This window comes from Oncorhynchus nerka, linkage group LG20, assembly GCF_034236695.1.
Source record: "Oncorhynchus nerka isolate Pitt River linkage group LG20, Oner_Uvic_2.0, whole genome shotgun sequence".
Classification (NCBI taxonomy): domain Eukaryota; kingdom Metazoa; phylum Chordata; class Actinopteri; order Salmoniformes; family Salmonidae; genus Oncorhynchus; species Oncorhynchus nerka.
In genome coordinates this window covers 72,945,653-73,006,600 of record NC_088415.1, presented here as the reverse complement: position 1 = coordinate 73,006,600, position 60,948 = coordinate 72,945,653, and the positions used below count along the sequence as shown (strand labels likewise).

The 60,948-nt window shown below is 41.9% G+C and overlaps 3 protein-coding genes across 3 annotated transcripts; all 3 read left to right on the top strand.

Annotated features, from left to right (window-relative positions):
* Positions 1–10,164: 10,164 nt before the first annotated feature.
* On the top strand, positions 10,165–13,613 carry mrps14 (mitochondrial ribosomal protein S14). The gene is made up of 3 exons (XM_029623719.2): positions 10,165–10,274; positions 12,170–12,334; positions 13,106–13,613. Exons 1-3 carry the CDS (start codon positions 10,203–10,205, stop codon positions 13,286–13,288), a joined length of 420 nt encoding a protein of 139 aa, XP_029479579.1. The 5' UTR covers positions 10,165–10,202; the 3' UTR covers positions 13,289–13,613.
* A 5,572-nt stretch (positions 13,614–19,185) lies between these two features.
* Positions 19,186–21,550, top strand: cacybp (calcyclin binding protein). The gene is made up of 6 exons (XM_029623718.2): positions 19,186–19,313; positions 19,748–19,955; positions 20,070–20,166; positions 20,290–20,389; positions 20,490–20,584; positions 20,757–21,550. Exons 1-6 carry the CDS (start codon positions 19,296–19,298, stop codon positions 20,935–20,937), a joined length of 699 nt encoding a protein of 232 aa, XP_029479578.1. The 5' UTR covers positions 19,186–19,295; the 3' UTR covers positions 20,938–21,550.
* Positions 21,551–23,812: 2,262 nt separating this feature from the next.
* Positions 23,813–32,121, top strand: LOC115103092 (serine/threonine-protein kinase PLK3-like). The gene is made up of 15 exons (XM_029623717.2): positions 23,813–24,081; positions 24,839–24,946; positions 25,056–25,172; positions 25,274–25,403; positions 25,597–25,684; positions 25,789–25,884; positions 27,830–28,028; positions 28,369–28,495; positions 28,598–28,707; positions 29,154–29,277; positions 29,509–29,592; positions 29,715–29,877; positions 30,032–30,161; positions 31,630–31,740; positions 31,880–32,121. The coding sequence occupies exons 1-15, from the start codon at positions 23,869–23,871 to the stop codon at positions 32,072–32,074; spliced, it is 1,995 nt and encodes a 664-aa protein (XP_029479577.2). The 5' UTR covers positions 23,813–23,868; the 3' UTR covers positions 32,075–32,121.
* The last annotated feature ends 28,827 nt before the right edge of the window (positions 32,122–60,948 follow it).

Sequence of the window (60,948 nt, the reverse complement as noted above, 5' to 3'; positions counted from 1 at the left end):
TGATTCAAACCTAAAAATAGGCCTGCACTGTTCCTTTCATTTGGCAGTCTTTCAGGGACATTTGGATGTAAATAATGGGCCTCTTGAATTTGCAAAGTACAGTAGCCAGGTCTGAAGTCTGCCTCCATCCCTGGTACAACCTTGACGACATCCTGCAGAATCTAAGGGTAATTTGTTTAACTGTGGGGTAGAAATAAAGATATGTGTCATTGCTACATTCTTTCATATTCAGGTAGGCCTGTTACAGATTCTCTGCAATGGTGATAATTATGGGATTATAACAAGCCATATGAATGAGCTGATTATAATACACTCCAGCTAAATTAATTATTACCACCACTATGGGCACAGTATGCAGCCATTAGGCATTATTAGACTATCCATTTGTTTTCCATTTAACGAAATGCTTATGCTTACGAAAGCGTATTTTAATTAGTACTACAGGATGGAATAGTATGCCCTTATTGTTTGGTTAGCCCAAACTGACATCCCCATCACACTGTAGATAATGCAACATGATGTATAGTGTTCAGTTTCTAGTACTCCATACATTTTTCTGTGGGAGGGGAATATGCCTAAGGAACGCTGGTGTATTTATTATTAACCCTTTGTTGACTGCTTATCACACAGCTGCATTTTGCTCAGTGATGTCACTGCATAGCAGCACCAAAGAGGGTAGAGTTCCAGTATGTAAAAACTGTGTGCTAGTAACATTCTACTTGCAGGGTGACTCTGTGTGGTCTGTCCTCTGCAGCCGAATACACTTTATGTGTTGACTCAGGTAGATGGACATTAAAAACTGTACTTAGTTTTCAAATTAGCAAAGGCAACTGTGCATTAACTTCTTGCATCGAGCCATCCCGGATCCGGTATCGTGACTACAGCCTCAAGCTCATTACCATAACGCAACGTTAACTATTCATGAAAATCGCAAATTAAATTAAATTAATCTATTTGCTCTCAAGCTTAGCCTTTTGTTAACAACACTGTCATCTCAGATTTTCAAAATATGCTTCTCAACCATTGCAAAACAAGCATTTGTGTAACAGTATTGATAGCTAGCGTAGCATTTAGCGTAGCATTTAGCGTTAGCATTCAGCAGGCAACATTTTCACAAAAACCAGAAAAGCATTCAAATAAAATAATTTACCTTTGAAGAACTTCGGATGTTTTCAATGAGGAGACTCTCAGATAGCAAATGTTCAGTTTTTTCTGAAAGATTATTTGTTTAGGACAAATCGCTCCGTTTTCTGCGTCACTTTTAGCTACGAAAAAAACCTGTATCCAGGATTGTGTAAATCTATCCGCAAGCTCATTAGCATAACACAATGTTAACTATTCATGAAAATCGCAAATGAAATTAATTTAATCTATTTGCTCTCAAGCTTAGCCTTTTGTTAACAACACTGTCATCTCAGATTTTCAAAATATGCTTTTGAACCATAGCTAAACAAGCATTTGTGTAACAGTATTGATAGCCTAGCATAGGATTATGCCTGTCTTTCAGCATGCAACATTTTCACAAAAACCAGAAAAGGATTCAAATAAAATCATTTACCTTTGAAGAACTTCAGATGTTTTCAATGAGGAGACTCTCAGTTAGATAGCAAATGTTCTGTTTTTACAAAAAATATTATTTGTGTCGACTAATCGCTCCGTTTTGTTCATCACGTTTGGGTAAGGAAAAAAATAAAAAATAAAATAAATAAATAAATATTAAGTCATTAAAACGCGAACTTTTTTCCAAATTAACTCCATAATATCGACAGAAACATGGCAAACCGATGTTTAGAATCAATCCTCAAGGTGTTTTTCACATATCTATCGACGATAAAATCCTTTGTGGCAGTTGACTTTCTCTTCTGAAGAAATGGAACGCGCATGGACCTACAGATTACGCAATAATTTCGACACAGGACACCGGGTGGGACACCAGGTAAATGTAGTCTCTTATGGTCAATCTTCCAATGATATGCCTACAAACACGTCACAATGCTGCAGACACCTTGGAGAAACGACACAAAGGGCAGGCTCATTCCTGGCGCATTGACAGCCATATAAGGAGACATTGGAACACAGCGCCTTCAGAATCTGGGGCATTTCAAGTATGAAACTTCATCTTGGTTTCGCCTGTAGCATTAGTTCTGGGGCACTCACAGATAATATCTTTGCAGTTTTGGAAACGTCAGAGTTTTGTCTTTCCAAGGCTGTCAATTCCATGCATAGTCGAGCATCTTTTAGTGACAAAATATTACGCTTAAAACGGGCACGTCTTTTTATCCAATAATGACATAGCGCCCCCATAGGTTGAAGAGGTTAACTTACCTTGCAGATCACAAAGTGAGCTCCCATTAACACTTCATTCATGTGCAAATCAGTTCAATTCATACACTGGCTTCTCTGGCTGGCATATTTTGATTTTGAGCTTCCCTTCCCTTGTCTTGTCTTGCTATTAGTCCTTTTATGATTATGTCTCCCTACCTCCCCTACTCCACCACATGGCATAGGCATAGCTCAGTAATACAGCAGTACACTTGTAGTTGAATATAATGCAGGACACAACAGACAGTTGAATAATGTCAAACTCACGAATACCAGCAGGGATTTACAACAATTCATTAAATGAACAACCTGTGTAAAAAAACAACCTGGCAATGTTTTGTGGAAGAGGTGTGTCATGAACTTGTTGATTTTATTGTATATACCCACATGGCAGTCACAGACTGAAATACATGAGTATAGGCAAACATCAACACAAACAATAAAATACAATTTAGTTGTGAAAACAGGAGTATGAATGACAAGTAAAGTACATAATATGAGATGGGGACAGTCTTGGCGTGGGGACAGTTCTGGCGTGTGGGATAGAGAAAAGAGGAGGGTGCTACAAGTGGTTCTGACAGTCACTTTCCCTCGACAGGCAGCCAGTCTCAGAAGGTGGACTTGAAGAGGGAGACCAGGCACAGCTGTTTGCAGTGCTAGCGTATGTAGTGCATCAGTGTATCTCACTGTGCCCAGGATGATATGTCAAGGTCATGTCCATAGCAGATTAGATCAAACCACATGACATTAACAGTAACTGTAGATAATGTACTGAAAAGTGGAATCTTGGAGGGTGGTTGATCATGGAGGACATCAAGTAGATCCAGGTCCAAGAATGCGGTAGGCTTCTCAAGAGCATGACAGAACCCCTAGAGGACATCAGGTAGATCCAGGTCTGGGGAAGGGATACAGTAGGTGTCTCAGAGCATGACAGAACCCCTAGAGGACATCAGGTGGGTCCAGGCCTGGGGAAGGAATACGGTAGGATTCTCAGAGCATGACAGAACCCCTAGAGGACATCAGGTAGATCCAGGTCTGGGGAAGGGATACAGTAGGTGTCTCAGAGCATGACAGAACCCCTAGAGGACATCAGGTAGATCCAGGTCCGGGATGCGGTAGGCTTCTCAGAGCATGACAGAACCCCTAGAGGACATCAGGTAGATCCAGGTCTGGGGAAGGGATACAGTAGGTGTCTCAGAGCATGACAGAGCTCCTAGAGGACATCAGGTACATCCAGGTCTGGGGAAGGGATACAGTAGGTGTCTCAGAGCATGACAGAGCCCCTAGAGGAAATCAGGTGGGTCCAGGTCTGGGGAAGGGATACAGTAGGTGTCTCAGAGCATGACAGAACCCCTAGAGGATATCAGGTGGGTCCAGGTCTGGGGAAGGGATACAGTAGGTGTCTCAGAGCATGACAGAACCCCTAGAGGACATCAGGTAGATCCAGGTCTGGGGAAGGGATACAGTAGGTGTCTCGGAGCATGACAGAGCCCCTAGAGGAAATCAGGTGGGTGCAGGCCTGGGGAAGGAATACGGTATGATTCTCAGAGCATGACAGAACCCCTAGAGGACATCAGGTAGATCCAGGTCTGGGGAAGGGATACAGTAGGTGTCTCGGAGCATGACAGAGCCCCTAGAGGAAATCAGGTGGGTCCAGGTCTGGGGAAGGGATACAGTAGGTGTCTCAGAGCATGACAGAACCCCTAGAGGACATCAGGTAGATCCAGGTCTGGGGAAGGGATACAGTAGGTGTCTCGGAGCATGACAGAGCCCCTAGAGGAAATCAGGTGGGTGCAGGCCTGGGGAAGGAATACGGTATGATTCTCAGAGCATGACAGAACCCCTAGAGGACATCAGGTAGATCCAGGTCTGGGGAAGGGATACAGTAGGTGTCTCAGAGCATGACAGAACCCCTAGAGGACATCAGGTGGGTCCAGGTCTGGGGAAGGGATACAGTAGGTGTCTCAGAGCATGACAGAACCCCTAGAGGACATCAGGTGGGTCCAGGTCTGGGGAAGGGATACAGTAGGTGTCTCAGAGCATGACAGAACCCCTAGAGGATATCAGGTGGGTCCAGGTCTGGGGAAGGGATACAGTAGGTGTCTCAGAGCATGGCAGAACCCCTAGATCCTGAAGAACAGGAGCAAACCATCCGTGCAACTTATATACCGACCTGTATCTGTGCCGGTTTTGCTATATTTTTACCATGTCGGAGGGTATATCTGTGGTCAGTGGATGGTTCTGAAAAGATATGCGTTGTTTGCATCACCAAGCAGTGTCCAGGAAATAATGAAATAAAACTGTTAGATGCTACCACCCCCTTTTCAAATCAAAACCAAACACGGATGTCAATGTTTGCGCTCACATGCGCCATTCTGCTTCCTGTCTGCGGCAACAAGAGTTGGCAACATGTAATTAACTCACATGATGGGTTAGTGTTATACTGCTAGATCGAAATACAAAATCTCGGTCTTGAAGGCGGGCTAAGTTCAAGATATAGCACAAATGAATTGTATGTTTAGTTAACAACTGAATCTGATTTGTTCAGTGCTGTTCCGACACAGTTTACAGATAGAAAAGAAATAAATGATACCTGCTTGAGAAGTGTTTGTTTCTTGAGGAGGGGTACGAATGGCAGTCGAAGTTGGAGAGAAAGCAGCTAGTGGTCAGACCTAGGAGGGAGGAGGGGTTGGGGTCGGGTCGAGTGCGCAGGTTGTTGGGCAATTGGACATCACTAGACACAGGATTTCATCTGAAGGAAGAGGAGAGAACCACTAACAGGATGAGGACAGGAAGAGGCAGAATCAGGAGACAGGTGGGAGAATTATTCAAACTGAAGGGAGAGATGATAGGTTTTACATCGTCCAGATATTTTTCATTAGTGCAGATGTAGAAGACACAGGGAGAGAAAGCCATTTGGACAATTGAGATGTTACCCTTGTTTGTTTGTCACTCGTCATTTACTGATAGATAAATCTTGAGGGACAATCAAGGAGGAACAACATGGTTGTGGACGGAATTGCAGAATCTCCACATGAGACCTGGACAGATTCTGAGGACAAAGTGAGAGAAATGATCTCTGAAAGATTGAAGATGGGCCACATGAAGATATAGGTGGAGCGCGCCCACAGGACTGGAAAACCCACCACTGGCCCAGCTGTTCTGGAAAGAGCCAAGAACTTGAGAGGAACATGTATCTTCCTCAACAAGGACTATCCTGAAGCTGTGCACCAGAAGGGGAAAGAACTGATCCCAGCCATGAAAGCTGACAGCGCATGGGGACATTGCTTACATCAGCTATGACAGGCTCATTGTCCACCCTGCCTCCCAGAAGCCTGGAGGGGATGAGAGACCCAAGCCTATGGGTTCGTAGCTTCAACCCCGCAGCACACACACACACCAGTTGATTAATGGACTGCTGAACGTATATATTTTTTCTCTTGCTTTGTTTGCTCTTTTCAGTATTATGTGTATTTGTGATAAACTACCCAGGAAAGGCCTGAAAATAGTCCATTAATATTTGTAGCCTTAGAAATAAGGTTAATGAAATCAGTAACTTGCTAACACCAGATAATATTCATATATTAGCCATTTCTGAGACTCACATAGATAATTCATTTGATGATACATCAGTAGCAGTACAAGGATATAACATCTATAGAAGAGACAGAAATGCTCATGGGGGAGGTGTATCTGTATATTTTCAGAGCCATATCCCTGTAATGTTTAGAGAAAATCTTATGTCAAGTGTTATTGAAGTGTCATGGTTGCAGGTTCACTTGGCACTTCTAAAGACTTTTCTTTTGGGGTGTTGATATTGGCCACCGAGTGCTAACAGTCAGTATCTAAATAATGTGTGAAATGCTTGATAGTGTATGTGATGTAAACAGAGAGGTCTACTTTCTTGGGGACCTGAATATTGACTGGTTTCATCAATCTGTCCACTCGAGGAAGTTTCTTACTGTAACCAGTGCCTGTAATCTGGTTCAAGTTATTAATCAACCTACCAGGGTGTTTACAAACACTACAGGAACAAGATCATCCACATGTATCGATCACATTTTTACTATAACTTTTTTCTAAAGCTGTATCCATTGGATGCAGTGATCACAATATAGTGGGTATATCCAGGAAAGCCAAAGTTCCAAAAGCTGGGCCTAAAATAGTGTATTTGTTGGTCTGATGTGATTAATGAGGAGCATCCAGACGCTGCACTTGATGAATTTATGAAGATGCTTCTTCCAATTGTTGATAAACATGCACCTGAAACTGACTGTTAGAACTGTTAAGGCTCCATTGATCGATGAGCAATTGAAAAACGGTATGGTTGAAAGAGATGGGGCAAAAGGAGTGGCTAATTAGTCTGGATGCACATCTGACTGGCTTACTTACTGCAAATTGAGAAATTATGTGACTAAACTCAATGAAAAGAAGAAGACACTTTATTATGAAGCCAAGATCAATGATATAAAAAAAACTTTGGAGTACTTTAATTGAAATTATGGGCAGAAAGACAAATTCAACAAATTCTTTCATCGAATCAGATGGCTTATTCATCACAAAACCATTTGATGTTGGCAATTATTTTAATTATTATTTCATTGGCAAAGTGGGCAAACTTTGGAAGAAAATGCTAATAACGAACAGTGAGCAATTGTATTCATGCATAAAAAAAACAAATATATATAATGAAAGAAAAGCATTGCATGTTTGAATATTGTAAAGTTAGTGTGGGAGAGGTGGAAAAATTGTTATCGATCAATAATGACAGCTACTGAGGCTGACTCTATAGCCACTCCTATGTGTCATATTTTTAATTTGAGCCTAGAGGAAAGTCTTTGTCCTCAGGCATGGAGGGAAGCCAAAGTAATTCCGCTACCCAAGAGTGGTAAAGCAACCTTTACTGGTTCTAACAGCAGCCCTATAAGCTTGCTGCCAGCTCTCAGCAAACTGTTGGAAAATATTGTGTTTGACCAAATACAATGCTATTTCTCTGTAAACAAATTAACAATAGACTTTCAGCATGCTTATAGAGAAAGGAACTCAACAACACTGACATAAATGACTGATGATTGGCTAAAATAAATTGATAATAAGAAGATTGTGGGAAATGTACTGTTAGATTTCAGTGCAGCCTTTGATATTATTGACCATAACCTGTTGTTGAAAAAACGTGTGCTCTGGCTTTTCAACCTCTGCCATATCGTGGATTCAGAGCTATCTATCTAACAGAACTCAAAGGGTTTTCTTCAATGGAAGCTTCTCTAATGTCAAACATGTAAAGTATGGTGTACCGCAGGGCAGCTCTCTAGGCCCTCTACTCTTTTCTATTTTTACCAATGACCTGCCACTGGCATTAAACAAAGCATGTGTGTTCATGTATGCTGATGATTCAACCATATACGCATCAGCAACCACAGCTAATGAAGTCACTGCAAATAGTTGCAGTCTGTTTTGGAATGGGTGGCCAGTAATAAACTGGTCCTGAACATCTCTAAAATGAACAGCATTGTATTTGGTACAAATCATTCCTTAAGTGCTAGACCTCAGCTGAATCTGGAAATGAATTGTGTGGCTGTTGAACAAGTTGAGGAGACTAAATTTCTTAGCATTACCTTAGATTGTAAACAAAACATATAGATTCAATGGTTGTAAAGATAGGAAGAGGTCTAGCCGTAATAAAGAGATGCTCTGCTTTTTTGAAACCACTCTCCAAAAAGCAAGTTCTGCAGGCTCTAGTTTTGTCTAATCTTGATTATTGTCCAGTCATGTAGCTGCAGCTGGCCCAGAACAGAGTGGCACGTTTTGCTCTTAAATGTAATCAGAGGGATGATATAAATCATATGCATGCCAGTCTCTCTTGGCTAAGAGTTGAGGAGAAAATGACTACATCACTTATTTTTATAAGAAATATTAATGTGTTGAAAATCCCAAATTGTTTGCATAGTCAACTTACACACAGCTCTGACACACACACTTATCCCACCAGACATGCCACCAGGGGTCTTTTCACAGTCCCCAAATCCAGAGCAAATTCAAGAAAGCACACATTATTATATAGAGTCCTTATTGCATGGAATTTCCTTCCATCTCATATTGCTCAAATAAACAGCAAACCTGGTTTCAAAAAACAGATAAAGCAACACCTTACGGCCCCATGCCTCTCCCCTATTTGACCTAGATAGTTTGTGTGTATGCATTGATATGTAGGCTACGTGTGCCTTTTAATTTTTTGTCCTTGAGCTGTTCTTGTCTATTGATGTTCGGTATTATGAGTCCAAATTTGAGATTTTTGGTTCCAACCACGTGTCATCTGTGAGACGCAGAGTAGGTTAACGGATGATCTCCGCATGTGTGGTTCCCACCATAAAGCGAGGAGGAGGTGTGATGGTGTGGTGGTGCTTTTCTGGTGACACTGTCAGTGATTTATTTAGAATTCAAGGCACACTTAACCAACATGGCTATCACAGCATTCTGCAGCGATACGCCATCCCGTCTGGTTTGCGCTTAGTGGGATTATTATTTGTTTTTCAACAGGACAATGACCCTACACACCTCCAGGCTTGACCAAGAATGAGAGTGATGTAGTGCTGCATCAGATGATCTGTCCTCCACAATCACCCGACCTCAACCCAATTGAGATGGTTTGAGATGGTTTGGGATGAGTTGGACAGCAGAGTGAAGGAAAAGCATATGTGGGAACACCGTCAGGACTGTTGGAAAAGGATTCCAGGTGAAGCTGGTTGAGAGAATGCCAAGAGTGTGCAAAGCTGTCATCAAGGCAAAGGGTGGCTACTTTGAATAATCTAAAATGAATTTTGATTCGTTCAACACTTTTTGGGTTACTACATGATTCCATATGTGTTATTTGTATTATATGTGTTATTTCATAGTTTTGATGTTTTCACTATTCTACAATGTGGAAAATAGTACAAATAAAGAAAAACCCTTGAATGAGTAGGTGTGTCCAAACGTTTGACTGGTATATATATATATATATCATTTTCATGTTTTTGTTGTTGTGGGTCCCTATCGGCATGGGGTCCTAAGCGACCTCTTATGTCACTTATGCCTAGAGCCGGCCAAGGGAGGGTATCTCACATTATAACATATTGTATAATGTGAATTTGATGAGTTGAACTCTATTCAAAATTCCAACTTAGCTCCATATTGTGTATCTTTATTGTGAACACATTAGCAGTTAGTATTTATCCAGGAACACATCTTCAAGCAGCTACATTCGATGATGGTCTGGTGGAAAATTGTGAAAGAATTCACTTGTATTGTTTTATAAAGGATTAAGGACTGCCCTCAACCAATTTGATGTGAAACTGATTAAATCCAAACATTATTCAGACTCAGATATCAAATCACTTCATCACTGAACAAATACTGCCATCCTTAGGTGAAAATGGGGTTCTGCAGGGAATCTCTCTCTTTTTCCCTTCTCGATCAAGTCATTAAAGCATAATTAAATTGTATTTATTATTGTTATTCAAGATATTTTGTGTTTATTGCATTTGCATTGCACCTGACCTGAATGAGTTCACACAGTGTAAAAGGTCATCACTAGTTACAATATCATTATGGCTCAACTCTGCCTATTTCTACAATTTCTCTCAAAACCTGATTTTAAATCTAACACTAACCTTAACCCTGACTTAACCACACTGCTAACCTGATGCCTAACCCTAGCCTTAAATTACGACAAACATTTTTTGTTTTCATAAATTGTTGCGATATAGACAATTTTACTTTGTGGCTGTAATAGTGACAACCCAGTAAAAACGACATGCAGGCCAACTCCCGCCTTGTCGCAAGGTGGTAGTATTGTGCACATCAACATTTTGAGCATTACAGAAGAAGACGCAATTGTCAAGATGGCGGCGGCCTGTAGGACTGCACTTGCGGGGTTAAATGTTTTTCACTCCTCCTTTTGTACACCTAAACAGGTATGACGTCGTTTGAATTATTGTTAAGGATTTCATCAAGGGTACATTTCAGTTGTGGACTTTATAGCCTGAAAGAGGAGGAGAAGACGGGATTGCTAGCTAGTATGCTAACGAAAGCCTAGCTCTGGTCCATCGCGCTACAACAACAAATTATTTGAACCTTCTTATGATGGGATCAAGGTCAGGGAGTTGGTCAACCATAGTTTGCCAGTGCTGTGATACGATCATGTAAAATAATGACTTTATCTGCACTAGGCAAGACAGTTTGAGGAGTGATTCCATACAGTTAGCCAATATTACATTCAGACCATGCAGTCAATCTACAGCCATACACTGGCTGAAGTCAGTTGATGATAGGACTTAGACAATTTGATACAGGAACTGATATTGTATCATATCAGTACTCACAGCTTTCAAAAAAACAAAAATGGTGACATTCATGGTCTGTTTACATATGAGACTATTTATACAGAAAATGTGTATAAAACCTCTATAAACTATTGATCATTTTTTGACAATGTTTTAGATTGACTAATTCTATTACACAATTTATAATATCACATTTTCCTGCACAAGTAAAATCAGGGTCATGCCTCCACTGCCATTAATTCCAATTAGACTGGTTTGGATTTCTCCCTGACCAATATGGCTGCCATATTCACCCCATTTTGGAACATTGAGGGTTTATGACAACGCCACTCTAGTAATTTAACAGGATCACCATGGCCTCTATGCTCTGATGCTTTCCATTTATCCTTTCATATAAAATGTTTGTTTCCCCAACTTTGTTAAGTGACTACTGGCTTCGATCTATTTTTGTAACTCACCAAAGTAAAGATGTTGCTAGAATGCTGGATAGCTTTTCTCTGCAAGCAAGGTCATTCTTCTGTAGCCCAAAGCCTGGCAGATGGCGATATTGAGTCATTTCAGCTTACCGTCCAAAGAGACTGCATGCAGCCGGTTATACACTCATATCCACTGTGGACTGTTTCGTACATTCTCTATTTAGGCTGCAAAGGTGTTTCCTTTGTATGGTAAGATGAAATGACTATCGCCATCTGCCAGCCTTTGGGCTAAGTCTTCTAACTACGAGGGAAAATGTTTGAGCAGCACTTTGTGTTTTAAAAATATATATGTATATATTTCACCTTTATTTAACCAGGTAGGCTAGTTGAGAACAAGTTCTCATTTGCAACTGTGACCTGGCCAAGATAAAGCATAGCAATTTGACACATACAACAACACAAAGTTACACATGGAATAAACAAAACATATTCAATAATACAGTAGAACAAAAGAAAACAAAAAGTCTATATACAGTGAGTGCAAATTAGGTAAGATAAGGGAGGTAAAGGCGATAAATAGGCCGTGGTGGCGAAGTAATTACAATATAGCAATTAAACACTGGAATGGTAGTTGTGCAGAAGATGAATGTGCAAGTAGAGATACTGGGGTGCAAAGGAGCAAGATAAATAAATACAGTATGAGGTAGGTAGATAGATGGGCTGTTTACAGATAGGCTATGCACTGCACCTGGCGCTTAAAGCTAGTGAGGGAGATATGAGTCTCCAGCTTCAGAGATTTTTGCAGTTCGTTCCAGTCATTGGCAGCAGAGAACTGTAAGGAAAGACAACCAAAGGAGGAATTGGCTTTGGGGGTGACAAGTGTGATATACCTGCAGTAGCGCGTGCTACGAGTGGGTGCTGCTATGGTGACCAGTGAGCTGAGATAAGGCGGGGTGTGCCACCAGACTGGCTCTGCTTCTGATGCGCACGCATGCGTTGGATCAACACTACGAGCTTTATGCGCATCCTACGCATGAACGTGGACCAGAGGTAGATCTCCTGTATGCTATCATCTGTGTATGGTTTCTCAACTTCATGTCTGTGTTCCAGACTCTGAGAAGCTGCTGGAGTGTGGTGGAGCAAGTCAGAGGGTACTATGTTGACTGGAGAATGCTACGCGACGTGAAGAGAAGGCAGATGGCCTTTGACTATGCAGATGAAAGACTACGGATCAATGCACTAAGGAAGAACACTGTTCTCCCCAAGGAGCTTCAGGTAGCCCACAATTATGCATATTGTGCTTCAACTATCTTTTCTGTGGTTGTAATGTTCAGTATTTTGTGTTTTGTTGAATAGTTTGTTGGGATGTTCTTGCCCCAGTATCTGTGCGTTAGAGATGCCGACGATGAGTATGACATGGCTTCTCTAACGCCTAGGAAGTTTTGATTCAAACTCCCATTAGACAGCAACAAAAATTATATTTTTTAATTACAAGCAACTGAAAAAAATCCTATTTGGCACCTCCAATCACTCATTACTGCCATGCACAGGTCGTAAGTCTACAACAGCTCCGTACACTGGAGGTGCCAAAGTGGCATTTTTTTTTTGTTGCTTGTAAATTTGTGGACGTGCATACTGGCCGTAAAGGGAGTAAATGAAGATCATTGCCCAGTAAAACTCCATATTCGGTGAGTAAAGAATGTATTTTGACATTAACGCTAGCAGAGCTGTCGTTAATGAGAAAAGACACGTCATACTCATCGTCAACATCTCGAAAGCACAGATCATGTTCTTATTCCCCCCCTTATGTTGCTTTTAGTGCCACACTGATATTGATTACTGCATTGTGGGGTTTAGAGCTTGCAAGAAAGGCATTTCACTGTACTTGTGCGCGTGACATTGAAACTTGAAACTACTGGGGCGGGGATGTCCTATGATAACATCAACTATAATTTCATTAATGGTAACGACAACTTGTTTGAGTAGCTTATATTTGATGAATATTACACCTCCACTGTTTTACATGACAAATAACTATCCTTGCAGGATGTTGCCGATAAAGAAATCGCTGCGCTACCACGTGACAGCTGCCCAGTACGAATCCGGAATAGATGTGTGATGACCTCACGGCCGCGTGGCGTCAAGCGCAGGTGGCGTCTCAGTCGCATAGTCTTCCGTCACCTGGCGGACCACAACCAGATGTCTGGAATACAGCGGGCCATGTGGTGATTTTATTTATCTCAATGATGTAGTGGTAAAAAATAATGATAATAGGTGGTCATTGTTTGCAGTGAGTAAAGTAATGGTCCCTAAACCTGCAGAAGATGGGTAAACACTCGTGCAAAATATAAAAGCATTTACGTGCATTTATCCTCTACTACACTACTGGTGATTAGGGTTAGTCAATGTCGGACGACCGGACCAACACAGTACACTATGCTGTGAACTCTGTTTTTCTTTTCCACACCACTTTGAATTATGTTAATTGAAGTTTGCAACTGACAGCTTAAAGGTGTCAACTGTATTAAAACAAATAAAAGGATGTATGTTTGAATCCCCTGATTGTCTTTTAATGAGAATCGGTGCTTTGCTGTTGGCGTTGTAAAAAGCCTTATGTCAAGGATGCTCCTGAGATAACTTAGCATTTTCTATGTTCAATTAACCATTTGGTATGGCTGAGAGCTCACAGTGCTCAAATGAGGTTGTCCATTCACTTGTTATCATTCTGACAAAGTGCTTCCACTAGCAAAGTGTCTTTTCCATTATTGAATGTAAATATTCAATGGGAGCCCAATTCGTTAAAAAAATGTTTCACTAACTGGTCTTTTGAACAATGACATCAGGTCTTTTCACAGATCTCAGTTGCACATATCATGGGTGTTGTGATGTTTTCATCTGTCAAACATATCACTTCAAAAAGTAGGCTACCTGAGCAGTTTGATCCACCATAATTTAGCCTACAATAAATAATTGACTACTGACTACTTTCACCCCTAATTTAGACATGTTTCTATTTGGTAGGCCATTTGTTTGTCAGCTATAGTTTGAACATGCAGCTTCTCTTCTGTTATAAGTTGTTGCCCCAGAAGACTAAAAGTAGTGCTCACTAGAATGACTTCCATAAACAGAATGAATGCATTAGTAATCTATTTAACACCGGTAAAGTAGTCGGTTTCATTTAAGGACCGGGGAGAAAACACAATAACTCCAAAACAGTGGAAAGATTGGATCTGTGCAAAAAGCCAAATGTCATCAGTTTGACCGGTTTTAAAGACATGAAAAGCTGAGAACTTCAAAACATGTTTCTGAAAAGACTTCAGTTGGTCTTGGGTGCATATGTTATGTGGTTGGAATACTGACTGCTTGCATAAGTGTCAAGATAACATATTACACACAAATCAAATCTAATTTATTTATATAGCCCTTCGTACATCAGCTGATATCTCAAAGTGCTGTACAGAAACCCAGCCTAAAACCCCAAACAGCAAACAATGCAGGTGTAAAAGCACGGTGGCTAGGAAAAACTCCCTAGAAAGGCCAAAACCTAGGAAGAAACCTAGAGAGGAACCAGGCTATGTGGGGTGGCCAGTCCTCTTCTGGCTGTGCCGGGTAGAGATTATAACAGAACATGACCAAGATGTTCAAATGTTCATAAATGACCAGCATGGTCGAATAATAATAAGGCAGAACAGTTGAAACTGGAGCAGCAGCACAGTCAGGTGGACTGGGGACAGCAAGGAGTCATCATGTCAGGTAGTCCTGGGGCACGGTCCTAGGGCTCAGGTCCTCCGAGAGAGAGAGAAAGAAAGAGAGAATTAGAGAGAGCATATGTGGGGTGGCCAGTCCTCTTCTGGCTGTGCCGGGTGGAGATTATAACAGAACGTGGCCAAGATGTTCAAATGTTCATAAATGACCAGCATGGTTGAATAATAGTAAGGCAGAACAGTTGAAACTGGAGCAGCAGCATGGCCAGGTGGACTGGGGACAGCAAGGAGTCATCATGTCAGGTAGTCCTGGGACATGGTCCTAGGGCCCAGGCCAGTTGAAACTGGAGCAGCAGCATGGCCAGGTGGACTGGGGACAGCAAGGAGTCATCATGTCAGGTAGTCCTGGGGCATGGTCCTAGGGCTCAGGTCCTCCGAGAGAGAGAAAGAAAGAGAGAAGGAGAGAATTAGAGAACGCACACTTAGATTCACACAGGACACCGAATAGGACAGGAGAAGTACTCCAGATATAACAAACTGACCCTAGCCCCCCGACACATAAACTAATGCAGCATAAATACTGGAGGCTGAGACAGGAGGGGTCAGGAGACACTGTGGCCCCATCCGAGGACACCCCCGGACAGGGCCAAACAGGAAGGATATAACCCCACCCACTTTGCCAAAGCACAGCCCCCACACCACTAGAGGGATATCTTCAACCACCAACTTACCATCCTGAGACAAGGCCGAGTATAGCCCACAAAGATCTCCGCCACGGCACAACCCAAGGGGGGGGCGCCAACCCAGACAGGCCGACCACAACAGTGAATCAACCCACCCAGGTGACGCACCCCCCCCCAGGGACGGCATGAGAGAGCCCCAGTAAGCCAGTGACTCAGCCCCCGTAACAGGGCACACATTTGCATTATCTCAAGAGATGCTGAAATAAATATTTCTCCACTCCTGTTCCCGAGACAAAATTAACATTTGTCGAATATTTTCACTGCAAGAAATGCATAATTCTGCAAAGTTAATATAATTATGATTATATTATGCTACATGTGAGAGTTTATAGGCCTACAGTCAGTGTTCAGATTTCAGTTACTATTCCATTTAACCCATATACTTAAATTATGAATATTCTGTTTATTTATGGGTACAGGGATACCAAAGGTGTGTGTAAACAGCTTATGCCGAATAAGACCTTAAGCGGGATTGAGCTACTATCCAGAATACTGTGTGCATGTAAACATGGTCATTGCTGTAGACTCCTATTTGCTAAATCCTTGCAGAACTCCCCAGTTTTCAGACTGGCTCACCCCAACTAGATGGCAAATTACTGGACGGGCAAACATCCACAAACTGAACACTCCCATGACACGCACAGGCCATTATCAGAACTCTCCCATTCACTAAACAGATCAATGCACACCCCAAATAGCCCAGGGCCTTAAAAATGCCTGCCTAAGAACTCTAAAGATGTATTTTCTAAAGCTGCCACCCCTAACCTTGTTGTCATAGTATTGTTGTTTTGTATACGCAGTGTACAAAACATTAGGAACATCTGCTCTTTCCATGACAGACTGACCAGGTGACTGAGCTATGATCCCTCATTGATGTCACATTTTAAATCCACTTCAATCGGTTTTGATAAAGAGAAGGAGAGACAGGTTGAATAAGGATTTTCAAGCCTTGAGACATGGCTTGTATATGTATGTATGCCGTTTTGAGGGTGAATGGGCAAGACAAAATATTTAAGTGCCTTTGAACAGGCTATGGTAGTAGGTGCCAGGTGCACTGATTTAAGTGTCTCAAGAACTGCAACGCTGCTGGGTTTTTCCACACTTAACCGTTTCCCTTGTGAATCAAGAATGGTCCACCACCCAACATCCAGCCAACTTGACACAACTGTGGAGTCAACATGGGCCAGCATCCCTGTGGAACGCTTTCGACACCTTGTAGTCCATGCCCCGACGATTTGAGGCTGTCCTGAGGGCAAAAGGGGATGCAACTCAGTATTAGGAAGGCATATTTTAAAAATGTATTATATTAAAGCTGCAATATGTAACGTTTTGGGCGACCTGACCAAATTCACATAGAAATGTGAGCTAGAGATCTGTCATTCTCATTGAAAGAAAGTACTGAACAAAAATATCAACGCAACATGTCAAGTTGGCATGGGTCCCCAGATCCTCAAAAAGTTCTACAGCTGCACCATCGATAGCATCCTGACCGGTTGCATCACCGCCTGGTATGGCAACTGCTCGGCATCTGACTGTAAGGCGCTACAGAGGGTAGTGCGTAAGGCCCAGTACATCACTGGGGCCAAGCTTTCTGACATCCAGGACCTCTATACCAGGCCGTGTCAGAGGAAGGCCCTAAAAATTGTCTAAGACTCCAGTCCCCCAAGTCATAGACTTTTCTCTCTGCTACCGCACTGCAAGCGGTACCAGAGTGACAAGTCTAGGACCAAAAGGCTCCTAAACAGCTTCTACCCCCCAGCCATAAGACTTCTGAACAATGAATCAAATGGCCAACTGGACTATTTACATTGACCACCCCTTTGTTTTTACACTGCTGCTACTCGCTGTTTATTATCGATGCAAAGTCACTTTACAAATTACCTCAACTAACCTGTACCCCTGCACATTGACTCGGTACCCGTACCCCGGGTATCTACATTTTCTTGTGTTACTTTTTGATTTTTATATTTTTTTTCTTCACTTTAGTTTATTTTGTTAATATTTTCTTAACTCTATTTCTTGAACTGCATTGTTGATAAAGGGCTTGTAAGCACATGTGCATGTGACAAATACAATTTGATTTGATTTGTGTTGGTCCCATGTTTTCATGAGCTGAAATAAAATATATTGTATGTGTATGTATATTACTGTAAATGTTGATCACATTCACATTCCTTGTGTATGATCATATATTTTGATACATTGAATGTTAATATTGTGAACCTATGTTATACATTGTTTACTTCCTGTTTCAGGAAGTGATGTCACTGAGTACTGCCCCCACCTGGGATATGGATGCATGATGAAGACCTAAGGGTCGAAACATTGTTACAAATAAATATCACCTGGGAGTATGAGCAGCAGTGTGTCGCGTTTTCCTTTCTGTTTTCCCTGAAATAAAAGATCCCAGAATTTTTCCATATGCACAGAAAGCTTATTTCTCTCATTTTGTGCAGCAGTTTGTTTACATCACTGTTAGTGAGCATTTCTCCTTTGCCAAGATAATCCATCCACATGACAGGTGTGGCATATCAAGATGCTGATTAAACAGTATGATCATTACACAGGTGTACCTTGTGCTGGGTACAATAAAAGACCACTCTAAAATGTGCAGTTTTGTCACACAACACATTGTCACAGATTTTGAGGGAGTGTGCAATTGGCATGCTGACTGCAGGAATGTCCACCAGAGCTGTTGCCAGATCATTTAATGTTCATTTCTCTACCATAAGCCACCCCAACGTCATTTTAGAGAACTTGGTATTAAGTCCAACTGGCCTCACAACCGCAGACCACGTGTAACCACACCAGCCCAGGACCACTTTAATAAAGCCCCTTTGTGGGGAAAAACTCATTCTGATTGGCTGGGCTCCTCAGTGGCCTGTGGGTAGGCCTGGCTGCCAAGTGGGTGGGTCTATGCCCTCCCAGGCCCACCCATGGCTGCGCCCCTGCCCGGTCATTTGAAATCCATAGATTAGGGCCTGATTCATTTATTTTATTTGACTGATTTCGTTATATATAACTCATTAAAATCGTTGAAATTGTTGCATGTTGCCTTTATATTTTTTTGTCAGTATATAAGAAGCGGTAGATCAGTTCTATGTGCACTATTTGTATACTTTCTGTTCTTATGTTTAGTTTTTGTGTCTTTACTTTCAGTTTTGTACACCAGCTTCAACCAGCTGAATATACAATGTTTTTGGTTATTGACATTATATTGTACAGCGGGTTAGATGGTACGTTGATTCTCAACACTAATGAATTGCTTGTTTTGTCACAAACTGAAATTAGGCTAACTATTAGGATTTTAGCAACCAGGAAATGGCAGAGCGATTTCGGCATATTGCACAAGTGTTTTGCTAGTTTAGGATTTTACTATTCGATAATTATATATGATTGATGTTATGATTGTAAATGTGTACAATTCAGTGTGACTGCGAGAAACCAATAAAACGTACTACTACTGTGTCTCAGAGCAAATATAGTGATTTCATCAAAATACACGGTCGATTTTTATTCTGATAGTAGTTGTACTTGTTTCATTCAACTCGAGTAATGTGAAAGAAATGTGGGAAAAAATTATTAGTAGGCAAATTGATTTTCAGGTATCATTGAACATTGTACAGTGCACATTTTGACCGATAGCGAAAGGTGAAAATATTGGCGGAACTCAAGTGAAACATCAATCGCTCTAGACGGAGCATTTTCATTGTTACAAAGGAGCATTGAAACTTCGTTGTAAATCTATCCAAAACACACCCATATAAACCTTACAGAATAAACGACGAAATGGACCTCAGCGAACAGGTAATTAGCCATCATGTTATGGGACTGCTGAGGATTGCATGAAAATAGCCCGGTCAAAGTCTTCTCAGCCTGGTTTACTTGCCAGTTAGCTACCAATGCTTATCTGGGATGTTATCGTTAGCAAGCTAGCTGATGTTGCGCCATAGAATTAGGAATGAGCTAGAATACTTAATTCTAGTCATTTTAATATGATCTAAATTGTACTCAGTAACGTTAACTAAATATTAAGTCAACCGTGGCATGCCAAGTAGCTAGTTCACTTTAGTTAGCGATGTGTGCTAGCCTAGTGTTGGCGTCTTGGTGTGACGGCTAACCTACTTGTTAGCTAGCTAACGAGTGAGTTGCTTACTAGCTAGCTGTTGCAAATCAATGTTTGCTAGCAAACGTTAGCTTTATTCTCGATGTAGAGGCATAAATGTTTTGTATATACTTAGATCAACCAGTTGGAGACAGACCTACTGGAGATCGACAGTCTTCTGGATAAGTCTGAGAGAACACGTGTTCAGGATGTCCTCAAACTGGAACAGAAGAAGATTGAGAAGGAGATTTCAGTGAAGCGAAATCAGAAAGAGCAGCTGGCAAAAAGGGAGGCAGATCCAACCTCTGCCTCAAAAGCATACACAGTCAAAATAAACAACTATGGTACTACTTTTGTAATATATTGAATTGCTTTCCTAGCAGCTCGGCTAGCAAACACTAATGTAAAAAATGTAGGCAACTGCTGCTTTTACAATGAATGCATGTTCTTTGACGCAGGGTGGGACCAATCAGAAAATTTTGTCAAAATCTACATCACCCTCAATGGCGTACACAAGATTGCACCAGAAAATGTGAAGGTCACTTTCACAGAGAGGTAGGCTATGTTTTAGTCATGTCACATTGATAAATTCTTCAATCCCTTTTGCTCTCTCTTAGTGAACACTTTTGCCTGTTTTTTTTTTTTAATTTAAACTGATCTATTGTTTCCTGCATACAGGTCTTTCGTTCTACTTGTGAACGATTTGGATGGGAAGAACCATCAAATGACGATCAACAATCTTCTTAATCCTGTTAATGTTCAGGACAGCTCTAAAAAGGTGTTTGATTCTTTTAGATTTACATCAACATTGTAAACTGCAATACTTTATCTGGGCAAAGTGTAAATGACATCCCTTGTCATATCCTTATTTGTTATAGATTAAATCAGATATGGTCCTGGTAATGTGTAAGAAGAAAACTACCAAGAAGTGGGAATGCTTAACACAGGTGCAGAAACAGATCAAAGAAAAAGAGTAAGTCAAACAATTTAGTGTGCTAAACCAAATAATTGAATGGTTGAAGATTAAATCACTCTTAATTGATTAGACTTGTAATGGATATTGAGCTGTAACTTTGACACTCTTCAAGATGTTTACTGCCAAACCTTTTTAGAGAAATACAAATAACATTGTTGTTTTTGCACAGTAAGCCCAGTGTAAACCCAGAAGAGAATGCTGATCCTAGCGATGGACTAATGAGCATGCTGAAAAAGATGTACTCTGATGGGGACGATGAGATGAAGCGCACCATCAACAAGGCCTGGTCTGAGTCCCAGGACAAGAAAGCCAAAGGAGATGGAGACATTAACAACATGGGCATGTTTTGAACCTGATCCACCCACCCCCTCTAAATCACGTGTCAAACTCATTGCACCTAGAGCCGAGTGTCTGCATGTTTTCGCTCCTCGTACTTAATTCATTAATTAATATCACTAATTAGTAAAGAGATCCCCTCACCTGGTTGTCTAGGTCTTAATTGTAAGCAAAAACCTGCAAACACTAGGCCAGCGTTTCCCAAACTCTGTCCTCAGCTCATTCAAATTATCTAAACTTGGTGATTATTTGAATCAGCTCTGTAGTGCTAGGGCAAAAACTCAAACGTGTCCTCCTTGGGATCCCAGGGACTGAGTTTGGAAAACTGCACTAGGCCCTTCATGGAATGAGTTTGACACCCCGCTCTAAATCTACCAACCTTCCAGTCCTTCATTCGTTTTTTTTTTTTTGTACATTGATTTTGCATTCCAATGCCTTCTTAAGACTGGTTGAAAATGAAAGTTTGCAGTACTGTTCATCCTCAAATCACTCAAAAGGTGATAACTGTTAAAATACCACTTTATTAGGCAGATCACAAAGTATATTTGTGAAGGTAAAATTGCATTCATGTATGTATGTATTCATTCATGCATTTCAGAATAAAATGTAAAAGTTATTCACTCTAAATGTTTCTTGTTGCCTTCCATGGTTTGGTTCTGAAATGCAAGTGAAGTGATCAAGATGCAGACCCCAGAGACATTTACATAAAAAGGAATTGCCATTGTTTGAATTACGGGGGGGGCAATTATTAGCAGGAACCTTTATTAAAAATAAACATTCTTTATTCGTAAAATGTATTTTATGCCTAAAACCAAGGAAGCAGCTTTCCGATTGCTGAAAATGTATTATTTTGAACACAGCGTCTCAACATGTAAAGCTTAGAAAGGGTTGACCTACTGTATGTCCAGATCCTGAATGAACCCAGCCACTGATTATTTGCCATTATAAACCAGGTGGTTTGAGCCCTGATTACCTGAAATCTGTGATATATCAGACTACTGCAAGTGTGACATAAAAATAATTTTACTATGTTAACAAGTTTATAATATAAATAAGGCACCTTAAGGGGTTGTGGTATGACCAATATATCACGGCTAAAAGCTGTATCTAGACACTTTGCGTTGCTGTCCCCCCCCTTTCAGCATCGGGGAACACCGCTGTGCACCCCTAGACTATTTCTATGGTCACAAGCTGTTCACACCCCTCTTATTGGTGTAGAGAATTTGCATGTTTAAAGCTTATTTCCTGTATTTCTACACATTTTCTCATGGGGTGCAAAGAACATTTTGCCGTTTTAAAGCTATTTTCCTTTCAATTCTATACATTTTGCCATGTCTAATGTGTATTCATGTGATATTTGAGTGCCAAAAAAATCACAGCAATATTTATAGGCTAAAAAAAAGAAAAAAAACGTTCGCTGACATGGGCTAGTTGATCTGGACATTTCTGACAAGTTATAAATAGCTCGCTACGGTATGCAATGACTAACATGACAAGAGGAAACGATGATGCACTACCCAAGTTCGAAATTGCACTTTGTGCATTCTATTACAACCTTCATGAGTACATTTAAAGCCGGACCCCCGTACCCCCACTGCCGAATGTGGTATAGATCATGCTGAAATCATTCAATGTTTACTCCACTAGGTGGCATCTGGAATCACTTTCCATGCACTGTCAGAAGTGAAATGAGTAGACAGCCTCAATATGTTCAGCCAAGGGATAAGGTCAATGTGATATTACTGCCTCTTTTCTGAAGGATTCACTTCGTTTATAAATTGTTGGAGTGTGCAACTGGCTAGTTGTAAATAAAAAAACTAGAAAATGTGGCCGTCTGCTTTGCTTAGTATTAGGAATGTAAAACGATATATACCTGTGAAAAGTTTTGTACCTGTACTTTTACTTTTGATACTTAAGTATATTTTAGCAATTACATTTACTTTGGTACTTAAGTGTATTTAAAACCAAATACTTTTAGACTTTCACTCAAGTAGTATTTTACTGGGTGACTTTTACTTTTACTTGAGTCATTTCCTATTAACGTATCTTTACCTTTACTCCAGTATGACAACTGGGTACATTTCCCACCACTGCTATTCTATCAGAGCACGTCACACGTATTATTCTATATCAACATGACATGGATATTCACGATTAAATATATATTTGCTCACGTATCTTGTTAGTCTGATTTTGTCTTAAAAATTGCAATGTAACCAGTATCTTAGGAATTAAATTACAATAAAAACAGCAATCAACGAACAGCACTTTATCACAAGGATGACCAGGGATGTTCTCTTGATAAGTATGTGAATTTAACCATTTTTCTCTCCTGCTAAGCATTCAAAATGTGACGAGTACCTCTGGCTGCCAGGAAAAATGTATGGAGTAAAAAGTACATCATTTTCTTTAGGAATGCAGTGAAGTAAAAGTTGTCAAAAATATAAATAGTAAAATAATGTACAGATACCCCAAAAAACGACTTAAGTAGTACTTTAAAGTATTTTTACCTAAGTACTTTACACCGCTGTATGATAGTGTTGTTGCTCTGATAATGTGAAAAAATGTATTGTCTATTTTATATGACAGGTTTAAACCGTCTGTCTCTCAAAAAAATCATATCATTCAACAGCAGTAGAATCAATACAGTCACGCGACTGGATAAATTGTTCATGAGGACGTTCAGTATTTCACACACACATAAAAATCACATTTATTGTTTCAATCAGCTTTGATTGAGAAGTATTTCGAGCAAATATGGTTGGTTCGTTTTAGGAATGAGCCACCTATTCACCCGCCCACTTCTGTGACGTCAGGGACAGTTTATATAGCTGCGGAATTTTCAGCCCGTGCATGTCAGATGTATACGAGTTGGAGTTCAGGATACAACACAGCGAAAAGGATATTGTTAAATCTGAGGATTGTTGGAGAATATCTATTTTTGGATGAATGAATACTGCGTGTTTTACCACCTCTCAGCGTACTTCATGTCTCACGATGAATCCGGATCTATTCAACCTTGTCCAGAACATGGCCAAGTTATTCTTCCTACTAAACCGAACAAGACCAAATCGGAACAAATCAAACCAGATCTCGCCCAGGTGGTGACTGATTCCAAGACAGGAAAATCTTACAGCAAAGGAAAGCTTCTGGGAAAGGTATTTTATTCTATTAATTTGATCTATGTGCTGCTATGTATCGCACACAAATCAATTATTTATAGACACCGTTCTGTTGACAATGTGGCTTGATGGTAGTATGAAGATATTGGCTATTGCTGCGTCAGTGTTACAACGTGGCAACTTTCATTCATTGGCATTATTTATTCCCGGTTGGTTCGCATGTTCTGCAAACCAGGGCTGGCTACACGTTCCACTCAAATGTGATTGTTTCATTGCGGAATGATGACCACGTGCGGGGTATGACAAACTCTTCCAGCTTCATTAATTCTCTAGCTGGGTTAGTAGCGAGGTATAATCTAGGCTATGGAGATTTTATCTTCTGACTTTATTTTGAGGTCATTGGTAGGCTATCTCCCAGCCGCCTTTATTATTATTATTATTTTTTTAAATAAGCCGTCCATCATGAGGATATTTAACGTTCTTTTGCCCGTTGTAATGATGCGATGTAACACCGGACGTGTCACTAATTAATTAGTTGATAAAATGTACATTCTAAATGCATCTTGTATCGTGATACAATGTATCAACACAGCGCGGTGTCAAAAAATCTTCGCCTGTCTGCTGCCGCATGAGGAACATTTTTTTGTTAAAATGCTGCAGTCGCATTATCCTAATTCGAATTGCATGTCATTATAAACAAATGAAATGCATGGAAAGACATGTCTCTGTAAAAAGCTATTTTTATGGTTCAGATTATGGCCGATACTGATTTGTAGTGTGTTTTACTTCAAAGGGTGGCTTTGCACGATGCTATGAAATGACAGACCTTTCCAGCAACAAAATGTATGCTGTGAAGGTGATACCACAGAGCAGGGTGTCAAAACCTCATCAGAGGGATAAGGTAAGGACACATTTCATTGTCAATCATCTGCAGACTTAACGCCTTTCCAAAAATGATTAGTCTTTATTCCTACTGATTTTGGGTGCCTGTTTTATTACTCTTCTGACAGATAACAAATGAAATCGAACTTCACAAAACCCTACATCACAAACATGTGGTGAAGTTCTCCCATCACTTCGAAGACCAAGACAACATCTATATTTTCCTTGAGCTCTGCAGTAGAAAGGTGAGCTGTGGGCTTGCTTTGGTCTGTGGTGGTACAGCTTGTGCAGACATTCTGAAGGGTGTTCACTGGGTACTGACAGCACTCTGACCTTGTCTTTGTAGTCCCTGGCACACATTTGGAAAGCAAGACACACACTGACAGACCCAGAAGTGCGGTACTACCTCCGGCAGATCATATCTGGGCTGAAGTACCTTCACAACAGAGGCATCCTTCACAGGGATCTCAAATTAGGTGCGTAGGGTGATGTATTGTTTGGATTTTACCACAGTGGTGGTACTCTCTGAACTCTCATTCAGTTCAGACAGTTTGAAAATGGCATGTTTTGCATTTGTCATTATTTGGTTTTACTTTTATATCAAAGCACTTCAAACTATTCCTCGTGGGAGACCTGGGAAAACTGACTTGACAAATGTTGCCCTTGCAGGCAATTTCTTTGTGAATGAGAACATGGAGTTGCGTTTGGGAGACTTTGGGCTTGCTGCGAAGTTGGAAACAGTCGAGCAGAGGAAGAAGTAAGTCATCTGGTGGAATGTGTCCCATTCCTTTGAATATTCAGGTTTCCGTCAAAGCCAATCCGAGGTGAACAACGGCTCTAATGCAAATGGTTTCTCCTCAGAACAATCTGTGGAACGCCGAACTACCTTGCCCCTGAGGTGTTGAACAGGCAGGGCCATGGAACAGAGTCTGACGTCTGGTCACTAGGTTGTGTAATGTAAGTATACTTGGAATGTTTGTCCTTTGGTGTCCATTGTATTTGACTAAGTGCGTACTTGTCACACTTTGCTCTATGGTGCTACAGCTCCTACTTAAGCCTTGAATGTAAATTATATACACAATTGATTATTCAAATGGTTTAAGGTAGCGGTCGACCGAATAATCGGAATGGCCGATTAATTAGGACCGATTTCAAGTTTTCAAAACAATAGGAAATCTGTATTTTTGGACACTGATTTGGCCTCCCCCTTAACACTTATTTAATCTTTATTTAACTAAGCAAATAGGTTAAGAACACATTCTTATTGTCAATGATGGCCTAGGAGCAGTGGGTTAACTGCCTCGTTCAGGGGCAGAACAACAGATTTTCACCTAGTCAGCTCGGGATTCAATCTTGCAACCTTACAGTTAACTAGTCATACGCTCTAACCACACGCCTCTCATTGCACTCCACGAGGAGCCTGCCTTTTACGTGAATGCAGTAAGCCAAGGTAAGTTGCTAGCTAGCATTAAACTTATCTTATAAAAAAGAATCAATCATAATCTCTAGTTAACTACACGTGGTTGATATGACTAGTTTTTCTAGCGTGTCCTGCGTTGCATATAATCGATGCGCTGCGTATCGTTGCTCCAATGTGAACCTAACCATGAACACCAATGCCTTAAAATTAATACACAGAAGTATATATTTTTAAACCTGCATATTTAGCTAAAAGAAATCCAGGTTAGCAGGCAACATTAACCAGGTGAAATTGTGTCACTTCTCTTGCATTCATTGCACGCAGTCAGTGTATATGCAACAGTTTGGGCCGCCTAATTTGCCAGAATTTTACGTAATTATGACAACATTGAAGCTTGTGCAGTGTAACAGGAATATTTCGACGAATGGATGCCACCCCTTAGATAAAATACGTAACTGTTCTGTATTTCACTGAAAGAATTAACGTCTTGTTTTCGAGAGTTTCTGGATTCGACCATATTAATGACCAAAAGGGCTTATATTTCTGTGTTATAACTAAGTCTATGATTTGTTAGAGCAGTCTGACTGAGCGATGGTAGGCAGCAGCAGGCTCGTAAGCATTCATTCAAACAGCACTTTCGTGCGGTTTGCCAACAGCTCTTCGTTTTGCGTCAAGCATTGCTCTGTTTATGACTTCAAGCCTATCAACTCCTGAGATTAGGCTGGTGTAACCGATGTGAAATGGCTAGCCAGTTAGCGGGGTGCGCGCTAATAGTTTCAAATGTCACTCTGAGACTTGGCGTAGTTGTAGTTTGCTCTGCATGGGTAATGCTGCTTCGAGGGTGGCTGTTTTCGTTGTGTTCCTGGTTCGAGCTCAGGGTGGAGCGAGGAGGAAGACTGAAGCTATACTGTTACACTGGCAATACTAAAGTGTCTATAAGAACATCCAATAGTCAAAGGTATATGAAATACACATGGTATAGAGAGAAATAGTCCTATAATAACTACAACCTAAAACTTCTTACTTGGGAGTATTGAAGAATCATGTTAAAAGGAACCACCAGCTTTCATATGTTCTCATGTTCTGAGCAAGGAACTTAAAAAGTTAGCTTCCTTACATGGCACATATTGCACTTTCACTTCTCCAACTTTGTTTTTGCGTTATTTAAACCAAATTGAACATGTTTCATTTATTTGAGGCTTAATTGATTTTATTAATAAGTTAAAATAAGTGTTCATTCAGTATTGTTGTAATTGTCATTATTACAAATTTGGCCGAATAATTATCGGCTTTTTTTGGTCCTCTAATAATCGGTATTAGCATTGAAAAGTCTTAATGGGTCACCTCTAGTTTAAGGGTGATGAGGTAGACCATGGATAAGCGTGTTTAGGCTTTTATAACATTCCTCAAATAGAGGAATGTGTCAACAGTTTAAATCAACTGGCTGTGCGGAGACTTAATATTTTGATTTGCTTCAACCAGGTACACACTGATGTGCGGGAACCCTCCCTTTGAAACCCTTGACCTGAAGGAGACATACAAGTGTATCAAGGAGGTAAAATACAACCTGCCCTCGACCCTGTCTCCTGCGGCTCAGAAGCTCATCTCTGGCATTTTGCAGAAGGACCCCAGTGACCGCCTCACACTAGACCAAATCCTGAACCACCAATTCTTCACCAAGGTATGTGGCCCATGCCCTGGAATTAGGCGTGACTTTACAGCACCAATTCCCAAAGCTTTTTACTTATTGGATTATATTTTTAGCCCCCTCCAATGCCTTGATTTGTACTTGTATTTTGAATGACATTCCAATTGCATTATGCTTCATCTTTAGATGCAATTTGGGTACAATTGGAGGGCTGAGCCTTGGCTATGAAGTGTACTTTCTAGAGCCACACTAGGAATAACAGCACGTGCCCACTGACTAGAGTGACTCGAGAGGATGGCAGTATTAATTGCGCTAAGTGGTTGCTTGAATTGCCAACCTTGCAGTTTCCCGACCTAAACTTTTTTTTTTTTAGGCCTTCACTCCGGATAAACTGCCTCCCAGCAGCTGTGTGACAGTGCCAGAGCTCAACCTGCCCAGCCCGGCCAAGAGGTTTTTCACAAAGATGGCCAAGAGTCTCTTTGGCAAGAGAAAATCCAAAGGTAAGCTTTGTGGCAAGTCATGACTGACCTTCAAAAGGCTGCAGTTTAACCCCAGGATTAACTCTTGAATCAGGGTATAATTTAATGCGTTTGGTTTTATAGTGGAGAGGAACCATTGTGAAGAGCGAGAGAGCATCTCCAAACTTGTGTCAGGCATCGTCAAATGCTCCATCAGTCGCCAGATGAGTTACAAAACAGTTTGCACCGATGAGGTATGTATTTTGAAGGATGGATTATTTTTAGCATAAGCTAAACTTTTCTATAGTGCAGGCTAGACTTAAGGTTAATTACTTTCAAACAATGTAGCAGTGTTGCTTGTTAGCTGAGATGAAGCAAGAGACTTAGACCATCAAGGGACTGTCAGAGGGCAGCCATAGTAGTGAATTTCTCAGAATAGTGTTGTACTGTACTTAGCAAAATCCCATTTCAGCCAGACAATCTATGGGGAGATTGTGGATGATGGCTTGATCCATCTTTTAAAAGGTTTGTGAATCAGGCCTGTGGAACAAAATGCAATTGCATATGCACTCTGTAAATCATAGTTCTCCCAGCCTCCTGGTGTCTGTAGCGGTCATTCAATACAACAAACTGCATTTGGCTCATGTGCCATTCTTTGTAAGGAAGGACAACTGCTCATGACAGCTGTTTCCTCTTTCAGGCTCCCCCTCCCACGGTAGGCCAGCAAGTCAGCTCTGGTCTGCTGGATACACCAGCTGAGGAGGAGTCCAGGAAGTCTGCAGCATCACGCTCCTTTAAAGGCACGGTGGCCAGCAGCACAGAACGTAAGTCACTACTCGGCTTCAGTTTGATGAACCTCAATTGCTGAACGTGATGCTTTAAATGTGGTTATGTGCCAATAATGGACCACTAACAGATCATGATCTCTTCCAAATGTATAGCTGAGACAGCTTTTAATCTACATGGATTATATTTAAGTGGCATTGAATCAGTTTGCCAGACTGTCACACTGTTGGTGGGAATTTCAACTAAACTTCACCCTCCCCTCTCTCAAGCGTGTGAAGATGGCCTTACCCCTGCGTCTATAGCTGAGTTGGCCATGAAGGTCCTCAACAGCTGTTTGTCTGCCATGCCTGCAGGTGAGCTTTAAGCCTCTCCACAAGCTATTCTAGTACAATACTTCAAATGGCATTTAAACAAGTTGATTATACTGAAATCTTCTATTACTGAGAAATTACTAAATTAGTGTCTTCCTCTCCAGCTACAAGAAACCCACCATGTCTTTCCAGGCCCAAATCCTTTATTTGGGTCACAAAGTGGGTTGATTATTCCAACAAATATGGCTTTGGCTACCAGCTCTCCAATCAAAACATTGGTGTGCTTTTCAATGAGGGGACACACTTGAGTCTGTGTGATCAACGCAAGTAAGAGTCCTTTTCAACTTGATAAATTATATTCAAGCAGTTATTAGCCTTAGTTAATTGATTTGCCAACCTGTATTCTGCTGGTTTATTGTAGCCTTTTCAATGTCTCAAACCCTTGTCTCGTTTAATGCAGCTCTGTTGTCTTCCCTCACAGGACTGTGCACTACTGCTTGACCAACAACAAACACTTCACCTTCCAGGCCAGTGCTTTACCAGAGCAGCTCTGCAGTCAGAAGCAGATCGTGGAGCTGATGGCCAACTACATGGAACAGAACCTCATGGAGGTGAGGCATTGAAGGTTCTCTATGAACCACCTTATCGGGGTATGACTAATCGAGGTGTACAGTGCCTTGCAAAAGTATTCACCCCCTCTGCTTTTTTCCTTATTTGTTGCATTACAACCAGTCTATAAAATGGATTTTTATTTGGATTTCATTTAACGGACATATCCAAAATAGTCAATTGTCAAGTGAAATGAGAAAATGAACTTGTTTAAAATAAAAACAGAAGTGGTGTGCATATGTATTCCCCCCTAATAAGATCTGGTGGAAACAATCACCTTCAGAAATTGCATAATTAGTTAGATTGCACACAGGTGGACTTGATTTAAGGGTCACATGATCTGTGTATATACACCTGTTCTGAAAGGCCCCAGAGTCTGCAAGGGGCACCACAAAGCAAGCGACACCATGAAGACCAAGGAGCTCTCAACAGGTCAGGGACAAAGATGTGGAGAAGAACAGATGAGGGTTGGGTTATAAAAATAACCTAAACTTTGAAAATCCCACAGAGCACGACTAAATCAGTATTTAAAAAATGAAAAAATATGGCACCACAACAAACCTGCCAAGAGGGCTGCCCACAAACTCATGGCCGCCCAACACATCTCACGGACCAGGCAAGGAGGGCATTAATCGGAGGCATCTGAGACCAAAGATAACCCTGAAGGAGCTGCAAAGCTCCACAGCAGAGATTGGAGTACCTGTCCATAGGACCACTGAGCCGTACACTTCACAGAGCTGGGCTTTACAGAAGAGTGGCCAGAAATTCCATTGAAAGACAAAAGGAACACGTTTTGTTCGCCAAAAGGTATGTGGGACACTCCCCAAACATACGGAAGAAGGTACTCTTGTCAGACAAGACTAAAATGTAGCTTTTGGCATGTCTGGTGCAAACCCAACACCTCAAGAACACCATCACAACAGTGAAGAATGGTGGTAGCATCATGCTGTGGGGATGTTTTTCATTGGCAGGGACTAGGAAACTGGTCAGAATTGAAGGAATAATGGATGCTAAATACAGGGAAATTCTTGAGGGAAACTTGTTTCAGTCTTCCAGACATTTGAGACTGGGATTGAGGTTCACCTTCCATAAGGACAATGACCCTAAGCATACTGTTAAAGCAATAAGTTATTTAAGGGGAAATATTTGTCTTGGAATGGCCCTGTCAAAGCCCAAACCTCAATCCAATTGAGAATCTGTGGTATGACTTAAAGAGAGCTGTACACCAGCAGAACCCATCCAACTTGAAGGAGCTGGAGCAGTTTTTCCTTGAACAATGTAAATGTTTTGCACCTTCAAACTGGTAGGCATGTGTAAATCAAATGTTACAAACTCCCAAAAATCAACTTTAATTCCAGGTTGCAAAGCAGCAAAATAGGATAAATGCCAGGGGGTGAGTTCTTTCCCAAGCCACTGTAGTTTTATGATCTAAATGGGATTGTAATGTAACAAGTTTCTTGTCTCTTCCAGGGTGGCGACCTCCACTGTGAAGACCAGCCTCCCTCCCAGCCGCCACTCCTTCTGCAGTGGGTGAAGACCGACCATGCTCTGGTGATGCTCTTCAACAACGGTACCCTGCAGGTAAGGCCTTACAGCCACACTGTCACAACCGGTAGATATAATGCTCTTTTTAGAGAACGATCCTAGTTCCAAAACCCTCTTGTGGTAGCTTAGCACTGTAATTATGCCCTGTGACTTTATTTAACTTCCTCCTCCCCAGGTGAATTTCTACACCGACCACACCAAGATCATCCTGTGCAAGTCCTCCGACTCTTACCTACTGACCTACATCAGCCGCGAACGCGTCTCCTACACATACCTCCTGAGCATGCTGTCAGAAATGGGCTGTTCTGCCGAGCTGAGGCACCGCATGCGCTACGTGGTACAGCTGCTCCAACATCACGGAGATTCATAATGGACCCACAGCTCAAGTAAGGTGATGTTGCCCCGAGACGCGTATCCCCCCACTAATGGTTAGGATTGGGGGAGGGGATGCTGATCATTGCTCTGTACCTAGGGATAACTTCACCCCCCAGGGCCATGACTCTGGGCGCCATCCACAAGTCTCAACCAACCTGCTGCTTTCTGCTCTCACTGGGAGCAAATGACCAGGAGGCTCTGTTCATTCAGGGAGTCCTCCCCAATCTTAGGCTAGTGTCTGGCCTCTTTGGACTATGGTGCCCTTGTTTGTTTTTTGAATTAACCTATATTCTGACTACAGTATCACACTACTGGCTTGATTCACTTCATGCACACAAACCTGACCCTGTTCTCTCAGCTCATGCTCAGACCTGATTCTGAAATGGCAGTGGGATCACAAGCTGCCAACTGACCCCCCCCAATGTCAAAACTGAAGTTGGTCTTTGCTTTTTTTATGCTTTGACATCGCTTGCCTTTTTTATGATAATTGCACTTCACTAATTGGTACACAACAGCATACGGAGGGCAATGGGTGTGACAACTTTCACTTTCTTTGGATTCGCAGTAATTTTCCCACTCGTTTTTAGCTGTAGATACCAGAAGGTTATTCTTTTTTTGACCTTAACTGGGTAATATAGCTTAGTGTTCGGTTGAAAAAGGCTGCGCTACACTGCATTGTTTGGCAAAGGGGATAAAGTGCCTTTGAGGGATGTCTGCCTGTATTGTGCAATAGCAGCCCTTTTTGAATGTGGATGTGGTGGCATGAGATGGTCTACGGAGGCAAGTACTTTTTACTTGGAATTGGTTCACTTCAAATGTCTGAATAGCACTAGTGTCACTACCTGGTATAAGCTTTTGATAAAATGGTATATAACCCTGTAATATCAGTATGTAATAAATAAATAAAAATAAGTGTCATACTGTACCATCCTTTGGTTTACATTGCCATCTCTACCCAGAGTTGGATCCTTAAACTGTGATTCCTGAGTGCAAGTATTATACAACTTCCAGGTAATGTCTTGTCAAATCCAATGTTTTGAAAGCATCTGCTTCAGAATCTTTATTTTTGTGCACAATAATGTCCTGTATTTATTTTATTTATACATTTATTTATTGTGTAATTGTATGGTCTTGACACATGGGAAATGTTCAATATGATCACTTTTGTGCTATATTGGCGTAAAATAAAGTTTATGGAAATCACATTGGCCTTTCTGAATTATTTGACAATTTGCTTGACTTTAATCTGAAACTACAACTAAATGGTTGCTTTTTTTTCACCCATGAGCAAAATGTCTATTCAAGAGCGTAATATTTGACAATGGTGTTGGTGATATACAAATCGCAAAAACAAATTGATCGACAAACAAGTGTTGGCCATACATTAGAAATTATTTTCTGGCCCTAGGAACTAGGAAAATACCAGCATTCTTCCAGGTGAACTAGAATGGTTGTCACTCAGTGCCTATTACTCACGCAAGATAAACCTATTGGACCAAGGAACAAATGAGGGGTTTTGGAACATGGCAACTGCAAAGTCATCAGGCTGCGAGTCCCACAGACGGCAACTGCCCCACGACCTGATGCACCAGCATGTACCGTGCAAGACACTGACTTTTCACTGTCTGACAAGATGGCTGCCGGAGTCTGTCCAGTTAATTATCCAGCATGGCTTGCACAAGCTTCTGGACCTTACTGGCTTTAAAAAGATGACCCTTCCCTGGTCTTCTAGGTGTTCTCTAGCTGGATCTCCTGGACAGGCTAATGGAGAGGCAACCAAGAAGCTGGCCAGACTGCCCTGAAGCCAACCGCCAAAAAGTTTGTCAGGGTGATCGAGTCCCTGCATAAAAGGGTAGTTGCGGTTGCTGGCTCCTGGATGAGGACTTTCCTTTTTTTTTCACCAGGTAGGTCAGTTGAACAAGTTAATTTACAACCGCGACCTGGCCAAGATGAAACAAAGCAGTGTGACCGTTACATGGAATAAACGAGCGTACAGTCAACACAATAGAAAGTTTATATACAGTATGAGGGCAATAAATAGGCCATAGTAGTGACGTAATTAGTTTAGCAAATTAACACTAGTGATGTGCAAGTAGGAATGTTGGTGTGCAAAAGAGCAGAAAAGTATAGGGGGACAGGCCCCCAGGAGTAGAGCTGTGGGTGGTGCTCCCGGACCCCCATGATTCTGTGGTTTGCTGGTTAAACTGGGCCGGGGGCTGCTGGGTTATATCAAGCCAGACCTGAAAGTCAAGGGAGCTGTACTGTACAGATGCTGGTGCAATCATTTCATCACATGAATTTACATCACTATTCTGTGCCAGAGGAATCAATCTGTCGTGAACTATTGATTTCACAGTGCTGCCCTAAGACTTGTCTATGGTATTAGCAAAGTCTCCCATGTGGAGCTTGAAAATGGTCTTTAGATAAAATGTAAATCTGACACGACCTTGTCACGAGTTCTTTCTCAATTTCCATAATCCACACCAAAGTAGTTTGGATTACTTTAACTCTGCTAGTTTCATCCCATTGGCTAAAACCGCCATGAATTCCTATCAGCATAATGTGTAAAATGCCGTCATTCAGTCCAATTTCTCCTATTCAACAGTAGCTTTAAATAGCCTCTTTAAAGCTACGTGCAGTATGTAAGAACATGCATACAATAGCAGGTGAGAATTCGCTTTTTAAACTAAACATGACAGGGAAATGATGTTCACTTGAAAAACAAGTTATGTTGCATGTGTGTCGCACTATATACAATCATTCTGTGCAGTTACTACTACCCTCCACTTCTCTTCAAATGAGTCAACCATGTAGCTGGTGGCATACCACACCCACCCTAAAAATCAACGAATGGACTTACTGTCACTAGCCCGCTACAACCAATAACGACAGTAATATTATTGTGACTTTACCTTTTAAATTCACAGAGAGACTATGATGATAAACTCGTAAAAGCAACAAAACATTTCACCATGTCATTGAATTTCGGTAGAAATTTGGTGAAAAAAATACTAAATCCCCTTGATGTCTTCTGCAAATCCAATCAGGTTTCCACGTTGATTCAAAGTCATCACATAGATACATTATTTTAAATGACACGTAAGCAACTGGTTTTTGCCCAGTGGGTGACTTACTTCCACGTCCTCTGCTGTTGTCATGGCAAATCATTTTATTTAACCTAAAAGGAGTGACCCTCTGAATCAATGGTGTTGTCTGTGTTTGCTGTCTTTGGAATCATTCGATTAAGAATTACATATATGAATGGATGAATATGACATTGTCAAGAACTGGAATAGTGAGGGTATTTCATTGCTGAGTTTCTATAGCTTTGGTGTTGGAGACACTATTTACATTGGACTATTTCGTTTTGAGATTCATGCAGGATTAACAGATGACCTTCCCTATCGTACGATGGCTTTGTTTTTATAAAGCACAAAAATCTGCGTTCACACAGGCAGCACAATTTGGATATTTTCCCACTAATTGGTCTTGACCAATCAGATCAGCTCTTTTGCCAAAAATCTGGCAAAAGATCAGGATTGGTCTGCCTGTGTAAACACAGCCGAAATGTGCATGTGTCATGTGGTGAAAAATTGACAGGTTCTTTAGGATATGGGTTAAGCAACCAGGGTGAAGTAGAGGCAGACAACAAAGGCATTTATCAAAGATTTAATAAACTAAAGAATGGTTTCGCAGGGTCACCTTTTCAGGATGGCCTTTCACTCTGGCCTAGGAACACATTCACAAACCAATTTAAAACATACCATTTTCTTTCCCACATCTTCATTCACTCATAAGACTCCATTACCCCCATGCTCCCAGGAACCACTATACCTCTGAACTGCATCACCACCTCTGAATTTTTTAAATGTGAAATAAAGATCCGAATTGTGCTGCCTGTGTAAATGCAGCCTAAGATCATTTGTGTAGGCAAGAATGGCCAGGTTATACATCTGAGTATCAGGCTGAGTTTATACACTTTTTTTTCACTAATTGGTATTTTGACGAATCAGATTAGCTCTGAAAAAGAGCTGTTGTGAAAAGATCTGATGTGATTGGTCAAAAAACTAATTAGTGAGGGGAATCAGAATTGGGATGCCTGTGTAAACGCAGCCACAGAAACCCATGGAAGAGAGTGTGTATGATGTGGACTGGGGATCTAGCTAACTCCAGAGTATCTCTCACTTGATTGCATTAAAAAAAGAATGGCCAAACCCAGACGACGCTGGGCCAATTGTGCGCCGCCCTATGGGACTCCCAATTACGCCGGATGGGATACACCCTGGAATCGAATCCGGGACTGTAGTGACACCTCTTGCACTGAGAGCCTTAGACCTCTGCCCCACTCAGCACACTGACAACATCCAGCAGCGGAACTGGGGCACCAGCGGGTGGTCATCAAAAGGCATCTGCCACCCATGGGGAGAGAGAGTGGGTTTACGCCTGCCTTACTCAAGCAAAATGTGCTATTCCAAATGCTTAATTGCAATGTCACTTTAGCTTTTAATTTCAGGGCATTCAGAGTAATGCATTAGTACAAATGAGAATCCTTCTTAGTTTTTAAGGAGGGTATTGTTTTACTCTAACCAAAAATACCCCCAAAGCATCCATGAGAGTAATTCTGACGTCCGTCTGTTCAGTTTCTAGGCATTTAACATTGTGACATCAGAGGAAGAGAAGAAGGGCAGAAGCACTGATGAGCAGAGGACCATATAATTAACTTGGCTAATTAACAATGTTATCTCCTCACGGTCGCATGTACTGTACTGTACCAGGCATATACTGTACCTCCCTATTTTCAGGGCTGCAGAATAGTTCTGAGGGCTTCTGAAGGGATGACTCAGGGATTTCCAAGGTCTTGCAGTATCATCTTCAGATGGAAACTGAGGGTTTCTGCTCGCTTTCATGTCTGTTCTGTTGAAGCTGATAGGGATCAATAACTTTGATGTTGAACAACAAAGAGGAGAGGAGAGAGGTTGATGACTTGACTTCTCCTTTGAATGGAAAATATGTTTATATACTATAGCTAAGGGAACTTTTCTGTCAGACTTTGAAGACCTCGCAAGGTCGGGTTTTATTTGCTTTTGTCTAGATTAAAAATATTTTTATTTTTATTTTATCTATGTGATGGAGTGGGAGGGAAAATGTATTGACTCCAACCACTTCAGGAATGCCTTCTATTCATTTCTATAATTTCTATGGCCTATTGGCCAAACGATGCTAAAACCTGACATGGCATAGAAATACCAGCCAGTCCACAGTTTTAGTAACAATAGGTGATCATTAGACCCTTGTGACTCTTCAGAACTGAGGTTGAAGAACAACTGTAATGTCAGCCAAACCTACTTACTGTTTTTATCCATTATCAAACTCAAGGATTCTGTTGCCTTGAATTATTCATATTGAGTCAAGATGATGCATATTTCATCTAATTTAATCATGGCTTCTATGTGACCTCTAAAGTATACAATAGGCACCATTAAAATGTGTTGACAACCCACAGTGATTGGATGTTTGCATCCTGTATTTTGTAACTGAAAGGACATACATCCCTTTATCCAATGCTCTCTGTGTTTAAAACATAATCACATCATTTTGGTGATTCATGCATAGTAAGCCATGGAGAGACAAAACAGAGAGCTAGGGCCACACTTTGTTATCAGGGATTGTAAATCCTTGTCTCAGTTTTGACCTTTCTGCAGCAAGCTGAAGGATTTCTTCGGAGTGCCACTCAGTTTTGGCGGAGAGTCTCTTTCTGGTAAAAAAAACAAACAAACATTCAAATATTTCCCTAAGGAGAACACAGCATCTTTTCCAAAGCTGCTTCAAAGTTTGATGTTCCAACTTCTCATCATTCCTTTCATACAGTACCAGTATGTGCCAATATGCTATTGTATAATCATGGCATGCTACTTATTGTATGTTCAGGCAGGATCATTTGAATGCTAAATGCATTATTCTAAATGTGAGTTCAATAGATCTATTTGCATGTGTCCCAAAATGTATAACTTTGTAGAAGAGATGTAGTCAACTGACAACGACATAGTTCAGAACTGACCAACCTGGTCAGATAAAGGTTAAATAGAAGAACCCTTGGACTATGAACGTTTATTAGAAACTGTTCTCTCGTGGGAAGACTATGTAACCATAAATGGTATCAATCATCTGACCAAATTACGTGAGATTTTAGTTCTGGGTTAAGCAACATTTTAAGAGACAGGAAGAGTAACTGAGAGTAACTGTACTGAACGACCAGTTGAAAAACGGTGCGCTTATATTAGCCTAGAAGCTAGTTACCATATGGTGTCCTGCACGAGTTTTGCGATTTCAGATGGTCACACCCATATTGATCTAGCCACACCTACCAAACGGGAGCAAACATACCTCAAAGACTGTTGAAGTACGGTGCAAATCGTTTAGGGGAAACGTGTCGTTCAGTACAAACCGCCACATAATGTAGCAAGCGTTGAAGCAAACTGAACACACCCAGTTGATCATTTAAAGGCCTAGTTTTCCTCATGTGCTACAAGTGAGATGCTCTCAAATACTGAACAGTGCAACTGAACTGGTAATATTAATCCTTATTTAATTTGTTATGATTTTTGCACATTTTTAGGGATTTATAACTGGATTAAACATGTACTTTCATTGGAGGGAAAATACACAGTTTCCTTATTAAAACAGAGACTTGATTTAGCATTTTTATTTGTTTCAGAGACTGAGCCTATACATTTGATTTTATTTAGGGAAATGTTGGTTGGAATTTTGGTCAGTATTCCAGCTGATTTATATGTGAAAACACATAATTTTTTACATGACATTTGTGCCCTCCCTTGTATTTATATCAGTGGTGTTTGATTTAGTGCTAATTTACCATTATAATGAAATGCTCTTGAGCAGGGATTAAATTGCAATTTTGTTGTTAATAGAACTGTTTTCTCTACACTGTCTCACATCCTAGTAATTTCCATGTTTCCCTCTATGTGAACCCTGCTCAGCTCATGTGCCTGCAATCAATTTGTTCTAAATCGACCTGGGATTGACTGACTGATGTCATAAATGTACCATTAACGACTCTAGCAGCCCACGAGGACTGAATCACACATGGAGAGTAACGTCACTCTGGAAGCCCACAGCAGGATGTGCTCTGCCTTTCCTTCCTTACATCCTTCTCTCTGTTACTCATCAGAAAAACAGAGTAAATCCTAGCACCCCACTCCCATTTACATTTCTACTTTTTAGTCGTTTACCAGACGCTACCATCCAGAGTGACTTATACAAGAAGTTACAGAGAGTAGTGAGGTTTGTGTTTATGTAAAGTATTAAAAGTTACCGACAATTTTACTCTCTGATGATAGTGTCTCCTCTGATCCTGTACCTGTGACTCTTTAGAATGTTCTATTTCTCCTCTGATTGGACTATTCTACTTCTGTTCCTATCACTATTCAGTCCTGTCTAGTGATTAGCATGGCTTCCTAGTATGACAGCAGCCACAGAATGGAAGGCTATGAACAATGGTCTAAAGTAACTAAGTAAAAATACTTTAAAGTACTACATAAATGATTTTGTGCGTGTATCTGTAATTTACTATTTCTTTTTTGACAACTTTCACTTCTACTGTAATTCTACTGTAATTGTAATAATAACATACTTTTACCACCATATATTTTCCCTGAAAGCCAACAGTCATTGTTACATTTTGAATGCTTAGCAGGAGAGTAAAATGGTCCAGGGGTCCAACACGTGGTCATACCTACTGCCTATGATATGGCGGACTCAACTAAACACAAATGCTTAATTTTTAAATAATGTCTGAGTGTTGGCGTGTGCCCATGGCTATCCGTAAATTTAAAAAAACAAGAACCTTGTGCTTTAAAATTATTTATAGCATTTACTTTAACTTTTGATACTTAAGTATATTTAAAACCATATACTTTTAGACTTTTACTCAAATAGCATTTTACTGGGTGACTGTCACTTTTACTTGAAACATTTTCCATGACGGTATCTTTACTTTTACTCAAGAATGACATTTAGGTACTTTTTCCACCACTGACTATGAAAACCACCTCACCAGGAAGTGAAACATCTGGAAAAAGGCATTCAGAAATTCAGGTCTGTGGGTCGGAGAATGTTCCTAATTATTAACTTGTGTTTTCCCGGCCACATGGCAGTTCTGGGAGAGGCAGCCAGATCAGGGCCTATTGAGTTGTTGGCGGTGGGTGATTTCCTTATGAAGGCAGGGCTTGTGTGGGTGGCTGGGAGGTGGTCTGAGTGAACTGACTGACTGAGTGGGTGGATGGGCGGAGGGGGACTGACTGACTCTAGCTTCCTCTGAACAGAGGTGCTGCTGCTGTTGGGCAGGCTGATAAGCACCATTGCGATGAAGGTCAGAGTGGAAGATTTGGAATGCCATTTTCTCCTCACAGCAGACTAATAGAGGCCATAGCGTATTTCTTCTGGAGGCATGGAGTTCATCATGTAAGGGTGGGAAATTGTCATGCATGACCTCATTCATTTATCATACGAGTCAGCAGAGAAACTTTAGTCTGTGTGTGTGTCCCAAATGGCACCATATTCCCTATATCGTGCACTACTTTTGACCAGGAAAAATGTTGGGAATAGGGTGCCATTTGGCACGCACACCAATTCTGGTCTAGTGAGCTGTCTACTCTCAAAGACCTCACTCAAGATGGTCGGGGTGAAATTGACCACATTCACGTTATTGTCACATGTTAGGCCCCTTGCTTTTTTCAATTTTTACTAACGACATGCCACTGACTTTGAGTAAAGCCAGAGTGTCTATATATGTGGATGACTCAACATTATACACGTCAGCTACCACAGCGAATTAAATGAGTGCAACACTCAACAAAGTGCTGCAGTTAGTTTTAGAGTGGGAGGCAAGGAATAAGTTAGTCCTAAATATTTCTAAAACTAAAAGCATTGTATTTGGAACAAAACACTCACTAAACCCTAAACCTCAACTAAAAATTATAATAAATAATGTGGAAATTGAGCAAGTTGAGATGACTAAACTGCTTGGAGTATTCCTAGATTGTATACTGTCATGGTCAAAACATATTAACGCAGTAGTAGCTGAGATGGGGAGAAGTCTGTCTATAATAAGGCAATGTTCTGCCTTCTTAACAACACCATCAACAAGGCAGGTCCTACAGGCCCTAGTTTTGTCGCACCTTGACTACTGTTCAGTCGTGTGGTCAGGTGCCACGAAAATTGAATTGGCTCAAAACAGGAAGCACGGCTGGTCCTTGGATGTACACAAAGAGCTAATATTAATAATATGCATGTCAATCTCTCCTGGCTGAAAGTGGAGGAGAGATTGACTTCATCACTACTTTTATTTATGAGCGGTATTGACATGTTGAATGCACCGAGCTGTCTGTCTAAACTACTGGCACACAGCTCGGACACTCATGCATGCCCCACAAGACATGCCACAAGAGGTCTCTTCACAGTCCCCAAGTCCAGAACAGACTATGGGAGGCACACAGTACTACATAGAGCCATGACTACATGGAACTCTATTCCACATCAAGTAACTGACGCAAGCAGTAAAATTAGATTTAAAAAACAGATGAAAAAACACCTTATGGAACAGCGGGGACTGTGAAGCAACACAAACATTGGCACAGACACATGCATACACATACACATACACGCACGCACGCACGCACGCACGCACGCACGCACGCACGCACGCACGCACGCACGCACACACACACACACACACACACACACACACACACACACACACACACACAGGGATTTAGTACTTTAGATATGTGGTAGTGGTGGAGTAGGGGCCTGAGGGCACACAATGTATTGTAATGTTTTTAAAATTGTATTAACTGCCTTAATTTTGCTGGACCCCAGGAAGAGTAGGGGACAAAAGCAGCAGCTAATGGGCATTCATAATACATACAAATACAAATAATCCCTTGCTTTGACTGACTATCTGCATTATCCATTCTTGTCTTCATGGTGTGTAGAGCATTCAAGGCACGGTTTAAACTCTACCCCTAAATTTTTGACTGTGTATTTTGATGTGTCAGCAGCAGCATTTGCCAAAGACATTAGGGGATTAGATCAGTATGTCAGACAAGGTGTCTCCACATTATTCAAGGGTGTGGACACACTGTTTCAGAAAGTCTTATTGTCTCTCTTATCAGGGAGAAAGTCATTCAAAGTGGTGTTCTCCCTGATAAACAAATATCCTCCTGGGCACAAACTGTTTGAATTAATGCTGTTTCAACTTAATTTGTTACGTATTTTGTGATATGGAATCAACAAGGAAAATACATTGGATTTGAAAAAAGTCATTTTGAGGGTGAAATTTCAACCCCAGGATTATGTCATCCTGGTAATCAAATTTCAACATAGACAAACTTTGTATAAAATATGTTGAATTTGTACCTTTAAAACAACATCAGATCTTCAACATTATATCCACGACCAGAAAAAATATATAGGCTGGGCAGCACCTCCTACTGGAGAATTGATCTATCTACAGATAGAACAGCACACTCCGGTAAGACATTTGTAAACAACAGCTGGTGCACGAAATCTAAGGAAGTCTCTAGATTTTTGCTCGCCTGAAGTAGAGTATATTGTGATAAATTGCAGGCCACACTACTTGCCTAGAGAGTTTTCAGCTATACTTTTCGTGGCTGTTTATTTACCACCACAGACAGATGCTGGCACTAAGACCGCACTCAGTCAGCTGTATAAGGAAATAAGCAAATAGGAAACCACTCACCCGGAGACGGCGCTCCTAGTGGCCGGAGACTTTAATGCAGGGAAACTTAAATCAGTTCTACCAAATTTCCATCAACATGTTAAATGTGCAACCAGAGGGAAAACATTCTAGATCACCTGTACTCCACACACGGAGACGTGTACAAAGCTCTCCCTTGCCCTCCATTTGGTAAATCCGACCGCAACTCTATCCTCCTGATTCCTGCTTACAAGCAATAATTTAAGCAGGAAGCACCAGTGACTCTGTCTATAAAAAGTGATCAGATGAAGCAGATGCTAAACTACAGGACTGTTTTGCTATCACAGGCTGGAACATGTTCCGAGATTCTTCCGATGGCATTGAGGAGTACACCACATCAGTCACTGGCTTTATCAATAAGTGCATTGAGGACGTCGTCCCCACAGTGACTGTACGTACATACCCCAACCAGAAGCCATGGATTACAGGCAACATTCGCACTGAGCTAAAGGGTAGAGCTGCCGCTTTCAAGGTGCGGGACTCTAACCCGGAAGCTTACAAGAAATCCTGCTATGCCCTGCGACGAACCATCAAACAGGCGCGGCAGGGTAGCCTAGTGGTTAGTGTTGGACTAGTAACTGGAAGGTTGCAAGTTCAAACCCCCGAGCTGACAAGGTACAAATATGTTGTTCTGCCCCTGTTCCTAGGCTGTCATTGAACACTGTCATTGAAATTAAGAATTTGTTCTTAACTGACTTGCCTAGTAAAATAAATTCAAAGGCAAAGTGTCAATACAGGGCAAGATTGAATCATACTATGCCGGTTCTGATGCTTGTCTTATGTGGCAGGGCTTGCAAACTATTACAGACTACAAAGGGAAGCACAGCCGCGGGCTGCCCAGTGACACAAGCCTACCAGCCGAGCTAAATCACTCCTATGCTCGCTGTTCCAGGCGACTGTGTGATCATGCTCTCCGTGGCCGACGTGAGTAAGACCTTTAAACAGGTCAACATACACAAGGCTGCGGGGCCAGATGTGTTCTCTGGGCATGTGCTGACCAACTGGCAGGTGTCTTCACTGACATTTTCAACATGTCCCTGATTAAGTCTGTTTTCAAGCAGACCACCGTAGTCCCTGTGCCCAAGAACACAAAGGAAACCTGCCTAAATGACTACATACCTGTAGCACTCACATCCATAGCCATGAAGTGCTTTAAAAGGTTGGTAAGGGCTCACATCACCACCATTATCCCAGAAACCCTAGACCCACTCCAATTTGCATACCGCCCAAACAGATCCACAGATGACACAATCTCTATTGCACTCCACACTGCCCTTTCCCACCCTGACAAAAGGAACACTTATGTGAGAATGCTATCCATTGACAACAGCTCAGTGTCTTTTTACACCATAGTACCCTCAAAGCTCATCACTAAGCTAAGGATCCTGGGACTCAACACCTCCCTCTGCAACTGGATCCTGACAGGCTGCCCCTAGGTGGTGAGGGTAGGTAGCAACACATCTGCCACACTGATCCTCAACACTGGAGATCCCCAGGGGTGCATGCTCAGTCCCCTCCTGTACTCCCTGTTCACCCACGACTGCATGGCCAGGCACAACTCCAACACCATCATTAAGGTTGCAGACGACACAACAGTGGTAGGCCTCATCACCGACAACGAAGAGACAACCTATAGGGAGGAGGTCAGAGACCTGGACGGGTGGTGCCAGAATAACAACCTATCCCTCAACGTAACCAAGACTAAGGAGATGATTGTGGACTACAGGAAAAGGAGGACAGAGCACGCCCCCATTCTCATCGACGGGGCTGTAGTGGAGCAGGTTGAGAGCTTCAAGTTCCTTGGTGTCCACATCAACAACAAATTAGAATGGTCCAAACACACCAAGACAGTAGTGAAGAGGGTACGACAAAGCCTATTCCCCCTCAGGAAACTAAAACGATTTGGCATGGGTCCTGAGACCCTCAAAAGGTTCTACAGCTGCAACATCGAGAGCATCCTGACTTGTTGCATCACTGCCTGGTAAGGCAACTGCTAGGCCTCTGACCGCAAGGCACTACAGAGGGTACTGCGTAAGGCCCAGTACATTACCGGGGCTAAACTGCCTGCCATCCAGGACCTTAACACCAGGCGGTGTCAGAGGAAGGCCCTAAAAATTGGCAAAGACCCCAACCACCCCAGTCATAGACTGTTATCTCTACTACCGCTTGGCAAGCGGTACCGGAGTGCCAAGTCTAGGACAAAAAGGCTTCTCAACAGTTTTTACCCCCAAGTCATAAGACTCCTGAACAGGTAATCAAAATGGCTACAGGGACTATTTGCATTGTGTGCCCCCCCCAAACCCTCTTTTTACACTGCTGCTACTCTCTGTTTCTCATATATGTATAGTCACTTTAACTATACATTCATGTACAGACTACCTCAATTGGGCCGACCAACCAGTGCTCCCGCACAGGTTGGCTAACCAGGCTATCTGCATTGTGTTACTACTATTGCTACTATTATAGCCTCGCTACTGTATATAGTCTGTCTTTTTACTGTTGTTTTATTTCTTTACCTACCTATTGTTCACCAAATACCTTTTTTTACACTATTGGTTAGAGCCTGTAAGTAAGCATTTCACTGTAAGGTCTACACCTGTTGTATTGAGCGCACAAGACAAATCAACTTTGATTTGATTTGAGCTACCCTTTGGTCTCCCATTCAGGGTTTAAACAAATCCCTGCCTAGCTAAACACATTCACTGTTGGTTATCGAAGTAATTTCAAAAGGTAGGTTTAACAGATCAAATTAAATGTGACCATACTATATCACTCATATATCATCAATGATGCTATTTAGGCCTGCATAGCATTTGAAAAGTCATAAAAAGCCACTGTTTTAATTCAACCCAGAATTCAACTAAAAATAGAGATACAAAATGTAATGATATTTAGTGATGTTGAATTGTGTTTCTATCTTCTGCTTGGATAGTTTCATCTGTGCCACTGACTTAGTCTGCCTTTACTTCCAGTTGATCTACAAATGAATAATTGATATGTTCAATTCAAGCCTCCATCTCAACCAAAAATCAAAGTTAAAGAATATAAATATATCAAACTTTATTAAAAGGGCATTTTCAAGGCAAAGGGTGATTTATTCCTATTCTTTAACTTATATTGTTGGTTGAGATGAAGAGGTGAATCCAACATATCAATTATTAATTTGTAGACCAACTAGAATTAAAGCCAGACTAAGTCAGTGGCACAGATGGAACTATTCAATCAGAAGATGCATCTCCCTCAAATGTTGATATTTGGGTGTTGACAATCAAACACAATTCAATATCACTTTTGAAATGCAATAAATAGCCTACTAACTTGTCGACAAGTTAACAAATTAAAATGTTACATTCATGTCTCCAACTCAACCTCAAATAAAAGTTCAAGAATAGGATTAAGCAAGTGGCTTAGATGGAACTATCCAAGCAGCAGATACTGTACATCCCCTTTAAATGTTGATATTTGGTTGCATTGTCAAACAAACACAATTGAATATTTATTTTGTAATACAGTAAATAGCGGAAAGTTAAGGACATTTTACAAACTAATGTAGCATTCAACCTTAAAATGAGTAACACATCCATGGCCACATATTGAGATTACTGTATCCATACATTTCTTCTTATGTAATCATATAAAGTGTGCATGTTCAAGATAGCATGCATAGGTTGTCGCAGGTCTGTGGAGATCTTCACTATTGCTGTAATAATCTGCGCAGAATATCGAACTGCATCGATCACTTGCACCATATACTTTGAATGTAATCTCAACTGCAATCAGGTAATCTGGTTGTGCTATTAGATGAAGAACAGTGATAACACATTGAACTGTTGTATAAATAAACAAAATATCTGACATTGTATTTCCCATTTGAACTTTACTGTGCTTTTAAATGGTCGAAAGCGAAGTGATAGTCATTTGGGTGACAACTAAACCAAAAATCAGACATTGTTTTTCCGTTGGAAATTGGTTGTGCTTTTAGATGGTTGAAGGAAAGTGATAATACATTGGAAATTCAACTAACTTTTGGCTGTCTTTTTGAGTGGGTGAATATAGGTGGTAATCTCAATTATCAACATCCTAACCAAATACTACCTAATTATCCACGTTGAAATGAGATGATGTGCCCAGTGGGATAGGTCTAGACTCAGAGATATAGTGTATGCTGACAAAATGACATACTGTACAGTACACTTTCAAACAGAGTTAGAGGATGGCTGTATGATCTGCCTGATGATCTGTCTTCATTTATGATCTGTCTGAAGATCTGACTTCATTTATGATATGTCTGAAGATCTGTCCTAATTTATGATCTGTGATGCTTGCTCATTTCCCAACCAAAGTAGGCTACAGTAAAACAATGCATCAGGTTGAAAGAATATCAACACTAACATGGCTTTCATCTGTATATGTATTTATGAGTGTCTACTGCATTCACCTTCAACTGCCAATAAAAGTGAGGTGTTGCAGAGCTGATGGAAAGCACTGCAACATATGATGGAAAGGACTGCACCAAATGCATCCCTCAGACTCTGTTGTTGTGTTGCTTTGTTTTACGTTGGTGCTGGTCATAAGCATGACTTCTGCTGTCAGTACATGACTTCCTATGCACCTGGTAAAGAGGATGTAAGCTGATAGTTCATTGATCTCCACAAGCAACTGCACACCCACAATATTTATTTTATATAATATCTTAAATATACAGTACCAGTCAAAAGTTTGGACACACCTTCTCATTGAAGGCTTTTTCTTTATTTTTTATTTTATTTTTTTCTACATTGTAGAATAATAGTGAAGACATCAAAACTATGAAATAAACAAATAAATATATTTTATAATTGTGATTCTTCAAAGTAGCCACCCTTCGCCTTGATGACAGCTTTGCACACTCTCTCTCAACAGCTTCATGAGGAATGCTTTTCCAACAGTCTTGAAGGAGTTCCCACATATGCTGAGCACTTGTTGGCTGCTTTTCCTTCAGTCTGCGCTCTGTATATATGTTATTGAATTATTGAATTGTTTCTTGCAGAAAGCCTGCATTATTATTTGCAATACTTACTTATCTCTGGCAGCTACAGTCTTGTGAAATGTAGAAATGTGACTGACATTCACCATCAGATATTATGTCTCCAGAGGTCTGATTTGCATCTCAAATGGCACCCTATTCCCCATATAGTGCACTACTTTTGACCAGGGCCATAGGGCTCTGGTCAAAAGTAGTGCTTAGGATGCCATTTGGGACACATTCCAGAACTGAGGATGCCATTTGAGATGCATTCAAGCACTATTTCAGGTGAAGCACTGTTACTGACTATGAAAGAGGCTGTTAAGTGGATGGTCTCATGTCTGAATGCTACCCATTGTTTATTGTTTGTATTGTGGATTTGATTGGAAATCCCTAAAGGCTGTAACGTTTATTAGGCTCTAATTCAATTCTGCCTAAGGACATAACAGTTGAAAAGCAGTCTCAAACCAAAATATTGTAGGTTCTACATCAAAATGGGCTAATGTGGTGTAATGTGGAATAATGTCATGATGCTAAATATGCAAGTAGGCGTGTTTCTTTCCCGAATGTATTTTTAGAATGACTGTATTTATCTGTTTTTCTTTCTCTGAAACTCAAACAGTCATGTGCTGTGTGCCAGAGAAAGATTCCAGACACTAGATAAGGGGGAATTCCGACCCTCGCTGCACTGTTGATCATTCTGACAGAGTCTCTCCTCCCTCACTTCTTCCTAGCTCAACAAAGTTCAGCCCAGATCAGAACAGTTCACGTTACAACGATGTGTCTAGCCCTATTTTGGGCTTGGGAGAAACAGGCAGATTTATTTGTCTCTAACCCTTATATTTTGGAAGCTACAAAGGGAATGTCATTTGATTTACAGTACAGCCGGGGAAGTTCCTGCCGTGCATTTCCCCTATACCTAAACCGTACATCAGGATTTATAGAAAGAGAAAATGTCTTGTGGATCTTGTGAGTCTTGGGATTTTTTTCCTTTTTGGTTTAGAGGAAGTTTCCAGAAAGAATTAAGATAAAGGACTGATGTCTGATGGATAGACTAAACACAAATAAAGCTTGAGTTACAGTGTGTTATTGCATGACATGCCAGTAAGAATACAGGTCCAGACTAAGAAGATGAAGAAGAGGTCATATGGATGCTGTTATACTGCAGAGCGCCGAGTGAGAGCTTTAATTGATAGGAATAAATCACTTATACTAGGCCTATTAATCAATGACAGAGTACGATAAGGGGCATCAAATCATCTCCAATACTGATCTTATCAACAAGATTATTGATCATATGTTGTATGTAGAGCAGGCATATAATTATTGTTCCATATTTCAAGATGTGTGTGCACATGCCAACAGTACGATGCAGACTTGTTTCAAGCCTGTGTGCCAACTAATCTAGCAATATAGGTAACCGTATTGCACTGATCTACTTGAAGACCCACAGGCATTGAGCAGGGTACAACAACTAACTGTAAAACACATGGTTGATAACCAAGGTACAGTCTGACACCGTTGCTGGGGATGACATAGAACATTCACTACAGGAGCGGGTTTCGGTCTAGTGACGGAGCATGTTTTTAGTCACTGAATGAATTAGGGAAATTTGAGAAGGAACATGACATATAACCTAGATATAACAAACACAGCATACACATAAGAGAGAAGGAGAACTTGTGGGAGGTTGGGGACAACAAGGTATAATTGACGCAGCAGAAAACCCACATAGTTGCTCATCCTGTGGCTCTCCCCACAATGGCCTCCTCCTCATATGTTCCTACTGGGCCTCTGTAGTCTCTCTAGTGATGAGATAGACAGGGGTGTCAGTCCACCTACTTACCTGGGGCTGTCCCAGGTGGACCTCCCCTCCCCGAGCCAGAACTCCCCACCACTTTTTCTTGGTAGATCAGACATACTGTGGGTTTATGCAGTTACTGTAATATGTTGGGGGTAAAATGACTGTCTTCCCTGGAATCACAAGGCAATTGGTCATAAGAGAGACCTAATCGTCACCGTAATATAGAAAGCACACTTTCTGAGGGCAATAGAAACCTCATAACTTTGTCAGTTAAACAACTACTGTACTAACATAAAACACCTGTTGAGAACGATTTATGAGAGTGGAGATAAGTTTGGTATTTACTGTCAAATTTTATGGAAACTTTGGACCTTTAATTGCACCTCTGGCTTGTGTACTGTATGCTAGTGTGTCTCCATGTTGATATATATTTTATACAAGCTGATAGTGTGAAGAAAGACTTGATGTGGCACGTGACTATCTATTTTTAAAATAGCTGTGACATTTAACACCTCTATTAGTAAGATTGCTGTTCATTTGCTTATTTCTTTCTGCTATTTCTCTTGGTTTGATTGGATGGTATATTTAGAAGGCAGCAGAGCGTCAAGCCCACTCTATGTGTGTATACATTGCATTCGGAAAGTATACAGTCCTATTGACTTTCTCCACATTTTGTAACATTACAACCATATTCTAAAATTGATTAAAATGTTTATTCCCCTCATCAATCTATACACAATATCCCATAATGACAAAGTAAAAACAGGTTTTTAGAAATGTTTGCACATTTATTAAAAATTAAAAACTTAAATAACACATTTACATAAGTATTCAGACCCTTTACTCAGTACTTTCTTGAAGAACCTTTGGCAGCGATTACAGCCTTGAGTCTTCATGGGTATGACACTACAAGCTTGACACACCTGTATTTGGGAAGTTTCTCCTACTCTTCTCTGCAGATCCTCTCAAGTTCTCTGAGGTTGTACGGGGAGCGTTGCTGCAATTTACATGTCTTTCCAGAGATGTTTGATTGGTTTTAAGTCCGGGCTCTGGTGGGCCACTCAAAGACATTCAGAGACTTGTCCCGAAGCCACTCCCGCATTGTCTTGGCTGTGTGCTTAGGGTCAATGTCCTGTTGGAAGGTGAACCTTCGCCCTAATCTAAGGATCTGAGCTCTCTGGAGCAGGTTTTCATCAAGGATCTCTCTGTACTTCAAATCAAATTTTATTGGTCACATACACATGGTTAGCATGTGTTAATGTGAGTGTGGCGAAATGCTTGTAACAAAATACTGCATAGTTTCCTAAGAACGCGAAGTGAGGCATCCTTCTCTGTCGGCGCCGGATGAATGTGCTTTGCTCCGTTCATCTTTCCCTCGATCCTAACTAGTCTCCCAGTCCCTGCCACTGAAAAACATTCCCACAGCATGATGCTGCAACCCCCATTTTTCACCGTAGAGATGGTGCCAAGTTTCCTCCAGACGTGACGCTTGGCATTCAGGCCAAAGAGTTCTGTCTTGGTTTAATCAGATCAGAAAATCTTGTTTCTCACGGTCTGAGTACTATAGGTGCCTTTTACTGAGGAGTGGCTTCCGTCTGGCCTCTCTATCATTAAGGCCAGATTGGTGGAGTGCTGCAGAGATGGCTGTCCTTCTGGACAGTTCTCCCATCTCCACAGAGGAAATCTGGAGCTCTGTCGGAGTGACCATTAGGTTCTTGGTCACCTCCCTGACCAAGGCCTTTCTCACCTGATTGCTCAGTTTGGCCGGGCAGCCAACTCTAGGAAGAGTCTTGGTGGATCCAAATTTCTTCCATTTAAGAATGATGGAGGCCACTGTGTTCATGGAGAGAGCAGAAATGTTTTGGTACCCTTCCGCAGATGTGTGCCACGACACAATCCTATCTCGGAGCCCTTCAAATCCTTCTACCTCATGGCTAGGTTTTAACTCTGACGTGCACTGTCAACTGTGGGACCTTGTATAGACAAGAGTGTGCCTTTCCAAGTCATGTCCAATCAATTGAATTTACCACAGTGTCACGCCCTGGTCTAAGTATTTTGTGTTTATCTTTATGTATTGGGTCAGGCCAGGGTGTGGCATGGAGTTTTTGTATTGTGGTGTGTTTTGTCTGGGGGTTTTGGTGTGTATGTTAGTGGGATTGTAGCTTAGTAGGGTGTTCTAGGAAAGTCTATGGCTGTCTGGAGTGGTTCTCAATCAGAGGCAGGTGGTTATCGTTGTCTCTGATTGGGAACCATATTTAGGCAGCCATATTCTTTGGTTGTATTGTGGGTGATTGTCCTTAGTGTCCTCGTTGTTAGTTTGCACCAGCTTAGGCTGTTTCGGTTTTCTCATTACGTTTATTGTTTTTTTTGTAAAGTTCATGTTTCTTTATTATTAAATAAACATGGGTTGCAATAGCCACGCTGCATTTTGGTCCGATCCTTGCTACACCTCCTCTTCCGAGGAGGAGATAGAAGAAAACCGTTACAGAATCACCCACCACAAACGGACCAAGCAGCGTGTCAACAGGCAGGAGCAGCCCAAAGAGGAGATGCGTAAAAAGGATTTCTGGACATGGGAGGAGATCCTCGACGGGAGAGGACCCTGGGCTAAACCAGGGGAGTGTAGCCGCCCAAAGGTGCAGCAGGAGAAGAGGCAACAGGAGCAGCCCAAAAAGGAGCACAGTATGGAATATACTTCTTGGGAGGAGATAGACCGGTGGGCGGTCGACCCAGGGAATGTGCCGGAGCCCGCCTGGGATTCGATGGAACAGTGCACGGAAGGTTATCGGAGAATGGAGTTGGCGAAGCAAACTCGGCGACGCGGACGGAAGCCGGAGAATCAGCCCCAAAAATTTCTTGGGGGGGGGCTCAGGGAGAGAGTAGCAGGGTCAGGAGTCAGACCTGAGCCAACTCTCCCTGTTTATCGTGAGGAGCCAAGGAGGAGACCAAAACCAGAGCCGGTGTTGGAGGTGAGCGAAACAGAGACTGTGAAGGAGTTAATGGGGAAATTGGAGGAGAGAGAAATGAGGGAGTTGCTGTGTTGGTGCTTTTTGCATGGTATTCGACCGACGGAACGTGTCGGGATTTGATGGCACCTGGGTTAGCGCTCCATACTCGTCCTGAGGTGCGTGTTAGTCGGCTGGTGAAGTTGGTGCCAGCCTCACGCACCAGGCCTCCTGTGCACATCCCTAGCCTTGCACGTCCTGTGCCAACACTGCTCTCAAGATCTCCAGTACGCCTTCACGGTCTAGCCCATCCTGTGCCACCTCCACACTCTAGTCCTCCGGTAGCAGCTCCCCGCACCAGGCTTCCTGTGCGTGTCCTCGATCTGGTACCACCAGTTCCAGCACCACGCACCAGGCCTTCAGTGCGCCTCGCCTGTTCAGCGCAGCCAGAGCCTGTCTCCTCTCCTGCGCTGCCGGAGCCTCCCGCCTGTTCAGCGCAGCCAGAGCCTGTCTCCTCTCCTGCGCTGCCGGAGCCTCCCGCCTGTTTAGCGCCGCCAGTGCTTCCAGTCTGCCCAGCGCCGCCAGTCTCCCGCCCAGCAGCCGCCTGTCTCTGTCCTGCGCTGCCAGCCTCTGCCCAGCGCCGCCAGTGCTCCCAGTCTGCCCAGCGCCGCCAGTCTGCCCAGCGCCGCCAGTCTGCCCAGCACCGCCAGTCTGCCCAGCGCCGCCAGTCTGCCCAGCGCCGCCAGTCTGCCCAGTCTGCCCAGCGCCGCCAGTCTGCCCAGCGCCGCCAGTCTGCCCAGCAGTCGTCAGTCTGCCCAGCGCCGCCAGTCTGCCCAGCGTCGCCAGTCTGTCAGGATCAGTTAGATCCACCAGTCAGCCAGGATCCACCAGTCAGCCAGGATCTTCCAGATCTGCCAGTCAGCCAGACTCTTCCAGATCTGCCAGTCAGCCAGACTCTTCCAGATCTGCCAGTCAGCCAGACTCTTCCAGATCTGCCAGTCAACCAGACTCTTCCAGATCTGCCAGTCAGCCAGACTCTTCCAGATCTGCCAGTCAGCCAGACTCTTCCAGATCTGCCAGTCAACCAGACTCTTCCAGATCTGCCAGTCAGCCAGGATCTGCCAGTCAGCCAGGATCTTCCAGATGTGCCAGTCGGCCAGGATCTGCCAGTAGCACCAGTCAGCCAGGATCTGCCAGTCAGCCAGGATCTGCTGAGACCACCAGCCAGCCAGGATCTGGTAGATCTATCTACCTGCCTGAGCTTCCTCTCACTCCTGAGCTTCCTCTCACTCCTGAGCTTCCTCTCACTCCCGAGCTTTCTCTCACTCCCGAGCTTTCTCTCACTCCCGAGCTTTCTCTCACTCCCGAGCTTCCCTCAGTCCCGAGCTGTCCTTCAGTCCCGATCTGCTCCTCAGTTCAGTGGGGTTCTGGGTGAGGACTACTAGGCCATGGTCGGCGGCGAGGGTGGACTATCCAGGGACGCGAGGAAGAGGGACTAAGACATTAACTGAGTGGGGTCCACGTCCCGCGCCGGAGCCGCCACCATGGACAGACGCCCACCCGGACCCTCCCTATTGATTTGAGGTGCGTTCGGGAGTCCGCACCTTAGGGGGGGGGTCTGTCACGCCCTGGTCTAAGTATTTTGTGTTTATCTTTATGTATTGGGTCAGGCCAGGGTGTGGCATGGAGATTTTGTATTGTGGTGTGTTTTGTCTGGGGGTTTTGGTGTGTATGTTAGTGGGATTGTAGCTTAGTAGGGTGTTCTAGGAAAGTCTATGGCTGTCTGGAGTGGTTCTCAATCAGAGGCAGGTGGTTATCGTTGTCTCTGATTGGGAACCATATTTAGGCAGCCATATTCTTTGGTTGTATTGTGGGTGATTGTCCTTAGTGTCCTCGTTGTTAGTTTGCACCAGTTTAGGCTGTTTCGGTTTTCTCATTACGTTTATAGTTTTTTTTGTAAAGTTCGTGTTTCTTTATTATTAAATAAACATGGATTGCAATAGCCACGCTGCATTTTGGTCCGATCCTTGCTACACCTCCTCTTCCGAGGAGGAGATAGAAGAAAACCGTTACACACAGGTAGACTCAAATCAAGTTGTAGAAACATCTCAAGAATGATCAATTGAAACAGGATGCACCTGAGCTCAATTTCTAGTCTCATAGCAAAGGGACTAAATACTTATGTAAATATTTCTAAAAAACTGTTTTCACTTTGTCATTATGGGGTGTTGGGTGTAGATTGATGAGGAAAATGTTTTATTTAATCAATTTTAGAATAAGACTGTAACATAACAAAATGTGGAAAAAGGGAAGGGATATGGAATTGAAGTTAGATGTTTACATAAACTTAGGTTGGAGTCAATAAAACTCGTTTTTCAACCACTCCACAAATTTCATGTTAACAAACTATAGTTTTGGCAAGTCAGTTAGGACATCTACTTTGTGCATGAGACAAGTAATTTTTCCAACAATTGTTTACAGACAGATTATTTCACTTATAATTCACTGTATCACAATTCCAGTGGGTCAGAAGTTTACATACACTAAGTTGACTGTGCCTTTAAACAGCTTGGAAAATTCCAGAAAATTATGTCATGGCTTTAGAAGCTTCTGACAGGCTAATTGACATCATTTGAGTCAATTGGAGGAGTAATTGTGGATGTATTTCAAGGCCTACCTTCAAACTCAGTGCCTCTTTGCTTGACATCATGGGAAAATCAAAAGAAATCAGTGAAGACCCCCCCCCCAGAACAGGACTGGCCACCCCTCATAGCCTGGTTCCTCTATAGGTTTCTTTCTAGGGAGTTTTTCCTAGCCAACGTGCTTCAACACCTGCATTGCTTGCTGTTTGGGGTTTTAGGCTGGGTTTCTGTACAGCACTTTGAGATATCAGCTGATGTACGAAGGGCTATATAAATAAATTTGATTTGATTTGATGTATAATCCTGCAATATGATTCTGGCCTGCGATGGCAAAAATATATGCTAATGTGGCCCTCCATGGAAAATAATTACACAGGCCTCCCATAGACGCTCTGTCCATATTACCCCCTTAATAGGTTAGGCCGGCCAAGTGGTAATGGCTGGAGCTGAATGAGTGGAATGGTATTAAATACATCAAACACATGGTTTTCATGTTTGACAGCTTATATTGGGCCTATATGAAATGAAGCTACTTTTGAAGCAAATCTTGTGTTCTAGAAACGAATATGTCACACTTTAAAGACATTTGTTTATTATAAAAGCTAAAATGTTGATACAAATACCTGTCCTTTAAATTACAGTCATTTGGTGAATATTAGGTTTCTACATTGTGTAAAAGCACTATTTTCCTATTGAGATGCATTACTTTGAAAATTGTACACTGTCTCAAGATATGTATGAGATATGTCTCTCATTCATTGCTTGAATCATTGATCTCCTGAAGAAGCTATCACAGAGTTTCTAAACCCAGAGGTGCAACATCGCGAGACTTCCGGGAACGCTTGTGAAACAGACCAAGCAGACCAGGCCGGGGTTTGAGATTTGAGAATTCAATGAGAGAAGTAAAGCATTCTTCCTTAGTTGTTAATTTTCTTGAAATCTAAAGGCACAACCTAGATTTGAGCCAATGTCTTAAGTAGTTGAACATGTTATTACTCCAACCTTGTGAAAGTGACTGCGTGAGACGACCGTTAGACCCGATGACGTGTTTCTGAGGATGAGCTTAGCAAGCCAATGTCACCATGACAGAGCCTACAAGCGAGATCTGGGATTTCTATTGGAGAAGCAGTTTCTGCCTATCTTCATACAGTACTGTCTTTGAAGTTTTCCATTTTCCTTTCTTTTTCTGCCCCAAAATGTTTGGAAATACTGGTAAAGTTACCAGACTGCAAGCTGTTTTTGCTGTAGTAACGGTGCCATTACGCTATCGACTCTGCACTCACTTTTTTCTAGAGCACTGGGAAACAACATTACAGCAAAGCCTTAACATTACAACAATTACTAGATGGGAGATTTTTTTTCCCTAGTCGCACAGTGCTCCCAAATAAAGCTAAATATTTCGTAGCATATGCGACCAAATCGGTCACGCTTTAGAGCCCTGATTCCACCACATGTTCAATCACTTGGGCTTCAGGCTGAGAAATCGAGTGGGAATGTGTTGGTCATAGGCGAATTACAAGGAAAGACTGTATGTACTGTGGTATTCTGTGATGCAGAGAAGCTGTCATGTGTTATTTTTGTTACGGAGTATATCCTAATAAAATATTAAAATACTAAGAGGAATACATAGAAAAGCACTCTGTACTAAAAACTATATGTATAAAGAATGGGGGAAACTCATGACATATAGCATCAAATTAATGTGTTGACATGTACTACAAGTACCAAGTAAATGTATTTTGAATTAGGTCGGAATATATATTTGTATTTTTTATTTGATTTCACCTTTATTTCACCAGATAGGCCAGTTGAGAACAAGTTCTCATTTACAACTGTGACCTGGCCAAGATAAAGCAAAGCAGTGCGACAAAAAACAACACAGAGTTACAAGTGGGATAAACTAAAGTACAGTCAATAACACAATAGAAAAATCTATTTACAGTGTGTGCAAATGGCATAAGGAGGTAAAGGCAATAAATAGGCCATAGTAGTGAAGCAATTACAATTTAGCAAATTAACACTGGAGTGATAGATGTGCAGATGATGATGTGCAAGTAGAAATACTGGTGTGCAAAAGAGCAAAAAAAAGTAAATAAAAACAATATGGGGATGAGGTAGGTAGTTGGATGGGTTATTTACAGATGGGCTGTGTACAGCTGCAGCGATCGGTAAGCTGCTCAGAAAGCTGATGCTTAAAGTTAGTGAGGGAGATATAAGTCTCCAACTTCAGCGATTTTTGCAATTCGTTCCAGTCATTGGCAGCAGAGAACTGGAAGGAAAGGATACCAAAGAAGGTGTTGGCTTTGGGGATGACCAGTGAAATATACCTGCTGGAGTGCGTGCTACGGGTGGGTGTGGTTATGGTGACCAGTGAGCTGAAATAATGTGGAGCTTTACCTAGCAAAGACTTATAGATGTCCCGGAGCCAGTGGGTCTAGCGACGAATATGAAGCGAGGGCCAGCCGACGAGAGCATACAGGTCGCAGTGGTAGGTGGTATATGGGGATTTGGTGACAAAACAGATGGCATTGTGATAGACTGCATTCAGTTTGCTGAGTAGCGTGTTGGAGGCTATTTTGTAAATGACATCGCCGAAGTCGAGGATCGGTAGGATGGTCAGTTTTACGAAGGAATGTTTGGCAGTGTGAGTGAACGAGGCTATGATTTATTATGATTCTAGATTTATTTTTGGATTGGAGATGCTTAACATGAGTCTGGAAGGAGAGTTTACAGTCTAGCCAGACACCTAGGTATTTCTAGATGTCCACATATTCTAAGTCAGAACCATCCAGAGCAGTGATGCTAGTCGGGCGGGTAAGGGCAGCGATCGGTTGAAATGCATGCATTTAGTTTTGCTAGCGTTTAAGAGCAGTTGGACGCCACGGAAGGAGTGTTGTATGGCATTGAAGCTTCTTTGGAGGTTTGTTAACACAGTGTCCAAAGAAGTGCCAGATGTAAACAGAATGGTCTCGTCTGCATAGAAGTGGATCAAGGAATCACTCGCAGCAAGAGAGACATCATTGATAAATATAGAGAAAAGAGTCGGCCCGAGAATTGAACCCTGTGGTACCCCGATAGAGACTGCCAGAGGTCCGGACAATAGGCCCTCCGATTTGACACACTGAACTAGTAGTTACTGAAGTAGTTGGTGAATCAGGCGAGGCAGTCATTCGAGAAACCAAGGCTGTTGAGTCTGCCGATAAGAATACGGTGATTGACAGAGACGAAAGCCTTGGCCAGGTCGATGACGACAGCTGCACAGTACTGTCTTTTATCGATGGTGGTTATGAAATTGTTTAGTACCTTGAGCGTGGCTGAGGTGCACCCGTGACCAGCTCGGAAACCGGATTGCACAGCAGAGAAGGTACGGTGGATTCAAAATGGTCAGTGATCTGTTTGTTAACTTGACTTTCAAAGACTTTAGAAAGGCAGGGCAGGATGGATATAGGTCTGTAACAGTTTGGGTCTAGAGTGTCACCCCCTTTGAAGAGGGGGATGACTGCGGCAGCATTCCAATCTTTAGGAATCTCGGACGATACAAAAGAGAGGTTGAACAGACTGCTAATAGGGGTTGTAACAATGGCGGCGGATAATTTTAGAAAGAGAGGGTCCAGATTGTCTATCTCAGCTGATTTGTATGAATCCAGGTTTTGCAGTTCTTTCAGAACATCTGCTATCTGGATTTGGGTGAAGGAGAAGCTAGAGAGGATTGGGCAAGTAGCTGCATGGGGTGTGGAGCTGTTGGCCGAGGTTGGGTTAGCCAGGAGGAAAGCATGGCCAGCCATAGAGAAATGCTTCTTGAAATTCTCGATTATCGTGGATTTAACAGTGGTGACAGTGTTTCTTAGCCTCAGTGCAGTGGCCAGCTGGGAAAAGGTGCTCTTATTCTCCATGGACTTCACAGTGTCCCAAAACCTTTTGGAGTTAGAGCTACAGGATGCAAATCTCTGTTTGAAAAAGATAGCCTTTGCTTTCCTAACTGACTGCATGTATTGGTTCCTGAATTCTCTGAAAAGTTGCATATCGCGGGGACTATTCGATGCCAGTGCAGTCCTCCACAGGATGTTTTTGTGCTGGTCGAGGGCAGTAAGGTCTCGAGTGAACCAAGGGCTATATCTGTTCTTGTATTATACATCATGTATAATCCTCAAAATGATGAGAAAACCCACTGTTCAAAGCATGCAGCAGCGATATATACTTCTCCCGCTGGTCATCTGATAGGGAACAGACTAGTAGTGTTCAGAAGATGGGTGAGATTGTTGGCTTCTACTTGGCTGGTCGGGAGGAGTAATTTTCCCTTGAAGGCTTTGACAAAGCTCTATATCTGATGTGCAAAAAGGCCCTTCCCTTGTAGTTTGGAATTCAGTTAATTCATGACGGCCATGATGTCCACGGTGAAGGAAAAATCAGCCAACCATTCCTTATCTTGCAGTTCAGGGGAATCCACATATTGTCCTTTAACTTGCAAAAATTCAGCAATCTCCGACTTCAGGTCTCACACCCTTTTAAGCACCTTCCCCAAACTCAGTCATCTCACGTTTGTGTGGTAGGGGAGATCTGCATGACCCGACTCTGTCTCTTCCAACAGTGAGACAGACTGCCTGTGGTTTAAAGATTTTGTTCTTATGAAGTTTACCACTTTTAGTGTATCCACAACATGGCTCATTTTCAGAACACATTTACAGAGCACCTCCTGATGAATAATGCAATGCAGGAAAATAATTTTCTGATCTGGGTTCAGCTTAGCAACTTGATTTTTTATCCTTTTCAAAAGGCCAATGTTTTTTCCTGTCAAGTTTGGGCACCCATCAGTGGTCACACTGGCTAACTTTTCAAAACTCAGTCCCAGCTTTGCCACACACTTATTAACCTCCTCCAATAAATATTTCCCTGTGGTTGTGCTCTTTTCTTTTCATTTACTGCACTGAAGCAAGCTCCTCTGTAATTTCAAAGTCTGGGGTTATGCCTCATAAGAACATCAACAACTGTGCCGTGTCACGTGCATCACTGCTCTCATCCAGGGCCAAGGAGAAATAGGTGCAATCCTTTACCTTGTCTTTCAACTGTTGTTCCATATTCTCTGCGATGTCCTCAACACACCGGGTCAATTTTCGTCTTGACAGGGAAACATTTTCAAACAGCTCTTTCTTGTCGGGGCAAAGTATTGCTGCAGAGTCAATTAAACATTAATGAATGAATTTTGCCTTCAGCGAATGGCTTGCTACGTTTAGTAATTTTGTGGGACAATGCAAAGCTAGCTCTCGCAATTCCTGAATGCAAATTTGTGAAAAGTCCTTGCTGCTTTTGCAACTGGGAAAGCAACTCTTTAAAAGGAACTTGGCTTCTGCTCAGAAGACATATTCCTATATTTCTCTGCATGCTTCGTCTGGAAGTGTCAGGACAATTTGTAGTCTTTGAAGACAGCGATGCTCTCTTTGCACACTAAGCACACAGCTTTCCCTGATACCTCAATAAAGAACTATGTTGATGTCCACTCTTGCTGGAACACCCTACATTCATTGTCTACTTTCCTTTTCTTTAAAATCTTTGAAAAACTCATTTTTGCGCAATTTCTAGCTAGCTACTATTTGTAACTGTGACGTGTGTGTCAACCTGCCAGTCACTGTCTGTCCTCGTGCAGTTGTTATTTATACGTGCCTTCAAAATAAATGTCC

Bases quoted from the DNA above. Each gene is read 5' to 3' on its own strand.
- cacybp (XM_029623718.2), top strand. The intron at 19,956-20,069 runs GTACTACTTTTG...TCTTTGACGCAG, and splicing joins AGTCAAAATAAACAACTATG to GGTGGGACCAATCAGAAAAT. The intron at 20,585-20,756 runs GTAAGTCAAACA...GTTTTTGCACAG, and splicing joins AAACAGATCAAAGAAAAAGA to TAAGCCCAGTGTAAACCCAG.
- mrps14 (XM_029623719.2), top strand. From the start codon at position 10,203: ATGGCGGCGGCCTGTAGGACTGCACTTGCGGGGTTAAATGTTTTTCAC. The intron at 10,275-12,169 runs GTATGACGTCGT...TCTGTGTTCCAG, and splicing joins CCTTTTGTACACCTAAACAG to ACTCTGAGAAGCTGCTGGAG. The intron at 12,335-13,105 runs GTAGCCCACAAT...CTATCCTTGCAG, and splicing joins TTCTCCCCAAGGAGCTTCAG to GATGTTGCCGATAAAGAAAT.
- LOC115103092 (XM_029623717.2), top strand. From the start codon at position 23,869: ATGAATGAATACTGCGTGTTTTACCACCTCTCAGCGTACTTCATGTCT. The intron at 24,082-24,838 runs GTATTTTATTCT...TTTACTTCAAAG, and splicing joins AAGGAAAGCTTCTGGGAAAG to GGTGGCTTTGCACGATGCTA. The intron at 25,173-25,273 runs GTGAGCTGTGGG...TTGTCTTTGTAG, and splicing joins TTGAGCTCTGCAGTAGAAAG to TCCCTGGCACACATTTGGAA.